General features: G+C 39.9%; 1 protein-coding gene across 4 annotated transcripts; it reads left to right on the forward strand.

Annotated features, from left to right (window-relative positions):
- The first annotated feature begins 8,443 nt into the window (after positions 1–8,443).
- On the forward strand, positions 8,444–53,693 carry LRRC3B (leucine rich repeat containing 3B). Of its 4 annotated transcripts, none has more exons than XM_071560169.1 (2): positions 8,444–8,704; positions 52,388–53,693. In XM_071560169.1, the coding sequence occupies exon 2, from the start codon at positions 52,551–52,553 to the stop codon at positions 53,328–53,330; it is 780 nt and encodes a 259-aa protein (XP_071416270.1). In that variant the 5' UTR covers positions 8,444–8,704; positions 52,388–52,550; the 3' UTR covers positions 53,331–53,693. The 4 variants fall into 4 exon arrangements, with proteins under 4 accessions (XP_071416270.1, XP_071416272.1, XP_071416274.1 ...); XM_071560171.1 differs by having other exon boundaries at positions 8,444–8,604; XM_071560173.1 differs by lacking the exon at positions 8,444–8,704 and adding an exon at positions 9,086–9,155.
- The last annotated feature ends 18,396 nt before the right edge of the window (positions 53,694–72,089 follow it).

Consider the following 72,089-nt stretch of genomic DNA (forward strand, 5'->3'; position numbering starts at 1 on the left):
TATCAAGAGTTTTGGCAATTTGCCTAAAATCTGTGCCTTGAAACAAACAAAAAAATCCTTTAGTTGGCTTCTTTGCAGAAAGTCATGCTTGTCCGATGTCCGAAAAACCAGAAAGACAGTGTCTATGCTTTTAATTCTCTCCTGACCTCTGGTTGGTTTATGGTGCTTCTCCATCCCAGTTGTACTGGCCAAACTTAATTTAATGTGGGATTCACAATTGGACTGTCTTTGGTGAAATTCTCCAAAAAAGGACACTGGTGAAAAATAAAAGTAATTGTAAGAATTACAAAGTGTGTTAAATCTCCATCAGCTTCTTTTCAGAGTTTAATTTAGGGGGGAATGTGAGGAGTGGGAGTGAGGGGAAGTGCACATCTGCTTAGGATTTCAAGTTTGGTCCTCCCTGATGTTTCACAACAAGAAGAGTAATAACACTGGATGTCTGATATCTGAGAAGGAAATCTTCACACATAAAATGTCTATATATATATCTATATATGTGCTGTCATGTCATTTCCCCTGCAATACCTGTTATTACACCATAACATATTTTTCTATAACATAACAAACCTGTTATTGCACCATAACATAATTGTTTTCCAAATCAATTTCAGGAAAGGTAAAAGTACTTTTTTCCCACAAACTGGCTGCGAAAAACAATACCGATCTTATAGTAATAATGGCTTTTATGTAGCACATTTCATCTTGTGAGAAAGATTTCCCTTGAAAGTAAATTTCATATACCTTCCCATTTTATCTAGATGCCTAAGCATGAGGTATCATTTAACCTATATATTTTGTTCTCCCAGTGTGTCCATAGGCATTGTTAAAAGTGTCACTCAACAAAAGACTTAGGTACACAGTTTACTCTAAAACCTTTAAAAGGCTCAGTTGAAGTCAATGTCAGTACTCTTGGTGCACAATATTGAGTAGATGTGTATACACACGCAGGATCGGGATCTTAGGCTGGCAGCTTCTTTGGGGCACATCATACTTCTGTTTCTATTAAAATACCATGCAAATGTATGGCAAAATATGCACATTCAGTAAATACACACAATATCCCAGTGAAATTGGATAATAGTTTTCTACATAACAATAATAGACAGAATTAAAAAAATCAGCCTGAAACCAATCAATCAAGATGATTATTCTGTAAGACTCAAGATAGCAGATCCTTGGTACCATGTGAATTCTTCCAGATCCATCAAGTTTTATAAGTCCTCATGTTGCACATAAAGAAAGGAATATGTTCAATATCTCCTGAACAGTGTCTCAAATGTCCATGCCTCAGATGGCTGAAGTGAATACCTGCTATTTTATTGCTGATTGTTGCTGGACTACATTATAAAAATCCTTTCTTTTTTGTTTTGTTTTGTTTCAGGAAGATAATAAATCCAGTAAAGGTTTTCATTTTCCACCCAGATACCCTGCAAACTGATTCTGTGATAGTGCTGGTTATTTCTTATATATCCCATCATAAACAATGGTTCTTTATGAAAACTTTTTTTCCATCTAGCTATTAAAAATACAGCAAAGATTATGCAATAGAGGATTTGCTTGGAAAACATCATTTGCAGTCTTCACATATGCTTAATGACACAATTCCATTTCTTAAATAAAAACTGTAGTTTAAGAGAATCCTGTGATAAATCTAAACAGAGAAGAAGATCTTGATGGGCTGAGGCCATAATGTGTCCTTTTCTCCTACTTTGCAGCAACAAAAATTATCCACTTTCTGTGATGATAAGCATCATATGAAGCTATACCTACTGTGATTCTGTGGGCTTTCAGGTGCAGGTATTTTGGAGATCTGTAATATCATGGTGGTTCTTTCTGTTTATAAATAATTTGTAATGCCACACTATTCAACACACTTATTAGTGATTAATAAAATGCTTATTTGGTAAGTATATTATTCAGAGACAGTAAGTCATAGAGATGTGCATCTACACTGGTATGACACACATACGTGTTTTCTACCTTGTTTTACCAGTCTGAGTTGGTTTTCTTTCATTCCTTTCCATGACTTTCTGGGTAAGATTAATAACAGGTTATTACTAATTATGTCAGTCTACACAGAGAAACAGCCAATTTATGTTTATTCAGTAATGGTTTTCCTGAATGGAAACACTTGCACCTTGCAACCACAACAAAACACTATGCTGTGTTTATAAATGTTTTGCCAGAGAAGGTGTTAAATATCCAAGTTCTCATGGAGGAATGCTGAGCACCCTCACCTGTCATGAAGATGGAACACCTCATAGCTTAGGTCTGGAAGTCTTCACAAACCTGCCTTGAATATGGCTTTTTCATGGCCAGGCTGTCTTTCTCTCCTGCAGTTCTGTGCTGTCACTGTAGGCAGGAAGGGAGGACTGATGGCAGAAGTTGTGAGGCCAGATTTCTTCCACTAAAAGCAGGTGGTACCTCTGAGAAGTTCTGATGCTTGCAAGGCAAAGACCTGCAAGCAATTGGAAGTATTTTATGCAGGCATATTTTTTAATTTTTATGGAGATTACCTGGTTTTTGGACTCTCAGTGAGTTTGTCTCTTTCTGACCACTGGCAGTGGAGACTGCTTGGTGTTTGTGATTCGTTGTGTAATAACCATGTGCATTCCTGGGAGCCCTGGAAAAGCAGAGGCTGTTGTTATGTATAAGTTTTTCATTTCCTCACAATTTAAGGCCAAGAGAGATCATCAGAATGTCTAGTCTGTTCTGCACATATGCGGCTATTAAATGTTGGCTGTGTACAGCAAGGCTGAGACAACTACTTTCATTAGCCCATAGTATTTTAGTCCTTGAGGAGCCAAATTGTTACATGTCTAAAGCAACACCTGAGTACCTCCAATACTTAAGAACTGACTGGGCATGGCATGCACAAACAAGCACAGAAAAAATAAATGCAAAATACTGGCATCCTTGCCAATCTGAGCTATTAAAATACCTGTTTTTTCTAGCCTGGTCTTAATTCAAACCCAAGCATCACATGTCTAAGATAATTTTCTGCATTGGTTTACTCTCTTCCTGGCTACAGCAAGATAAATAATAGGTTCAAGGGAAAGCAAAAAGTTCTGTTGCAGAATATATGAGGCCAAATGTCTCTCAGAGGAGTGGAGGAGAGATTCTTCCTCTATGCTGTGGGCAGCCAACTGAAGCTCTCAAGTATGGGATTTGATTATACTTATTACCTTAATGCCAACCTGAAAATGTCTGAGTGGGCAGGGTGCAATTCAAGCCATCTTGTTTCAGCCATAATGGAAGAAGTTTTACAGATGCATTGTTCTAATGGATGTAGGGCTAGAGGGATCACCAGGGGATCTAGCCTTATGTGACCCTCTTTCCCTCCTTGAGACTGCTCTATTCATTAGAAGTTCTCCCAGAAGCTGAAGTAAAGATGCATTTAAGAAAGACAGCCATTTTTTAAGACAAGATCAAACAATGGTGAGTGCACCACCTCCATTCATAAGCTCTTACAAAGTTTAATTAGCTTTACTGCTAGGAAATTACATCTGATTTCAAGGTTGATTACATCTAACCTTAAACTTCCAGCCACTGGATTTAGTTGTGCTTTTGTCAGCAAGAGTGAAAAAGCTCACTGCTCTCTGTTATCTACGCCTTGTGTCCTCTCAAGTTTTTCTTGAGTAAGTGGAATATGGCCAGCTTTTTAAGCCTCCCATTTCAAGACTTGCACTTGACATGCAAAGTATTTGGATATTCTCCAATATTTTCTCATCTTTAATGTGCAGGCACCAGAACTGTGCTTGATATTTTGGAAACATGCAAGGACTGTGCTGAGTCCTTTTCCTAGCAGTGTACTGAGACCTCGTGTTAGGGATGATTAGGATAATCACTTTTTTTCATTCCCTGAGTCTCTGCTCTCTGAGACATTGTCCATTCCTATAAATTTGGAGTGTAGTAAAATGAATTTAGTGTTCTGCTTGTTGGACAGTGATCATTTAGGCAAATCAAATCACTGCAGAAGTAATATATCTTCTTTGTTTACTGTGCAAAAATACATTGTGCCATATGCAACCCTTTAAAGCAAAAATATTGTCTCATAGCCTGAATGGCTGAAAACAGTATAAAAGAGTATTAAGTGAAGTCTGTTTCTGATTCTGCTGGGAAAACTCGCCATATTGAATGAAATCTCCCCATTAAATGGCTACATTTTGAAATTTGTCAGTGAGACATTTCTTAATTCTTGCAATAGGTAACCTGTTAATTCCATGTAATGCAAGATTTGAAATCAAAATGTCATGTGGTGTTAACTGCCTTGCAAAAATCCAAGTATGTCCTATCAATACAGCTGCTTTTCTCATGCAGACCTGTAATCTTTTACATAAATCTTCAAAATAGCCAAAAATTCCACAACAAATGTATCTGACCATACTCAACGTCCATGAACCGATTTGGACCAGGATTAAAGATATTTATTCTCTGGTTCTTTTTCTAATATTTAAGGATCCCAGAAATGCATGCTATTTTGTGAGAAGACCAAAACATCGGTTCCAAGTAATGAATAGCACATAGCAGAAAAATATACTTTCCTACTTATATTGTTCTGTAGATCAGAGCTAGGTGGACTATGAGCTGAACTAGTTGAGCTTATTTACCACCCAGTTTCTTTCTCAGAGTTAATGAATTACTGATAGTCCAAGAATCTTCTGTTATTTAAAACAGAAACTGTCCTCTATAATTCATTTCATCTCTTCGTTATGTAGAAAAAGGACTATGTGCAAGACCAGCAAAATCTTTCAAAATGACAGAATTTGCCAAATACAGGACCACAGAAACTAGTGGTGCTTCTTGAAGAGAGTGTTTAATGCCAGTGTTCAAAGCCTTGCTAGAGTAGGAGAGCTTAGAAATCAAGATGGTCTGCACTTTGACAGCACAGGCCTTAAGGAAGATTAGGAGACACAAAGGATTTGTACTGGTCCTCCCCAAAAATGAATTTTATTCATTATCAATCTTCTCAGAGCAAAATCTCCTCACCTGTACATGCTGTAGCAGTACTTAAGGGCTGAGAGCAGCGTAGAGATTGTTGGTACCTTCACGCCTAGAGAGATGGCACAGTCAGGTATCCAATTTAGGAAGTGACTCTAGTGTTAACACTATGGTTTGTGTTGCTTTTAGTTTCTTCAGGATGTAAAATTTAATGCTTTTTGCTTTTCTTGTGGCTCAACACAGACTATTGCTCTGGGCCCTGCATGTGTCCTTCCTTGGAGTAAGGAGTAATCCCAAGGTGAATGTGCTGCTGACGTGTCTTTGCACTTTTCTCTACATAAAAATCACTCTGGCCCATGAACACAATATTCCCTCTAAACTCCTAAGCACGTGCCACTAGAGGTAAGACTGTTGTGAGATTTAGTTCTTTAATGCACCTACATCTAGAATATTAATTTCATATCATTGTTGGCTATGAAAAGAGTTGATCCTCTCGTAAAAGGAATATTATTCAATGAATAAAGAGAAGGTCACTCAGTTTATCTCAGCAGTGAAAGAAGTGGTATTCTTTGTTGATTTTTGTACAGAGCTATTAATATCTGGGAAGCTTAAAGGAATAGAGAGTACCAGAGGATGCTTTAATTTAGAAATTGAAATATTTTGTTATTGTTTATAAATTTTAAGGATCTAATCCTGTGAAGTCTTATTTGTATGAATAATCCTTACTCACAAAGAGTTTTTCTGAATTATGTAGGTTTTTTGCATTAGAAAAAAAAATTCTGTAAAGGTTGATACTACTGGGCTCTTAAATATTTATAAACACTTATCAAAATTATTTTATGAGAGAAATTGAAGAACCATCTGGTATCCCCTGTTATTTTATGCTCCCTAATTTTAATAACTATGTGTAGGAGCCAGCAAGTGTTAGCATTTTTCTTCTTATTTCGTCTCAGCCAAATTACCTTCTCCTTTAAACTTATACATCTTCCTAAGAGGACTAATCCTTTCACTTCTACTTATGCAAAACGTGCACATGTGGTCAGTAAGCTAGTCAGCAAATCTGCTAGCTGATTTAGCTAAGGACCTAAATTTCTTTCACCTAGAGTAATAATATAGTCTTTCTACTACACAGAACAATCATGACATTAGCAGTGTTTCAGTTCCTAAAAATCTGTGATATTTTGAACAGCAAGTAGCTGTGCATCCCTTTACAGTAATTTTCCTCCAGAAAAAGTACTTTCTTCTCCTTTTCAGAGATATACTAAAGACTCATTAATTTCAACTGAAGTTGTAGATGCTTAGCAAATGAGTGAGTCTTTGAATAAAAACCTTCAAAACAATTACTCATGTGCAGCTGGTCAAAAAACTGTTTATAAGCTGCAATTTCAACAAAGATAAGTATTTCTATCTTTTTTTGAGGTTCTTTTTCCCTTGACACAAACAATCACACTCAAATCAATAGGATGATGTGGTAGTTTTGGCTTTAGTTATGGCTAATATCTATCACGACTAATGCGGTAGGTTGAGTAAGCTAAGATAGTCATCTCTGATATTGTTGTGATATTTAACTATGCAAATAGCTCATTCAACAAAATACAACTAGAGGTTCAGCTTTCCAAGGAAAGTTGAACTGTATTTTTGTCTAATATCTTTTTTGTTTGGGAGTTTTTGGTTGTGGGGGGTTTTGGTTGGTTTTTTTTGTTTGTTTGTTTGTTCGTTTGTTTTCCTTTTCTACAGTTGAGCCAAATGAAAAGCAGATCTGCTTTTTTTTTTCTTCATTAAAAATACTTAACAGCAGAAAGTTACTCCAAGGAGGTTTGCAATGCTTGTCATATGGTGTATTGCAGGGAGGAGTAACCAAGTGCATTCATTTTGGGTGCTATACCCAGTTTTCAGATACCTATATACTGAACAGTAAAAATATCAAGACAAGGTGAATTTGAAGAAAGGGCTCCTGCACATTAGATTTTGGGTTTGGGTTCTCAGCAATTATTAATATTTTTCTACTGCCTTAAAATGAATCTGAGTCGGTTTCAGCTAAAGGAATAAAACTCACAAAGCCTGAAAATTGTTTCCCATTGCAAATAATACAAGGCTGGCAGCTCAGTCATGGCTTCTTCAGTTAGTCGTCACCAGCTTTGTGAAACAATCCAACACACTGCAAATAGAAATGCATGCTCAGGTTTTTGTTTTTTAACTGATTATATCTTCATAGCTGTGTTGAGTCAGTCAGTGTGAGAAATGTGCAAGAAACTGAAGAAAGTGATTTCTATCCAATTTCTTTGCATTTGCTATTTCCTCTTATAAGAATAAAAAATTACAGGCACAGATAAAAGTGTTTATGAAACAATTTACAAATATTCTTAGGAGCAAAAGAGAGCAGGTTTTGCTATAATGCCTGGTCCTGCATTATCTTGCTAAAATGATTCAGACACATTACTCAGGAAGGTAAATATTTAATTGTGTAGAGACTCACAGGACTGAAGTTTAATGATTGAAAATGGTATTTTGCAATGAATTAGTTGCATGCTTTTCCACTCCCCTTCCCACCCTCAAAAGACCACCTGTATGTGGTCATAGCACTGGGCCTTCTTACCTAGCTGTTTCTTTTTTAAAATGGCCTATATGGAGATAAACCAGTTTTGTACAGGTAGAGGGGGTGGGAACCAACAAAAAAACCCCTCCCCAAACCCCACAAAAAAACACCCTAGAGGAAATCCAAGCCTATTAATTTTCTGTTCTATGCAGCACCTTAGGCAGCTTTCATCTTAAAGCAAAACAGCTACCAAGCACAAGTGCATCTTTCTAAAACCCATCTACCCAGGTGCTTTCAATTGGAGACAGGCAACAAAATTCTTTGTTCCATGAGATGAATAGAAAGTTTACTTTGCAAAGCCAGACTAGAAACCTGAACAACAGAGAATGCACATTTGAGTGAAAGAAGCAACCAACTGGTGATGTTCCTTCAAGTCTGTGTTTTCACAGTCCATGCAACTGCTGCAACGTCGCACATTTCACAGAAGCACCTCTCCAAGAATAACTGGATCAACGCAGAGTTGGTGAGATTGGGCACACAGTAAGTTCACACCTATTGTAGCAGAAACTGTGCAGTAGCAAGTTTGCCGAATCAAGTGTTATACATTGGCAATGACGGCTGTTCATTCAGATTGGCAAAACAATTAACCTTTATTCGTATTTTGCTGGAGAACCTGGCGGGCACTGGGGGGAGCAGAAGCACCCTCTGAAGGCACCCCACGCCGCCCGCGGTGCTCCCGACCGGCAGCGCTGTTAACCCTTCGGCATCCCGCGCACCGGCCTCCACCGGGCTGCCCCGACCCTGCCCGCGGGGCTGGTGGGTGAGAGCCACTCTCAGCCTCAGGGAGAGACGGGCGGCATCACCCACCCCGGGAAGCACCTCCCTGCTGTGCCGTGGGAGAGAGAGAGAGGGAGGTCTCCTCCTTCGCTCCCTCCCCGCCCCGCTCTCTCCTCCCTCCCTTGCCCGCTTGCCTCCCTGCCCGCAGCCGCAGCGGAGGGGCAGGACGGAGCGGCGGCGCGGCAGCACAGCCGCCCGGTGGAGGCAGCAGGGCGGGCGGTGGCCGCGCTGGGGCCCCGCCGCCCGCAGACTCCGCCCGTCGCTCCCATGGCGCGGCGGCCCCGCGCCAGGTGAGGCTGCGCTGCCTGTTGCGCCGAGCGGAGCGGAGCCGAGCGGAGCAGCCGGGGGCGACACGCCGAGAAGTTTTGCGGGCAGGCGCCGCGCCGCGGTGTGAGTTGCGGGGCCCAGCGGCCGCGCTGCAAGGGCGGCAGCGCCGGGAGGAAACTCGACGGGGAGAGAACGGGGCGGGGAGGGGAGGCGAGCAGCACGGCTGCCGCCGAGGGGCTGCCGCCGTGCCGTGCCACCTCGCCCGGCACTGATCGGCGAGGGCCAGCGGAGATACTCCCTCCCCCTGCCCGTGCTGGCGAACCTGCGGTGCCTGTGAGTTTTGAGGCTGACAGGGTCGGAGCTCCGCCGAGGCAGCGGGGGATGGGGAAGGAATCAGGAGGCGGAGGCTGCGGGAAGGGGGCTGACACCCCCTCGCTTGAGAGGAAACGAGGGATTTGAGACTCGCGGCCCCCAGTCCCGTATGGGAGCGGCATCAGAAAACGGAAAGGAAAATAAAGCGGCCCCCCATATGTCGCTGTTCCCGGGGCGCCGTGTGCGGGGCGGGCTGCCGGAGGTCGCGCTGATCAGCATGCGGGCGGCGCCCGGGGCGAGGAGCGGGGTTGGCGGGGAAGGGGGCGGCGGAGCTGGGGAGGCGTGGGAAGATGCCATGAGTGTTGCCGTAGGATTTTTCCACTTTGAGATCTACCAAGATCAGTTGCTACGGATCAGGCGGCTGTGGCCGCGATGGGGAGGAGAGTCCATCTCTCTCCGAACACAAGCAACAAATGGCAGCAGCGGGCGGCAGCCGGGGTGAGGGGGCAGCGGCGGTGCCTGCTGCGCCCAGGTGAGCTGCGTCGCCCCCGCTGCCCAGAGAGGCACCGGGTGGGACCGTAGCGGATGGCGTTGCGGGTGCCCTGCGGGGCAGGTGCAGCCCTCCGGGATACGTGTCGTCTCCCGGCCCTGCGCGGACACCGGAGGTCGAGGGTCCCGCCGCCGTCCTGGCGTCCCGACCTTAGAGCCCGCACAGAAATTTCAGGATCGCTTGTAGCAACGGGTTCTACGTACTCGGTGTCTGTGGGAACCAGCGGGCTCTTCTCTTGTCTTTCTGGTAAACTACACATCCAGAATTTCCCTCGCCAAAAATTTGGAAAATGTCTCAGATGTATCAGTGAAAATTCTTCTTTCCTTTTTGGCTTCTGCCTTCTAAAAATAGAAGATTTTAGATTATCTGTTAGAAAATATCAAAGTGGTTCAGGCTGCAGGTTATCACCCAGTCTTTCTGATTGTCCCTAGAGAGCAGAAATGGTGTGATTACAGAATAAAAATGGCTAAATAACTTGAAAAGCGTAAATAACCCTACTGCTTAGAGAATCAGAATGAAAACCAGGGAAACGACCATTAGTTCTCTTCTCAAAGAAGTAATGCCAGAGGTATTTATGTATATATGGAAATGACAAAATAAGCTAATGCTTTTGAGAGTGTTGTAATTATTTCAAAAAATAGTAGCCATGAGAAAATGTTACAGATTTGGCAAAGAAAGGAAAATGACCTCTTTTTGAGCTGAAAACTCAAACTGTGATAGGCTTTTCTGAATGCTGAAAATGAACTGGCAAAAATTTCTTCTTGTAGTAATCTGTCTAATAATTTGTACATTTAAATTGCAAGGTGTGTGCTATGCCCTACTGAAAGAGGTATCTGGAAGGCTTTGTTATAGAGCACCACAGTGTTCATATGGCTTACCCACTGATATTATTCTTAGTAATTTCTTTTAAAAGGACAGGCACCAGTGGGCTTCTGGTTTGATTTAGAGGGAAAGAAAGTAAACGGTAGAATGAACTAATATGCAAAATCTTTGCTATGTTCAGAGTCTAATTTTCTAGTTTAGTCTTTAAATAGTAAAAATCCTTGCAATTAACTATAACAGTGTGATTGCTGCAGCCTTACCTGTGCGAGTTGCTGTGGGTTTCTATGGGTTTACTTCTACAAGTGATACTGTGAAGACTCAAGATAGCAGGAGAGTTAGCAGAGATAGCCCATTGTCAGAGAGTTCCAGCGTGCAGCACCATGTAGGGATGTGCCCGTTGGTGCTAATGAGATGTTTTGGACTTTGGTAAGAGAAGAATGTGAGGTTAAGTCCAGATCTCTTACATTTATTCAGCTATTGCTGGTTGGGTCACTGAACCTTGATCTTGCCTTCCCTGAGGTCTGCTGTAAAATTTGCGCTGACTTCAGGCCAACTAAAATGAGCTTCTGTGCGTGACTGTAGTTCTCAATTGCCTTAGGGAGAGTTGAAGCTGTTTAGTGTCTTGGAGATAGGGCCTGAGTGAATGAGGAGGAGGATTGTACCTGCAACTATCAAGAATCAATGTGTTTTGCCTCAAATGAGAGATTATTCAGAAATGAAGTATCATTTAATAGACATGTAAGTCTGTGCTCTGGATCCAGTCTTGAGCTAATAAAGTCCATGAAAGCTCTGCCACATATAAACAGAATAGCAAGACTTAACAATACATTTATGATTTGTCTCTTGAATGTGCTTTATGGGCTCTATTTCGAATCCTTTGGGAGGTAGAAAACTCTTCCTGCTCAGACTGAAACAGTGGTAGAGTAACTAGAGTGCCAGAGCAAGTGCATATGTCAGCTCAAGAAATATCCTTCTGGCAGGAGAACTGAAATTTATAAAGTTCAGCTGTATTCAGAAGTGCTAACTCAGGTATCTAAAGCTAGAGAAAATGTATTGCTTCATTACAAAACCACCTTTAGATGTTCAGTTAAATAATAAGGTACTTCTGAGTCTTGCTTTGAAGGATATTCCCTGTCACTTCACTAGGAATATTTATGAAAGTAAGACAAGGGATACATGGCTCACTGGCAGCAAGATTTTACACTTTTTTATGAAGCGGATGATTTAAGCAAGAACGAATATGTGTGGAAATGTTTGTTGTTGCCATTTCAGTTAATGAGAAGATGAACTAAGGAAGATTTTTTTTTCTCAGAGTAGAATATTGCATTTGTGATGACTTACAGGATTCACATGTAACTACTGCCCTTGTCATCTGCATGCATGGTCTTTGGATCAGCTCTCATTAGAGATTGCAAATTAAATTAGTGTTCTCTGACTCGCAAAATAATATTCATGATTTTGCTTCATCCAGTAAAGTTTGTTTATAAGCTTAGAGGGAACTCTTGTGGAGTCATTTAGAAACATATAACAATGCTAAACAGAACCTTATTTTTAAATAATGCTATTTTGAGCCCAGAATAAATTATTTGAGTTCATGGAATATATAGCATTTACTTTGGCTTGTTTGGCCAAGTGTTTTAAAATATTTTATTTATTACTAAAAGTAACTTCCAGAAAGTGCAATTTTAGTAGAACACTTCAGTGCTGGTATGAATCAAATGTCAGTATGTCTACAGAAACTACAAGAAAAAAGGATAGAGGAATTTGTCAGTACATTCAATAAGTATTTTTAAAGGGATTACAGTCTGTAAATACATGCGTGAACAAGACGTACCTTCTGCTCTTAAATCCAATTTTCTGTGGGTGAAGTAGCATCAATTTTAGAGTTATTATTTAATCTCTGCTTCCAGTTTCAGTCCAACTCTTTTCATAAGTAGTTTCTGTGCTTCTGTCGTTCTGGTGCAGTTTGTTAGTCTGGATGTACAACAGACTTGTGTGTGCATCCCAGTGGACAAAAGAGTATGATCTGGTATCAGTTTTACTCACTGCTTCATCAGAGCTCATGGTTCACATAAACAAATGCTGAACCCACTATGGAGGATCTCATTATTTCCCAACAATTAAAGATATATAATGGATATTTTGTGAGTAGTGGGTGCCTGTGTCTGTACTTGTCATTGATGACCTGCACTGCTTACCCCTATAGACTAATCAACATTTGTATCCAGCACTGGCTTGCTTTACACACTTAGTTTGAACTTTGAAATATAAAAGCAATGCTTACTGTTACTGAACAAGAAAGTATCTTTTATTCCTCTCCCCCTGGATATTTAAATATTCAACTGAGTACTTTCAGCAAGCTGATCTTTTTCAAAAACTGGCTTATTTCTGGCTGACTTACACAATGGGCATGGGGAAAGCCTTTTATCATAAGGATCAGCCCAGCTCCTGACTTCTGTTTTCCATCAGCAAGGAAGATGCAATGGTTGCTGAATTAAAATGGTGTTTCTTTCTCTGGAGGATATGAAGTTCTGTAGGGATAAAAAAAAGAAAGAAGCCAAATGGGAACAGATGAAGAGGTCCAGATGCCCTCAAACCAGGGGAGAAATAGAAGACAGCGAGCAGAAAGGTAGTGGCTGAACTGGGTAGTTTGACTCTTGAAAGTTGAGGTGATTGGTGGGACTGTACCACAGCTCTCTGGGTCAGCTCTGTGCTGTGCCATGGGTTTGTCATGGGCCTTCAGAGAAGTTGTTTTGGTTGATTTGAGTGGGACTTGCTGAGGAATTGAATTTTGCTTTTTGTATCTCAACTCCATAGACAGAAAGGAGATAAAATTGCCTCTTGAGGAAACAGGACTGGTAAAGGCCTTTCCAGAGCTGGATAATTGGACTTTTTACTTAAACAGAGATGAAAATTGGCACTACAGATCTTGATGTACTTGATTAAGGTTTACCTTTGCTTTTCAGGGTCAATGCAGCTGGTTAGTGTGTGTTCTAAATGGATTTGGTACTTCATTAATAACAGTTTCATAAAGCTGCTAATTTACTCTTTGGAAAGAAGCAAAAAGTTAATCTCTGCTTGCCAAATAGCACTATAAAGATATGCTAACAAGAGAAAATGAAAGGTGATAGAAGTGAGTGATAGAACATAAATGGGATGCTACTCTGGCTTGGAAGCGGGAAAGCAAGTTGAGTTTATTTAATTACTTAAAGAACAATAAATGAAAAGTCCAGTTATAAAGTGACAGTAAAAGGAGAGAAAAACAATTAAAAAAAGTTAGGGAAGGAAAACAATGCATGAAGAAAGTAGTAGGTGGACAGGCAGAATCAAAGGATCAGGGGATGGACTTAAATTTCTGTGGCGTTTTCAACTGGAAGATATTGTCTGTATGAATCTATATATTGCAGTGCTTAAATAACAATCAGTGTTTTACTCAAATTGTGGAAGAGTGTTCTCTTGGAGGATAACCTCATGTTCCTGCTGCATTCTTTGGATGCACAAGCTCAGTTAATAGGACATGTACTTTAAAAGGTGGCAGGTGTCCTAAGAGGTGTACTTTGTGGATGTTAGTTTTAATGCTGTTCTCATTTACTTCTGTCAAAGTTACTTTCTCCACCAAGTCACAGCATGGATTTTAAAGGCAGTATTTTTTCCAGTTTATTAGAACTCGGTTACATACTTTTGCAACTGTACTAACTAAAGATGCTTTGTATGTAAAGATCGTGAGTATTCAGCATTTTATTAGAGTGGTTGAAGGAGTGAGTGTTTAATGTGCTTGCACTTGGAGTTAGTGGGACATGTGAACAGCATGTGAGGGCTATTCCCCTCATGTACATTACAAGTGTGTATTGCTTTGGCAGAGTTTGCTTCATGCAAAGTATTCTTGTAATACTTATAGAGTATATATTTTTAAGTGCATGTGAATAATTTGCAGCAAAAAAAGTGAAGCTTCTGGACATTCAAATGAATCTATGGTGTTTGGTGCTGTAAAGACGTTATAATTTAAAGAGAAGAAAGAGCACTGGGTGAACAGTCTTGCGTTCATGCAAGTACTCCCTCACCTTTGAGAGCAGGGGCAAATACTTCTCTTAAAAGAGAAACTGCAATAAAAATTGTATATGAAATTGCTTGCTAGGTCATATGTGGTTAAGCAAACAATGGTGTTTATATATCTTGTTGATGGAAGTTAAGTTTACCAACATTAATACAAAAGTAAGCTGTTGGTGTTCTAATTCTTGATTTTTAACCCATTTTTATTCTATGTTTAGTAGTAAAAATGGACACAAACTCTTCCATTTGAATTATTTTTATTTTAAATTCTTCATATAGCAGTGTTTGTGTATGGTATTCAATAAACTTTTAATAAAAAAAAAAAGGGCAAAATCTCCAGGAAACCTGTTCTTACACTTCCAAGAAAAGATTCTGGAATGCTTGTTTACTATGAAGATTTATTTTGAAATGGCGATGTGCTGTTATACTTTCCTCCATCTAGGCCAAAAATGGTATTTTGCCAAACCCAAAAATCTTAGAATTAATATGTGCAAATGTAGGAGTTCCAGAAGAGGGAGAATACTCAAAGGCAGGAGACTGTTCTCGAGAATGGGAATCAGTAAATCCAATGGTCAGTCTTTAATGTAAGTCTGGCTGTACTTGGGTCTGGTTTTGCATTGGTGGGTTTTTGTTTGTTTTTGTTTTTTCCTAGACATACTGCAAGTGGTCTTTAAAATTTAGCTTGATTTTTTTCCATGTTTTATTAAACCTAATTTATTGTTATTAGTGTCAAAAGAGTGAATGACCCTTCCTTAGTTCTTTTCTCCTGAAATGAACTTGAATACAACTGCCATTGCAAGCTTCAATAATGTGATAGTGTTTCTGAATGTCCTTTTTGCCCTTGTTTTCAGCTTTGTTGACACCATGGCATTGAGATGAGAATTGGTGACTTTTGAACAATCTATTTTTAACAAAGTTTGTAATAGAGTATTACTGTTTGTGAATATGTGTAAGTCCTAATCTGCACAAGCACTAAAAGGGAAGGCATGTATCAGAGATCTGCTTCTAAGTACTCATTTTCAGGGTTTGCTGTTCTCTGGGTGTGCCTGGTCTGTTCTGTAGTACCAATCTTCAATCTGCTGCTGCTGCAAGTGTATTGCCTCTTTTTTAAAGCATTCCAAAGAAATGGTCTACATAATGTTATAAAAGGAGATACAAGTGGGAAATTGTTTTCTAGGATCTAACTTAGAGTGAAACAACTCTCCATATTTCAGATCACAGTATTTCTCAGAGCTTGTCACTTCTCACAGACTGCATATAACCAAAGCACATCAATTCAAATAGAATAAGAATATCTCAGCTTTGACTGAAAAGCAGCACGTGGATGCCAGCATGCAATAAACAGGCAATTCTTTCCTTTTAAGTATGTGTTGGGGCTGCAAAGCTGACATCTCGTGTTCCTACAGACCAGATTGCTGATCTCATTCTTGGTTATAAGCAGCGTGTTGTCATTGAAAGGTTAATAATTTCTGTTCAGAAAATGTATTGGTCATTTTCTGTTTCCAGAGTATTTCATAGGTTTTGGCCTTTGACAGTAAACATTGCATATATATTCTACTCATTTTCATCAGTTACTTGGTATGCTTATTGACATGCTTATTGGCATGCTTATTGATGCATAGTGGATGTTAGGGATAATTTCTTTACTGAGAGGGTTATCAAACATTGTAACAGCTGTTTGAATCACCATCCCTGGAGATATTTAGATGTGTAGATATGGCACTTAAGGATATTGTTTAGTGGTGGACTTGCCAGTGCTGATTTAATGGTTGGACTTGATGATCTTTTCTAACCTAAACAATTCTGTGATTCTATAGTTATTTTGCTAGAGTAGGACTTGACAGGATTTAGACATGCATGAAACCTAAATCTTTGGCTCAGAAAACAATCCTGATGGATACAAATGGTATTTCAATAATTTTCGATCTAAAAATTTTTCTTGCAAAGTAACATAACTGTTCTTGCCAGTCATGGCAGGTGCTCCATCTGTACAAATGCCACCTAATTTGAACGAGTCAAGCTTAACATTTTTTTCTACTATCTGCCACATTTTCAATATTTTTTCTCAGTTTTTTTAAACAAGTGTGAGGCAGCAGTGTGGAACAAAATTGACAGAGGCCTAGCAATTTGTTAATTATAGTAGATATTTTTTAACACATTGAAAAACAACAGTTAATTGTGCACTGTCAGTAGCATTGCAACTTCCTTTGGTTGAGAGCAAAACTGAAAAAATTTGCATGAATCTGTTAAAAATTGAATGCATGCTGTTGTATTGTCTAATACCATCTCAGCCCTTCTCATTGTCATGCTGCATGAACAGCTATGAACATATCAGCTGTGTGCTTTTCTTTCAATTTGATTTGTGCAGCAATAATTGATGTACCCTCTCTTATTCAGGCTTTGTTGTCTGAGAACAGCCCTTTCTCACAAGCTTGCCATAGAGATGTTTGCTATTACACCTTTGTCACTGATTTCAGCACACAAATGTGTATTTATTTTTCTATGCAAAAAGCTGTTATGCTGGTGATCTTTCTTGGGATGAAATCTGACCACAGGTCAGATCCAATAAAATATATTTTATATTACTTTTAGGAGTAGTTTGTATAAAAATACCATTCCAACTTGGACTTTCTGTGTGGCCGTATCACCACAAACATACTTCTCCAAGGAGCTTAGTCTTCCCTGAGAGAAACTCTCTCTATGCACTATTATAGTATTTTTATCATTGTGGCATGCGTGACTTGGCAAGCGATACTTTGATGATAAGTAAATTACTTTAAAAAGTTTATGGGCATTTGAGTTATCTGGGAAGTCATTATTAAAACATGAGGTGAATGAGGACACTTCAGGTTGCACAGAACCTTTATTTTCCCCTTACTATGGAGTTGCAGAGCATATAAACTCTGGTGTTCTGTGGGCTCCCAAAAGGAGTCTTGTTGACTAGAGTTAGTCTTGGTTCTTGTTTCACTGAAGCACTTTTTAATCTGTGGGCTGAGCCTGCTAGTTTTAAATTCTGGTTCTAGAAGCTGTGGAGTGCAGCTTTGAATACTGTGTGAACAGTTAGGCATCTGCAAAGGGAGACTAAAATATTGTCAGGTTTGCAGAGCAGAGCTTCATTAATGTAAGGCATTGGGGAACTAGGGGCTGATTCTGTGATGACGTGTGTTTTTCCATTCACTCGGCTACTCCAAGTAGTTTTCTTACTTTCCATTATTAAATATTGTTGAATTTAATAAATAGCTGTATTGCAGTAGAATTGACAATTTTATAAATGCAGATGTGTGTATGAGGAGCTGATGTGACTCCAAAAGCCCTTGTTGGTCTCAGCCCTTCTTACATTGTTTCTTCGTTTTGGACCAGTAAGTTGCAGGTAAAGGGCACAGACAGAGTAATGTTTTAGTGACTTTAAATACCATAGCTGACAGCGGAATATTGAATTTTTAAGGATCAGCTATCAGGGAAATGCACTTCATTATTGCCATCTAGGGAAAAAAAAAGGCATGTTTGCTTTAATTACAGATATTGAGCTTGTTGTGATCAATTGATGTAGAGGTGGACTGACTGCAGAGGTGGAAAGTTTGTGATAGTGAAAATTGGAGATTGATGGGAGGTGGACTTCTTGTTAACACCGACACTACTCAGGTTCACTGTTTTCACCCATCCACCTGACTGTTCCTGGAGTTACCTACTGACATCTTGGATAGAAGAGCTGCTTCTGGAAATACTTTCAATCTGGGAAATCATCTATTATCTTTAACCCTTGTCCGGTATAACTTAGACTAGAAGATTTTATTTGACAACATAATAGTTGTACCTAAACTGCTCCCCAAAAATATTTTTGACTTTTAATAGTCTTGCATATATTACTTTTTCAAAAGAATTTTTAGAGTTCTTGCTAAATAAAGAATGAATCTGGGAAAAGGAAATTAATAGTAAGTAATCTGTGTTTTCACTTCCAAAACAAATACAGTATAAATAATTACATTATCTTTTTAACATTTGCACATCAGAATGGGAGAAAAAAAGCCCATCTGTGTAAACCTGTTGATACCTGTTTCCTGTGCCAAAGCCTATACTTTTTCAGATTAGAGAGAAAAACTATATTCCTCAGTTGCAAGAAGGAGAATATTACTATTCAATGACTGTGATAACAAGCAAAGAAAACATTGGCTGAACATCAGGTGCCCTGCTGCCTGATAGCAGTGAGGCTGCTGTCTCAGTGTTAGTGTTGTAGAAGGACTTGGGTGTTCAGAGGTTCCCTGTGAGTCTCCTCACCACAAGGACAGGGTGTACTTAGGACCACATCAGACCACAGCTTTGGGGCACATCTCTTTTCTTCAAGGGCTCTTTGGGACATTGTGAAGTTCACTTCACATCCTTATGCTGTGTTGTAGTTCTCTTTAATGGTGAAAGCTTTTAATTTTTCATTAGGGGCTTGACTCTTGATTTTTTTGAAGGTTGAACTTGATTTCCTTGTCCATACAGAAAAAACACACAGAAATGTCAGCACTAATTCATCAGATGTGGCAGGGTCAGTGTTTCTCAGTTTGGGCTTGGATGTGAGGCTTAGGGGGTGGCATGAGGGGGGAGTTCTATCTGAAAAGAGCTGGCAGGGATGAACCGCATAACATACCCATGTAAGAAGGCTCATCTGAAGAGATGAAGGGCAGAAAGATCAGAACATGCTGAAACATTTCCTGTAAGATTTGTAGTTCTGGTGAGAGGTAAAAGATAAAACACGCTGCTAATACTAAAGCATGTCCTTGCTAAGCCTACATCTACTTTCTTGGCAGCCCTGAGGAAATGGATTTTCTGGGTGTGCACAGGACGTGAGGATTTGCCAAGGCTGAGACATGGACACTGGTAAAAAGGGCGAGTCATGATGCTTCTGATGCATCCAGAAAAGCTTCTCGGACAGGAGCTCAGTCTCTGGGCATCTGTGTGATGGGCTCAAACCTCTTACAGAAATGGGCTTCTCTTAAAAGTCTATTCAAGAGGTGGGCTTTTCTACAAAAGAGTTTCTTCATAGAATGGGCAACTCGTCCAGGGTGTAAAAGGTTTTCAATACCTGCTGATGCCAAATTTAGTTACTCTTACTGCACTCTAAAATACCACTGTTGGAATTTTTTAACATTGTTAATGTGAGTTGAGGGTGTTCCTAATTGCTGTGGTTTTCATAAAGCCTTCAAGGTTGTGATTCAGGACTACAGGAGGGCTTTTCCAAAACCATACTGAGTAAAAGTCCTCAATTCTTCTTCCTTAGTGAGTGGCATGGCTTAGGGGAGGGCGAGTAGATGAGATTTCGATGTTCTCAGGAATAAGGGACTCACATGTGGCATTTTGCAGTGTGGGTTTAAAATCTCTAACTTGCCAGGCATTTCTCTTTTTTTGTTTGCCTTCCCCAGTACTTTTAAAACCTTGTTCTAATTTTTCTCTGAACCAAAGTGATGTTTAAACAACCAAGTCCATTAGAGGTGTTGGTACAACAAATAAAAAAGTCTGAAGAAATTTAGGAGGTCTTAAAAGGGAGGTGGATAGGTCTTTCCTTTCTCAGGGGAAAATGGTCATTCTGAATAAGAAGGTAAAGTGTTCTCAGGAGACAGAAAAGTCTTCAAAAGACTTAAAACGAGTACAGTAACTCTGCATTTCCCAGACAAGAGTGGAGAGATGTTTTATTGTAGCATAGCGCTGTAATGAGTTAATAAAAAGCAAACTTTGTGTAATTTACCTTGCAAAAATTTGGAATGAGAATATTTACTGTCCCTAAACTTTTTACTGTTTTCTTTTTATCTTACTGTCTTTCTTCCCTTTTCATTGCTACTGCTTTCAGAAAAAGGTTTTTTCCCCTCTCTTAGAGGTGGCAGCTACAGAGGACTCTTCCCTTGCACCAGCTTAACACTTTGTGTGGACAGAGGGTTACATGGAGCAGGGCAGCAAAAGACTCCGTGCAGGTGTGTGGAGCTGGTCCTCCTGTGCCTGTGCTGGAGCCGATGGATGGGTCTGCTGGAGAAGAAGCTGGATTCTTACTAAGAGAAGAAATCACAGGAATGTGTATAGGTTCAGACCTGAGATCGGGGTTGTACCAAGGCTGTGATTAGGCTGATACTTGTTTTGGAAACATCAGTATTGTGGAATTATTTTTCTTTTTCTGCTTAAGAATCCTCATATTTAAAGATTTGAGGTAAACCTGTGTCTAAGCTCAGTGAATGTGCTATGATTTATGTGGGTGTAAGCCATAATAGATTTACGTCCATAATGTGCATGCTGTCTCAGTTTGTTATAGACTTATGCAAAATCATAATGAAAACACCTTAAAAATGGATGTTATTCATACTGACTTGAACACAACATATTTCCAGATGGGAAGTGAGGTATTGTTCCTAACTTGCGATATAAAAATACTTGAAATAACTGTTTCTGGGACTTCAGTGTTATCTATTGAATTCATATCTAACCTTGTCATCTGACAGGCTGCTAAAACAAGATTCTGCTCAAAATGATAGAAGTGACAGTCATACAATGCATTTCATTGCTGCTGAGCCCTGTTATGTAGTTAGTTTGGGAAGATTGAGATCTTGCTTCAGTCATTCAATGGCAGTCCTTTGGAAAGGATTTGCAGAATTTGTAATTGTTCCCATAAATCTTCCAATCCCCCCTGCAAATAGAGTAAAATTTCTGTTACAGTCTACTGTGCTGGAGAAGCCGCATTTTGTAGTGTGGGGTTTTTTTTTTGTTTGGTTTGGTTTGGTTTTATTGTTGTTGTTGGTTTTGGGTTTGGTTTTTTTTTGGGGGGGGGGGGGGGGTTGGCTTATTCCCTCTTTTTTAAATCCCAGCAGTTGCAGTGAATTCCCTTTGCCACTACCTCAGACCCTGCTTTCCTTCCTCTGTGGTGTTGTTATGTAGAATTGCTTCTGTGTTCAGCAGCGTTTGACCCCTTACAGCTGGCAGTAAATCAAAGAAATCATATGTATGGAGACCCAAGCTCTCCCCTTAGCTACACTTGTGAAAACCTGTGGCATTACACAGTTGGCTTGGAAAGGCTTAAGAAATCCCATGAGATCCACTCTGCTGAAAGTTGCTCTGTAAATGTTAGACAGGGCTGTTGTTTTTGCACTTGTATATTTTACTTTGAAGCTGTACCTGAGCTAAAGTTGATGATACTGTTTCATAATGCTGAAATAAAGGGACAGATTTGGAGTATGAGATGTGATGTGCTGTCAGTGGAGTTTGTCACTAAAACTGTCTTATCTAGGCACCATGTCAGTGTCTGTGCTGCAGGAAAGACATGCTCAGTGGGCTTCTGGTTCCTGGCAGCGTTCAAGCCACTGGTCACCATGCGACCATCCTCCTCAAAAGCCTGATCTCTTCTGGGAAGGAGCCAAGCCATCTGCCAGCAGGATTGGACAACAGTAAGACCCAGCATCCTGGGTGTATCTAGGAGGACACTGGCCTTGTGGCCAATGAGTCCCAGGTAGCAGAGGATGTTGTCCTTCACGGACCAAGAAAACTGTGTTTAGGTCTTCCACATTCCTAGCACCATCCAGTACAGAGCAAGCACAGGGCCGAGGAACATAAAGGGAAGGTGCTGGTATCCCCTTGGTCTTCAGGCTCTTGGAAAACTCAGGGGTCTGGCCCATGGTGTTGTAGCTGGCTTCCCTGAGACTGAGAAACAGACTGTACATGGAGATGCGTGTTGGTGTATGGATGGGACTATATGAGTGTTTTCTTTGTGTTTAGTGCAGAACCACAGGAAATAATGTTCAGCCTATAGATAGGTACTGTAATGACCACGTCATCTTTGACTCATACTGATCTCTGCAAGTGTGGAGGATACTACATGCACCTGGTCCACAAATAATCAAAGAACTTGAACAGTTGAATAATGCTTCTTTTAAAAAGAGTTGCAGGGATTAGACCAGAGCAAATTGAAGTTGCAGTCAAAAAAGCCCTGTCTTGAGTCATTTAAATTCTTGGTTTGTGTGTTTTGTGGTCCTGTGGAGACAAGAAATCAAATTATGAGACATGAGAAAGTGAAGCAGAAGTTATGATGAGAGGTATTATACACAGCTACAGTACTGTCATTGGGTATTTCTATCAACTTCTAATTTTTGGAAAATTTTCAAAAGGAAGAGTTTTGTGTGTTTTTTCCAGACTGAATTGAAATTTTTGCCATTGGTTAATGTAGAAAGGAAGTTGGAAGTATCAGAATTACATGTGAATTATTTATGTGCCCAATTTGCTGTGGTGAACGGAGGAACAATGATCTTAAATGCTGTTAATTACTGTGGATTTCATGGCACTGACTATGGTTGTACCTGGAGGCCATGCAGCCCCTGGAGGGTGACCTAGTGCTGTGCAATCTAAGGGCACTTCTGGAAGGGAGGAGGGAGTGTGCCAAAACGCTCACTGCTGAGTAGTGAGGTTGCATCTAGATACTTTCTCATGTTACCAGAGAAAAATTGTGTTATTCCTTCAAGTCCTGAAGATGAACAGCCTTTTTTATGTTGCTTCTGGTATGTTTAGAACAGAAGAAAGATAGAACAAAAGTTATGATTCTGTAGTAGAGCATCTTCACATTTTTGTTCTGTGCTTCCTATATTCAAAGGATTTCCTAGCAAGAATAGAAACATCTGCAATAGCAGCTCCTATTTATGTTAATATTTTCCAATCAGCGTGCAGTCTGAAATAATTACAATAAATGCACTGTCTGCTCCAAACACTCACAACTTGCATTTATTTCAGGCTTCTTGGCTTCAGAAGTCTGAAAACATAATCCATCATTCTGCTCTGCTTCATCTCCTTTGTATGAATTTATCCAACAGTAGCTTTTGTGAGCTTCATTAACAATGGTCATGCCATAATAAATTGCATAAATTGTGAAGTTTTTAATTAAATAAGTTAACAAAAAACCCTCACAAAGCGTAATAAACTTAATTAGGTAATTAGATAACATTTTCCTGTATTAAGTTTGCACATGAAGTGTGTAATGAAGTAGACCAGAGTAAAATCTGTCATCTGAAGTTTTTTAGACTTCAGAGCTGCAGAAATATTTTTCTTTCTTTTCTAAAAAATACTTTTAAAAGATCTTGTATTAAACATACCTTGCTGTTCAAAGGATTATGCAAACTTGGCAGAAAAACAATAATTATCAACAAAGACATGACTAAGAGTATGTTTGAACTGAAGACACATTTTCCAGTCTTTCCTCCTCTGTTTCTGCTAGAGCTGCTCACCCAAGTCAGGGTCATTTTGTCCAACTTGGCAGTAGCGCTTTAGCTCTGTTTATTTTGGGGTTTGTTTTCAATGCTGGGCAGAATTGACAGGTATTTTTGGTCACATTGGCCAATGTATGTGGTATAAAGAGCACATTCAGAGCTGAATCTCCAGCTGGCACTGTGTGCATTTAGTTGGGCTCCTTGCCCGGGTGTGTGGGAAGGAAAAGTAAGATCAGCCTTGGCTCGTGTGTGCAGTGCCATGGAGTGACTCCTCAGGTGTCCCTTGCAACTAACAGCACCTGCCATGCTTCCTCTTTCCTGAACTTGTATCCAAAAATATTGTTATGCCCTTAAGATTGTTGTCCCCTGCCTCCTATCCTCCTACATAGCTCAGCCAGGCTGCTTTCTCTTAGGCAAGGTATCCACTGAGGAACTTGATTCAAAAACAAGAGCTTTATTTTTCCTTTATGTCCAAGATGTGCAGCTTTGTGGCATTAAATGGTGCTCTGATTTCTGATGGCGAGACCATGAAGGGATTGAACAAAAAACAATGGGAGAGGACAGAGAAAGGAAATCTTTAAAATTTTGAATATTGGTTTGTGTTTTTCCCTCTGCTGACTCACAGAGAGCAGTGCAAAGGGAGAATGCTAGTACATCATATTTACTGTTTTGCTTTGGTGATGCATAAAGTCAGAGTAATGTTTTGTAATTGTCTTTCACAAGTGCAAATGACTGTGTATTGAAGACTTTGAAAAATAATTACCAGTATTTATATCTTGGTGAAGCATTCATTCCTTTTGATATTTTAATTTAGGGCTGATTTAGAGAGACAAGTTTGATGTCAGCAGCATCAGTTGACCATTTGAAGTGGGTTTCTGTTTTTTGGGGCCCACTCACATTATTCTGTGTACCATCAGACACTGAAACCAGCAGAAGACGACTTTGGGACATTCTGAATAAAAAAGCATAGCACCAGGTCATTCGATTTGTCTGTGCATACAGTTGGGGCTGCAGGGTGAGAAAAACAGGTATGATGAAGGAGATAAGGTAAAAACAGAGTTGTTGGGTCATATTTGATGATACTGCCTGTAGTGGCATTGACAGTTCTGTCTCCATCCTCTCCCTAGTCACCTGTTCCTCATCTTAGATCACTGCAGGGTTAGCTCAGTATTATGGGTTACAGAGTAAAAGGGTCCATTGCGTTTTAATACTGGGTCTGCCACTAATCATTCTGCTTTCAGCAAGATATATGAAATATATAACCAGGTGAGGTCTGTTGGGAAGGTGAAATGGCAGCTTATTTGAACTTGTGTGTAACTCCGAAAATTCACCAGAAAGGTTGCAAAGTTGTGAGCAGGTGGAGCTCTCTGACTCACAGACTACAGTTAATGGTTCACCAGAAGACATTGTAAAGCATTTCAGTATGTCCATATATCATCTGTCTGTCCCTTCCTCTTTACAATCGAGAGAGAAACTCTAGAAACAATTATAGAGAAGGTAAGAGGGCATAAAGTTTATGTAGCAGAAGCACATCTATTTTACCAAAAATATTCCACTTAAATTTTAGGGTTCTACCTGAACAATTGCCAGGCAGCACTCCTAGACTTGTAGAGTATTGCACAGAAGTCATGACTGAAGTCCTTTATGCGATTTGAGATGCTTGTAGTATGCCTGGTAGTTTGGTGGTAAAGAGGGACGCATGGGTCTGGAGAGCAAAACCAAAGGGGAAGCACAGAGATAATGGGAACACAAGAGTAGGAGGAAAAACTTATGCACAGAAAAAGAGGGGAGAAATTAGTCAAGAAATTATAGGAACTGAAATACTAAATGTTGACTGAGAAAAGCAGCTCACTAGCAGTTGCTAGGATGAGAATGTGTATGTTCAAGAGACTCAAGCAGTCCTTCCTCAGAGGTTTGGAAATCTACCATGTGAAGGACCTTGGGATGAGCAGGAAGACACTTTCCCTCTTAAAGTGTTACAAATTAGATAGCTGAGGCAGAGAAATTTTTTAATAGTATCTGGAAAAGGAGATATTAGAAATCAAGGTCTTGATGACAGGAGTGTGGCAAATTAATGCTTGATGTATTTTTGGAATTATACAATGTGTCATAAGCCAATTTTGTTCCAGGGGAAATGTGACATCTTTTCCCTTGCGAGTGAGGTTTCCAAAGAGTTGAAAAGCAAGGAAAACATGGTGTCAGATGGAGAAGCAAGGCATTGACTGTGCTATTTAAACTATATAAATCAGTGGTGATGTATCCTGCCTCTTAACCCCTTCTGATAGCTCTGTGTGTTTAGACCGCCAGATCTGTTTCCCATTTTCTCTCTGTTTCAGGACAATAGGTTTTACCTTGACCTGTAAAGCCAGTCATACCCTTTTACATAGCAGTGACTTCTCAGGAAGCAGGAACATAAAAATACACTATTGCCATGAGGTACATGCTGTGCCTCACAGCAGATCTGTTTTTTAACTCACAAGAATGAGGACCTCACTGGGCTGCTGAAAATATTTGAACTGCAGTTTTACATACTGAATTGTTTTTTCTTCTGCTTCCAGAATCTGGACAGTTTAGAAAGGAAATGTAGAGTTAACATTTGCAATCTGACATGGGCTTCCTTTTCAGAAAAACATTCTTCCTGGCATTCTTATTGGGGAAGGGAACCCATCCTTTCCAAGACATTAGGGATAGTTATGAAAATGTTCAAAGAGCTGACAGTTAATAATTATTATTCACTGGTGCTGCTTTGCTTCTAATAATGTGAACTTATGTTTGGAGGAGAATTAAATCCAAGTCTCTCCAGGGGCTATTGGTATTTTGCTAATGCTAAATTAAAGCGTGCCATGTGCTGTGCTCTGGAGGTGGTCAGTAGAGGCTTGACAGAACTTAATTGTGTGTGTGGCAGGGGTGCTCTGGGTCACTGTGTGGTAGATGTGATGCATCCACAATCTGGTGGGCAGTCCATCTTTCACAGCCCCTTGTGTTTTCATGAGCAGGAAGGAGACATTCCCAAGCTGCTTTCCATCCTGCCCACAGGTGAGGTGGTCCAACTCCTGCAGTGGTTAAGCTGGACAGACAGTTTCTGTGCCTTCTACTCATCAGTTGTCCCTTTGCTTTTTCTATTCCCAAGCTGTAAATACTTAAAGCTCAATAAAAGCCATGAAACAGAGATGGAAGCCAAGCTGCCTTAAAAAAAATCAGTAAGTGAAGAAACAGCTCCAGAATGGAGAAGAAGCATTGCAGTCTTTATAATCTCCAAAATTATCTTCCTATGAAGTTGTTGAATCCTGAGTTTGGAGGTATCAATATAAAAATTTAGTTGTATATCCTCTTTGGGATATGCTGTTATATGTTGCAAGTTCTTCAATGCCATATGTATTGCCCAGTTTTCAGCACTCGTCCGCTTAATACATTCCTGCTATTATTTTTCTTGATGAGGTCCTCACCTTTCTCAGCCAGATACTTAGAGCATGTTCACTTAGCCCAGACTGACACAGTTAGTGCAGAGTATGTTGCATCATGTCTGGGCTAAAGTGTTAGTAGGAAGAGAACCACCAAAATTAAACCTGTAAATCTTGCCCCTGAGCCAGCAGTCACCATGTGGAGAGATTTCCTGAAAAGCAAAGCTGAAGGCCCTATTCCCAGGCTCTCCTTCTTCCCACTCTCCTTGCTGTCTCTCACTGAGGGCTAAACTAGCTTGGGCAATCATGCCCTGGCTGTGCATAGGGTTTCCATGAGAGAGGTAGACAGGATTGCTGTATCATGCAGTGACTAAGGGGGGTGCAATGGTCAGTGAGGTGTAGTTGCATGTGAAGATTTAGGGGGAAATTACCCCTGATATACTGCACCCACAATGATCCTCAGTCCTGCCTTGGAGCAAGGAAGGAAAAGGAACTGTCGTTGCACTCAGTGTGGGTGCTGTGGCTTGGAGACAGAGCACAAGAGTTCAAGAGGAGAGCAAAACATCCAAAGATTCATAAGGCTAGCATGATGTTTGGGAATTACTGTGTGGAATGCTGGCATTTTGTTAATTTGTTTTGTAATCTGTGATGGCAGTAGCTGAATATTGAACAGCTTAAATCTAAGCAACTGTCATTTCAGGCTTTGGTGCAGAGGGAGTGGGTGAGATGGTAGGGGTAAATTGTGAATAGGAGTGAAAGCAATATGTGCAACTTTCTGTGAACCTGCCCACCTCTTTCTTTGTGTAATATCAAGCAGCTGGGGCTGTGCTATCTCAGCTTATCATCACTAATCTGGCTATAGATCTCTGGGGACATGTTTTGCTTTCTGTTGCTTTGGTAGAAATCTAAACTTATTACCTAGATTATTTGCATTTAGGCCAGCAAAACTGCATAGACAGATTTTGAGCTTTTTTGTCAGTGTGGTTTGTGGGACATACTCTCATTTTATGAGAATGCCATCTTTGTTTAATCAAAGAAGAAACCACTTGAACACAAAATGAGAGAACATTTGCACTATTTTTGGCGTTTGGGTTTTTTTCTTCTGTGAGGCAAAAGGTACTGGTCTTAGTAGGAGTAAAGCTAATACATTTCACTGTAAATTAATTAGAATTAATTACTTGGTTTACAAATGAGATTTTGCTAGTCCATAATCTTTATGCCAACCTGTAAGAATATAAGACAAAACACTTGACCAAGTTTGTTACAGAGATGTATGTTGCTGTAATTGAATTTCTTCAGCTGTTTCGAACATTCTTCAGGGAGATTTTTCCCCTTGCTTGAATTCCATGGAGTTTTTCTCTGAAGTTTCCCACTGGATTCCCTATATGCTTTCTAATGCTGGGTTAAACGGTAGGTATGTTTATAAGTTGCTGTCCTAGGCTGCTTTCTCCAGAGGTGTAATTTAGAGCCTGGTGTTTCATTCATTACTGTGCTTACCTTGGTCTAAATCTATGATTCTGCCTGTTGTTTAACTTGCAGACTGATGATTCATTCCTTTGCTTCATGGGATAGCTGCATGTGATCTTATCCCACTCTGAGATGAGCTTTGGGATTGAGCTAACAAGAAATGTTTACAGCATTCAGCATAAATCACAATTCCACAGAGAATTTTATTTTACAAAAAAAAAAAAAGTTTTTATAACTAGTAGGTGTTTCTGTATCTAAGGGACTTAGTCTGCTCTCTCTGGTAACAAGTGACAGGACCAGAGGAAATTGCCTCAGGTTGTATCAGGGGTGGTTTTGATTGGATATTAGGAAAAATTTCTTCACTGAAATCATGGTCAGGTATTAGAGTAGGCTGCCCAGGGAAGTGGTGGAATGACCATATCTGGAAGTGTTCAAAAGGCATGTGGATGTGGCACTTGTGGACATGGTTTAGTGGTGAACAAGTGGCTGGGTTAATGGTTAGACTCCATGATCTTAGAGGTCTTTTCCAACTTTAATGATTCTGTGATTCTAAACCAATATTTTTAATCATTTATCTGTTTAATTATGTCTCTTTGGGTCTTACGATTTATGCAAAGAATGTAAGAGAATGCTCTCTGCCCCTTTCTAACCTTCATGAGAAAAGTCAGGGTGTGCAGAAGCAGATTGGTACTTCCCTTCAGGAACAGGGTGTAGCAAAAGCATCTGTGGGAATCCATGTAAAGAAAGATATCTGAGTGGAATGTCCATTGTATTTGCAGGAGTTTTCTGTAGAAGAGCAGTTTCCTGCATGAGATGTCCCCACATGACTTAGCAGCATCCTGTAGGTGTTAATGCCTGTCTCTGCAGAGCAGAATATGCAGAAAAGATGGGTGGTGGAGGTAGACATGGTGACTAACTCTTTATTCCTGGAAGTGCACCCTCCACATGGAGGACAGTATTAAGTACACCCCAGATAGGCTTCTCACACTGCGTCATTACTGAGGGTTTAAGCCATTTTCCCTGTGGATTCCGTCCTTGGCAGAAAGCTCTGAAGGAAGTGGTAGTGTGACTTCAGATTTAAACATAGGCAGAAATCAGCACTTGCATAATAGGTTTATCCTTTATTATCCACCATTTTTATCTGTTTTGTGATAGGGGTTTCAAATACTGCATATGTTGGTTTTGCTCCTTCTGCCATGTGAACCTAGCACATCATAAAGGAAGGACATTCAGACTTTATTTATTCTATCTCCCAGAATCTCTGTTTTACTATATCACCTCATTTTCTTCCTGTATCTCTTCTGGTACTTTTATTTTTAAAATATCAAACAACGAGTTCAGATTGTTACCTCAAAACTGATTGTTCCTGTTCACTAAAAAAAGATAATTAGTGAACTGCAACTGAAATAATTATCAGGTTGTAAATTTGCTTATGGGGAGTGGGGACTGGGGAATTTGCTTACCTTAATCTTTTTTCTTTGCTAAGTCTGTGAAGACCACAAAGTTTAATTTCTCTAGGTAATTCTAACTTCATTTGTGCTGATTTTGAGGCATAAGGGTGAATTTGCCATAAAGACTTGTCATGAAATTTGAGGAGTACCTTTATGCCAAAGGTAAGTAAATAATCTCTTTCCATATTTAGGTAAAAATCTCAGCCGGCCCTCTTGCTAATGGTATTCTTTAGAACTGACCTGGGTTATTGTATTGTGTGGAGTGCAACAATGAAGTGATATCAGACAATGTTGCTGTGGTTCTCTGCTTGTAAGGGATGCCCTTATTGTAGTTAAAGGCAGCATAGAGTTTACAGTGGGCACATGCACCGTCTTCCAGATGTGTTTATGCCCCTTTGTTGTTAGCCACCTGGGAGTTGCTTTCACCTAGTAAATGTTTCTTGTGGCCATTTGGATGGTCTGAAGGACGATAGTCCAAAAACTTTTCTTCCACCTGTCTGCCAAACCGTGTTTGCACAAGTTAGAAGACAGGTGAGGTGGTAAGGGTCAAAACTGGATTTTTTCTAAAGTCTATGAGTTAGACTCCTTCAGAGCACAGGAAAAACAGCATTGCATTTGACTGCATGGTTGAGTATAACATACAAACACTTCCCTTCTCTGTTTGGTTTAATAGCCTGGCTGTTGTTGAGCCTTTGCAACTGTGAAGTCAGCTGGATTCTTGTGTACCAGATTCTGCAGAAAAATTTTTTGCCAATGGTGACTGATACCAAAGAGAAGCATGGACTAATTCTGTTTAACAGCTTGTGCAAAATATATGTAGGAGTGTAAGGAAGAAACTGTCACTACTGAGTCTCAGAAGAAGTAAATGTAAGAAAAATGTTTAGAATTTAGGGAGGAAGGAGAAAATTATGAACATGAAGCATCAAGTTCCTGTTCAAAAAGGGAAGATCCTCAAGGGCAGTTTGGGAAATTTGGGTAGTTTTCAGAGGGCATATTCTGTTGTATCTTGTATCTGTAAGTTTTTGGTGTGTGTTATAGTTTTATCACATGCTGCTACAGCTTGCTGACTGAGGCTGGAGAAATTTGGTTTTACTGAGGGAGAGTATATTCATAGGACATGCACAAAAAAGTTGGCTGATTGTATTCTTCACCTTTTGAGAGAGCTAAAAATTCTTTGCAAAGAGCATATCATTGATAGTATTATGTGAACACAAATTTCTTGTGTCATTTTATATGAAGAAAACAAACTAAAGAAAGCATTGCAAATTACAAGCAACAGCTAAAGGAAGGCTTTGGGGGAAAAAAAAACCCTCACATATTTGGTTTCTATCAATATAGCAAAATCTTTGCTTAAATAAGTGTGACTTGCATTTAGTGTTATAAGGGAAAATATTTTTACACTTCATTTCTTCTCTTTGCCAAATCTTGCTTACTTTATGTAGCCATGCTTGAATATACCGTATTAAGCAGTATTTTTATGACTTATCTGGACATTTGAGTTTCTTATGCATGGCCCTTTTCCACCATGAGAAGACCTGTAAGCAGTGGCTACCAGCGCTGAAAATTAACAACTTGGAGGCAACTATGTGGTGGGCTGCCTTTTTTAGCCTTGTTGCCTAGTAGAAATTAAATTTGTTGTCTTGAATTGGAGAACAGAATTGTTCAGGGCATTTAAAAGGAGTTTATCTGCTATCAGTGCTATCAGTCCATTAATTTCAAAGGTATTTCTTGAACTTGAAAATTGAGATGGTGCTTTTTTGTCAAGGCATGGACTACATTATCCCATGATGTAGCGCCTTTGCCTTTGCGTGGAGGTTATCTTCATGGTTGACTCTCTCTGTGGCTTTGGAAAAAACCTGGTAAGCAGAAGTATCCCTCTTCTCACCTGCAGATTTTCTGGACCTGTAGAAGTATTGAGCAGAAGTGGTATGCCTTGCTACTCCAGTGTCTTGTGGTGCTTGAACTTTCCTTCAGAGCCTGGGCTTCTTGAAGCCCCTAGGATTTTTGGGTTAAGCAAATAGCCTGATAGAATGTTCGAATGATACCAGGAGATGAAAACAGTTGTGCTGGCTCTACTGGAAAATAGCAAAAGAAAGACACAGAGAATCACTGAGTGAATGCAATCACAAGATAGCAAGCAGACCCAGGAGCTCTTGGTTTGGTACGCCGGGGACCAGCATAACAATAGTCTTTGTTCCTTTCAAGGCTACAAAACCCAACAGGAGGCTTCAGGGAAAACCTTTGTGGCTTTTTCCTGCAGAGTTGGTTTTTTTCCCTTGGTATATGTCACATCTGTGTAGAGGGATGTGAATTGGCCTCAGATGTCCTAAAACAGGATTGTATATGAAGAAGGGAAAAATGTATTTCGTATTACAAGTCATTTGACTTTTTCAAATTAATAGCGAAACGTGGAATTTTAGAAAGCTTGTTCTATTGTCGCTCAGTTCAGCTCTTCCTGAAGTAACTGGAACAGTTTACATGAAACTTAAGCAGGCACAAAGTTCAGTGGGTTGGGTTTGCTTTGTTTTGGAGCCTTCTAGCAATATTTTGCAGGACTGTCTTCTGTAATTAGGGTGCAGAAAACAGAATGAAATTTTCCCCTTGTTTTTGTACCAGCTTGAGTGTCATTTTGGTGCCCAAAAGCATTTTAGAAAAGGCTTTAACTTTTTTTTTTTTAAGGACAGTGCTTTTAAAACAGCTTTTATGAAAGGCACCCAAGTTAGTGTTTGATGCATTGAATTCAATTAATCACTTAATTGGTCCATTAGGTACTTAGGAATTTATTTACCAAAACAAATGGACTTGTGTGACTTGTTGTAATTTAAAAATCTGCTCCTTTGAAGAGTTTCCAAATAAGTTTATGCATATTTATTGAGGATATTGTCATGCTGTCAATTCAGTAATTCAATTTATTGACTTCAGTTACAAAAGTGAATAAATATTTGAAATTTTTGTCCTTTGCTTTTGGATGTTGGCAGGAGTTAAAAAAGAGGAGTACTGATTCAATGTCACAGACCAATCCAATAATTGTGTCTCTTCAGTGTTACTTTGATAATACAACCATTTCTTAAGAGGTACTGTTCTTATTGAAAGGAGTATAATTTCAATTAATGTTTTACACTATGTGTCTTAGAATTAGTATTTTTAAAACAGAACATCTGTAATTGGATCTGTTTACCTACTGCATAGTGGAAACTATACTCAATGGTAAGGTATTCCATAAAATCCAATTGATAGAAAACTGCTACAGCTGAATTCTGGTTTGGGGTGTGTTTCTAACTCCCTGTTACAAGTGAAGAACCCATGAAGTGCATCTTTTTGTAACAGACAACACAGATTTTACAACTATGTGTAACATAAATGGGAAATAAAAACTGTGCTGCAGCATTATTTAAAAGTTATGCTGCAAAGCCTAGAATTACCTTTGTCTTAAGTTATGCTGCTTTCAAGTATTTTCTTCTTGAACTGTAGTTCTTTCAGCTATTTTGTTTAACCTGATTGGAAATAATCACAGAATGGCTGAGGCTGGAAGGCATCTCTGGAGAATTGCTTAGTCTACTCCTGTGCTCAAGCAGGGTCACCTGGAGCAAGTTGCTCAGAGGTCTGGATGGAGGTGTCACAGCCTCTCTGGGTAGCCTGGTCCAGGTTTGATCGCTCTCGCAGTAGGGGAAGGGGAAAAAAAGAAATTATTTTCTTACTTTAAGGTGAAATTCCTTTTATTTCAATTTGTGCCCGTTGCCAGTTGTCTTTTTGCTGCGCACCCCTGGGAAGAGTCTGTCATCATTGCCTCCCATCAGTTGTTTATACATATTGATGAAACCTCTCCTGAGCTTTTTCCATGCTGAACAGTCCCTGCAATCTCTGCCTCTTCTCACATGTCAGATTCTTCAGTTCCTTAATCACCTTTGTGGCCTTTGCTGACTTGTTTCAGTCCATGTTTCTCATGTACTGTGAAGCCCAAGACTGGTATCTCTGCAAGATGTCTCACTAGGGCTTAGTAGAAGGGGAGGATTACTGCCCTTAACCTGCTGGTGATGCTCTTTCTAATGCAACCCATGACACTCTTACCTACCCTTGTCCCAGGGACACATTTCTGGGTGATGTTCAACTTTGTGTCTGTCAGGACCCTTATGTCATTCTCTGCCAGCCTGCTTTCCAGTTGGGCAGGGTGCAGCGTGCAGTGGTGCGTGGAGTTACCCATATCCAGGTGCAGGACTTGGAATTCCCCTTTGTTGAACTTCATGAGGTTCCTGTCAGCATGTTTCTCCAGCCAGTCCAGGTCCTTCTGGATGGCAGCACCTCCATCTGGTGTATCAACTGCTCCTGCCAGTTTTATGTTATCAGCCAGCTTGCTGGGGACTCCTTCCCATCCTTCAGGTCAATTGTGAAAATATTAAATGATCTTGTCCCCAGTAGTGACCTCTAGAATACTCCACTAATAACCAACCTCCAGCTCGACTTAGTGCTGCTGTACACAGCCTTTTGAGCCAAGCAGTTTAGCCAGTTTTCTATTCACCTTGGTATTTACTTATTCAGTCTGTACTTCATCAGTCTGTCAATGAGGATGTTATGGGAGACAGCATCAAAAACTTTGCTGAAGTCAAGATAATAACATCCACTTCTCTCTCATCTCAGTGAGATGAGCCAGGCATCTCCTTGCAGATGACTATCAGCTTGGTCAGATGTGATTTCTGCCTTCATAAATCCACAGTGACTACTCCCAATCATTTAATTTTACTCCATATGTTTAGGAAATAGTTTCCAAATTTATCTGCTTATCACCTCCCCAGTGTTGGAGGTGAAACTGCCTTGCCTCTGTTTTATGGGGTCCTCTTTCCTGAAAATAGAACTGGCTTTCATGCAATCCTCAAGAACTTCCTCTGATCCCCATGATCTTTCAAAGATAGTTGAGAGTAGCCTCCTATTAACATCAGCCAGCTCCCTTAACACTTGTGGATGCATCCCCTCTGGATCCACGGGCTTGTGTATGTCCAATTTGTTTAAATGTCCCTTAACTGGATCCTCCTCTGCTTCTGGCAAGTATTTAGTAAAGCTCCAGACTTTCTCATTGGTTGCAGGGACCTGGCATTTCTGAGAATAGAATATTGAAGGAATAAATAGCTTTTAAATTGATGGCCTTTTTTTGGGTAGTACTCTGTCCTTCTAGCTATCACAGAAACACCTAATGTGCTTTAAGCACAAACCAGTTCTGTGCAGCATGTGTGTATTAAATAAACTTAGAGTCTCTTGATGGTCCTGTATTTAAAGCTAAACTATTAATGTCTTTCCATGATTATACTGAAAAAGAAAAATTCTGTTGCACAAAGCAGTAGGAATCTACCAAAAACGTGCAAGTGTTTTCTATGTGCTTCTCTGCTGCGTTGGCCTAGCTGAGTGCTGACTGTGCAGAGATGTGTAACTGAAGTGACTATAGACAGTGCAGTGATTTCAAAGATGGTTTTCATGTGTCAGAACAACAAGGTGAATTAGTCTGCAGTCACATTCCTGTTGCCATTGAGAACTGTCATCCATGCCCAAGCAAGGTTGCTTTAAGCGTGCAGGGCTGTAAAAGTCCTAATCTACAAGTGTTGATATGCTGTTGTCAAATGGGGGAAAAGAAGGAACTAAAAAAGCAAAGCTGCTATTTTCAGCTCAGCAGGAACCTGACAGCTCCTAAGCTCAGCAGGACCAGGATGCTGGGAGCTGCTGCCTCTCAGGTGGAATCATCAGTGGGAGGCAGGATTCTGGCTCCTGGATTCTTCTGAGCTCCAAGCCCAGTCACAGCTTGGGTATCTCACTACTTCTGGGGGTGCAAAGCACAGATCATCCCTTTCCTGCTGAGCATGTGCCACCGGTGGGGAACATGGGATAGTCAGCCCTGCCCTCCAAAGAGGCATTGGACATCCTCACTGAGTGGAGTGAGAGCTGAGAAGCCACACATCCTTGGCAGTGTTCATCTACCCTTCCAGCACAGCTCTGCCAGCTTTAAGTCAGTAATAACTTTTTAAAAGCCTTTCCATTTCTTAGAGTTCCTTAAACAAGCCAGTGACTCTCAAAGGGTTGCACAGCACTGAGGACTCAGCCCAGCATCATGTGGAGGTCTGCCAGAGTTGCTTCTCATCCTACATGCAAGTGAGAGTGGCTCTGCATGGGAACAGTGGCACTGCCTTGAAACTAGTAGAAGACTGCAGAGTTGCAGTAATTAATCTCAAGAGTAGGTGTGCCAGCTTTTGGGCTGCTTTCTGCTGGCGTTGTTACACAAAACAGGTCATTTATTTTCCTCAGCATATCTTCTGTTGTCATTGCATCTTGTTAAGTCAGAGTTGCTATGTGTGTCCGTTCATGAAGACCATTCATAACATACCACATATTGAGTGTCTTATCTTAAGAAAGACAGAAAAATGCCAACATTACTTAAATTTTGTATTTTAATTGAAATTTTTCATATTGTGTAATGTTTTATACAAATTTTTAAATATACTTTAAGTTTTTTAAAAGTCATATTTTATAAAAATGATTTTCATAGACTCCATGAAGAAAACACATATGTCCCAATAACATTAAAATATCGATTTAAGTTTTAGCAATGCATTTGATGCAAATACTATGAAAAGTGCAGCAGAAATAAGAAGTTACTTAACTGAACACATACCAGAACAAGTGGCACCAAAAGTGTATATGGTACCACTTAATTACAGAAGGTTAATCTCTTTTGTTGTGCATGAGCTAGTCTGTTATCCTCACTGTCCAGTGAGGCAGGGCAGGATGGAACTGGAGGATATATTTGCCTGACTGAATGCAAGAATGGGAGCAGTCAGGAGTGCAGGAAGTGCTCAGATGTGAACCAGCTTATGAAGGTGGGGCTGCATGTTGCTGCAGCATTGTGGCACTGCATCTATGGCAACTAAGAAAAGGAGAATGAGTAACATAATGTTTCCCATGATAGGAAGCAAGAGGAAAAGGATTTAAAAATGCTGCTCTCAAGTGATACCGTTTTATGCCTTTTTTTTTTTAGATGTGGGATTTGAATGCATAAAAGAGGTAAAGATACCTTTGAAAGGAGGAGAGTAGTTAACAGGGTGCTTTTCATTATTTACTCTCTTGCTGTGAAGATGTGTAAATATGGGGAAAGAATATACCACCGTACGGTTTGGTAGCCATAGCAGTGCCTCTCTCTTGACTGTCAGTAGGAGGTTGATGCTACTATTGGTGGCTGTTTCATAGCTTGTCATGTAGCTCCCAGAAAGATGATATAATTTATAGAATTTGTTAAGGCTAGGCAGTTCACGGGGCTCCAGGTTGTACGGAGTTCACCCATCAACTTGTGAGCCAGTGTGGTCTCTCATGTGAAACTCCCACATCTGGCTTCCTCCCTTCATGGTAAAAGCACAGGCATGAGAGTAATTTCTGGTTCTCTTTCTTCTTTGCTCTTCCTACAGCTCCACAGGCTTTTCTGGCAGCCTTGAATGTTCTTTTTGGTATCACCACTCTTCTAGCCTCTGTCTTTTTGTCCTTGATTTAGTAGTCCTGCCAGTGAGACAAAGACTGGGCCATCTCTATAAAAAGCCCCCAAATCCTAAGGTTTGTTTCTGACAGATGAAAAAAACTGAGTGGCTTTGAATTCATATGCTTTTATTTGGGGCAAACAAAAAAATAAGGCAAACCAAATTTTGTCTTAATTCCACAAGAATATTATTTATTTACTCTCCCATTATATTTCTCTACTTCTTCATTACTCTTTTTGGAAGGAATTGTTTTAGGAGAGGAAATGGAGGTCTCATTTTACCTATCAATGCCCAGGCCATTTTGGGGAAGTGTAGGACACAAGTCACACTTACGGCAGGTGGACCCACCATCATAGTTTTACTCAACACACCTCAGTGAGAGTAGCTGTTGCTTCAAGAACTGGAGGAGAAGAAGGGTAGAAGGAGGGTCAGTGTGTGCCATGCTCCAGGCACAGATTCCCTTTGCTCTGATTTGACTTTTATACATCTTGTTAAAAATGATTGAGTTAGTGACTGGGCAGGGATTGCAGGTGACTCAGTGAGGCTTGGCATACCAAAGAAAACCTGAGGCCACGTGGGGTCTTGTACTGAGTGGAAAGATTCAGCTTTATGGCTCTCCTGGAGTCAGACTGAAATGAGACTGGTAGTAAACAACTTCTGTGCTAATAGCGGGGTGCCTTAGCGTGCAGGTGGTTTGGAACAGAAGTGAGTGCCTTTTAGCATTGTTTTATGGTGTTGTGCATTTCAGACTGAAAAATGGCCACTAGCTTTATTACTTCAATATTAACACTTTTTCATTACTCTCTCTCCCCACCTCCTGCAAACTGCTGCATTCATCCATTAGGAAGTAGCCCTCTCTTTTTTCCCCTTCCCGTGGTGTTTTTCACAGCATGAGAAACAAAGGTGCCAGGAGGGGCAGTTGAGGACGCAATGGCCCCACATCTGTTGCCAAATGAAGCAGAGCCCAGGCTGCTGCCAGATAACCTGTTGAGGTAACTCGCAAAGCCCTCCACGATGACAGCATCCCTCCTGCCCTTGCTGCTGCTTTCTAGTGACCTGAAAGGGGACTGCACCTCTTATGAGACTTTCTCCCATTTTGTTTTATCATCCTCCCTCCTGCTCCTTGATGGCAGGGGGCTTGCAGTGCAGGTGTTTGTATCCATCCCTTCCCAGAATTTGCGATCAGGTATTTCCACTGCATTTGCCACTGAGGGCTGTGTGCCAGGATGTTTTAAAATTGGGAAACAAGCAGCAGTGATTCACAGGACCAAATTTGCCCTGCTTTCCTCTCAATTTGGGAAAATGATGTTAAAAACCTTTTTCAAAAAATCCTATTCTTATATTCTCTTTCCCATTCCACGTCTGTTAAGTTTATGTTGGTGCCAGTACCAACTGTAACCAGAGTTAAATTAGCTCTCCTGTTAGCTCTGCTTGGTTTTCATTTTTCAACAAGCCTTAGTAAAATAAATCATGTCCCACATGTCTTTAAATTTCATTATCATGACCTAACTTAATTTGCTGTAAATTATTTCTACTGAGCTTCTTTGGCTGTGAACTTGCAGCCTCCAGTGTCTTGCTTATTGGATCATTGCCCAGCTAATCAAGATTTTTTTTTTCCTTCACAACTCCTGCTTTTTGTATCAGCTAGCTCCTCCAGGTCATCTCGGCTCTATAACCTCAGAGGGGACACACAAAGAGCTGGTGTATTCTTGTCTTTAAAATAGGGGTTTATTGAACCAAATTTCAGTCTCTTCCTGTTGTGCTCTAGTGCTGCTGATAAAGAACTCTTTTCCCTTAGAATAAATATGACCTCGACGGGTTGCTCTCACCTTGGAGGCAGCCATTGCAACACTTTCTTTTGGCTCTTCCTTTCTTTTCTTTTTGGGGAGAATGACTGACTGACTGGAAAATCTCTGCACACTCAGTATCGAGCTGCTGTGCCTTGGTTTTGGGTTTTTTTGGACAGCTAAATTTCATGTCTGATTAAGACTGGTGTTTATTTCCACTGAGAAATACAGATTTTTTTTTTCTTCTTTAGAGCTGTTCCTTTTATTTAGCAATTGTTGATAAACAACTTTTATTTCAGCCCCTGAACATCGACAGCTTGCCTCTCACCAAGCTGCTGAATTGCAAGCAGGCTAAAGATTTTTGCTGAGTAAGGGTCAGAGAACCCTTATTAGATTTCAACCTGCTACATCAAGTTTTAATAACAACTTACTATCATCTTATGTCCTCAGAAGAGGAACTTATACAGCGAGTTTTTTATGACTTTGGAAAAATACTGCATGGTTAAAAAATAATAATAAATAAATTACCTGACTTGCTGGGAAGCTTTGGGGATGCTCCAGAGTAGTTATTTCAAAATGAAAACATGCTGATTGTTGCTTAGATGTAACGTGTGTAATTTGCAAAGTCCTTTAATGGCAGCTGAGGGCCTGATGTAACTCAGCAGCACATTAAAAAATAGCCAGTTTTTCTAACAAGTGGTAACGTATATCTCTTTATGATGAAAAGTGTAACAATATCTTTCAATACAGCCTTTCTTTTGAAAGCAGAGGCTCGCTCTTGGTGTCTAGAACCTGGTGGAGCAGGTATGTCTGCTAGAGTAGTTTAACTGTTATGGTGGATGTATATACAGGGTGGTGCAAGACCAGTGGATACAAAAGGTCATGCCTTGGGCACACAGAAGTCTCCTCAGTTCTGAGATGCTTCAGCCTGCCCTAAATTATTGGGCTCAATGTGAGGTTTGCTGGTAAAATGATATGTCATGTGGTAGGGCAGGGGATCAGATTAGATGATCTAATGGCTCCATCTGGCCTTAAACTCTTAATTAGGGAAATGCTGCCAGCAAAAGATGGCATTGAAGCTTTACACTTCTAGATTTCACTTGCTTGGGAGGTCCTCATCTGAAACAGGGCTACAGAAGTTGTACTTGGGCTAGTCCTTTCCTCAGCTTCTAATGGCAGTAGCAGCCAGCAGACCTTAAAGCAGGTCCTGATGGGAACCTGGTAATCTTGCTGTTGTGGTTCAAAAGCCCTGTCTCTCACTATTCCAGACTAACACTTCTAGCTTTTAGAGCTGTAATGATACCTAAATATAGACAGAAAAATCTATTTTTAGCTTGGTATTATGACATTAATTGACAGATTAAAAAAAAAGGTAAGTTTCTCTGGCAAGCTGATGAAAAATAAATTGCAATTATTTGAGGATGCTTCTGGATTAAAATATTAAAAGCAGAGATATGGTTTCAGTGGTGGGTGGTGTGATGCAATAAACTTTTATGATACCTTTGCTTGATGCCGTTAGTGCAGAAATAGGAAGTACATTGTGTGTTTGTGTGTTTTTGTGGATGTGCTCTTTGCTCTCTCATCTATGCAAGTGTCAGTGTGCAGGTCTGATAAGCATTGACACAACAAAACCAGCATCACTGATCAGCCAGTTTCTCTGGCAAGCTGGAATGGTTTGTAGTTAGCTCTGTCTGTCTGGATTCTGGAAGGTCATTTGAATGTCTTTTAAAGTTGCTTAATTGCTTATTGATCTCATACTTATTCCATTCTTGCTGTCTCTTTTGCTATTTTCTGAAATGCATTCATAAGTCACAATTTTAATTTCTTTAATAGAAGACTGTGGTTTTGTGGTGTTGAGCATTCACTTTTAAGACCTTTTAATTGGAAGGTTCAAACTTGATTGGTTTCTTTTATATATGGTCACTCATTTTATTTTTCTTGCATTTTTCTAAATGAGTTACTCCACTTCTGCATGGCTCTTGAAGGTCCTGTTATTATACAGCTAGCAGATTTCAAAACACAAGGAGATGAATTAATAACTGCTGAGGTACTGCAGTACTCTATTTTAGCTGCTGTCTCCTTTTGCTAATTTATCTTGTGGATGTTTTTCCCCCAATTTAATATATTTTCATACAGAGTAATTGCTCTGGAAATACGTTCTTTTTCTTTTTACTCTCATTTTGTTTATGTTAATCAGATTGCCTCATTTTAGTAGTAGCATTCATGGACTTCTTTCTTTGAAAATTCCTTGTGCCACGGATTATTGCTCTGTGTTTATGTCACTGGGTAGTTGTGCCTGGAGAGAAACAGCCATGGTTTCCTGAGGTTTAACACAACAGGGTAATCTAAATCCCAGTTAAAAGCAAGAGTTTGTGAAACTGGATGCTAAACTGCCCCTGGAGTACTTTCTCTGCTCACATCCATATTTCCTTTTGGACTGTCTGGCTCAAGAAATGAGTCTCACCTGTTGTGACCCCTTGCAGTTCCTGGCAACCTGCTCTGTGGCAAAGGGTCAGCTGGGAAAAGCAACTTTCAGTCCTGCTCTGCTTCATTCTCCTCCTCCCTGCCTTACTTTGGCGACTGTACCACATCTCTTCCAGGACTCCCCAGTGCCTGGGTACCTGCTGCCAGCAGCTGCCTTGCTGGCTGCTCTGTGCCACTGCTGACAGCTATAGAGGCACTCGCTGTTCCTCGCTGAACGGTCCCTTCAGGTTTGCATGCTTATTTCTGCCTTGCTGACTTTATTATCAGCACAGCTTCCCCAGCCTAATTACAACTTCTTTCTCCCTACTAAGTTGCAGGAGCATTTGGATGAACCTCAAATGAGCCTAAAGATCACAGTACACAGAACCAAATAAATGCCCTTAAAAGTGGAATAAAGTTATTTAGGTAGTCTGAATCTTGTTTATTTTTGCAAGGTGGTTCCTTAAAGGCCTATCAACTTCTGATAAGCTTTTGTTACTACAGGTTAGATTTACAGTTTGTAAAATGAGAGTGAGATTTTCAGTTGCACAAGGACACCATCTGCAGTCACCAGATGCAGTTATCAAGATTGAATTGCAAGACTTGCCACTGATTATGCTGGTAATCATTGAGGTGATCAGTGTAATTATCTTGAGATCAAGATGATATTTTCTCTGATCTGATACTGCAGAAGTAGCATCCATCATTAGCTGCTGGCTAGAGTCAGAGTATGGCTCCAACTGGGCACTTGTCTGTTTCACTTTAATCACATTTTTTTATAATATGGGAGCAAAACAGATCAGTGAATGTTGTGAAATTGCCATTTTATATTGAAAACGTTTTCCATTGGATTATATTAATTTATCGAAAACCTACTGCATTGCTTTGTCATGAAAGGCTCCTAGGCATTCTGCTCATAACCAGATTGTAGAACAGACTTTAGTCTGGGTCTCTTTACCCAAGGAAGACAAAGTATTTCCTCTTCAGGTTATTTTATTCTTTGAGAGTGCATTTTCTTTTTTTCTAGTATAGATCATATGGAGAACTGCCTCAGCTGCTACTGGAAAGAGTTTCCATGCCAAACAAAATTGTTGTTGATGTCTCAGAAAATGTGACCAAGACTTGGTAGGGTATAATCTCAAACTCTTAAAAATATGTTTTTGCTCTAGTGCACACTAATAATTAATCTAGAAAGAAATTATGTGGCTTGGGAGAACTCTTCACAAGTAGTCATTTGTGTGTGTTGGAGCATTTTCCATAACATCTGCAATGTGGTTCTTCATGATCTTATACGGTTGTAAAAAAATCATTTTCCAGATACATTTGCTGAGAAGTAACTGACATATCTTGGGCCAGTTTGAGTTCATTCTTCTATAGATTGTCAAGACAATTTTTTCCAAATTTAGTGATAAATGATGTTGGAGATTATGATGTATGTTATATCTTATGCCTTTCAGTTTTTAACTTACTTTATGTTGCCAATACACATGCGCTGTAAGTGTATGTAATGTTTCCTTTCCTTTTTCAAATGGCATAGATTTGCATACAAAACATTATTTGTATTTCCCATCAGGGTATATTACTCAAGGAAGGGACCAGAGCCTTTTGTAGTCTACATCATATGAAGAGGGTGCAGGGGATAAAGTAGGAAATGTAGGCAGCCCTGAATACCTTCTAAAAAGCAAGTGATTCAATCTTTGTTAAGGCTTGAAAGAACAAGGTCTAAGAGCATCCTTGAAAGCTGTTTCTTTAATTTCCAGCAAGTATATAAAATTTCATTCCAAGAAACGTGTTGCCACTGAAGACTTACAAGAGCAAAGCATCATAGGAAACCTAGGAGATGATTGGTAATACTTTTCTGTCATCGATCTGTTATTTATCTGCTAAGCTTCACGCAATTAGTTATCAGCTGAGAGTTATGAAATAATTCCTGACTTGATGTGAAAAGGGGGGAAAGTCAAATACGTTTTTTAACATGAACTTAATCCATCAGTCCTAAAGTGCTGATTCATTTGCCCACACAGTATAATTAAGCTGTTAATCTGTAATAAGGAGTGATACATTCAGTGATCTCACAATCAGAAAGCAAGTGTAGCTTAAAATATTCATGTGGCTCTCCTCACCTATTTTAGTACTCTGGGACTGTTAAGAGAGGGCATTTGGAGCTTAGGATCTGTAAACTTTTACCTACACAGTTTGCTTCTGCAACTGGACGTGGCTTGCCATGAGCAGTTATATATAGATGTCTATACTGGAAGTTTTTTGGGAACAAAATATTGACTGGCATTGTGAGTTCTGTCTTAGGGGAGAATATTATAGTTTGAGTACATTTGGTGTTCCATTATGTAATTGAAGTTCAGTCTCACACTGATTAATCATGACATTTCAATTATTCATAGAATTGGTAATCTTTTACATCCTTTTTTTTCCCACCTCATTTGCCATTGGCTTCTGTTACTTTCTCTTGCTTTAGTATTTCTTCTTGCCACATTCTGAAATCCTGAAAATCTTCCACTGCTAAAGATTTTCATCTGGGAATTTAAATCACCTGGCACCTTGCAAGCAGTTCATGGCATCTCTCTGGTTTGGTGCTTCATAGCATTTCAACTGCCTACCTTCAGGTTAGCTGAGCTGTGAAGCAGCCAGGCAGCCACACCAAAGCATTTGAGGAGTGACAGGAAGAGATGCATGAAAGACAGAGGTTGTCCTGAGACTCAGTTCTTGTTTCATCTGCTAAATTAAATTTCTTTGTGTTGTCCTGGAGCCATGGAGAAGATTGAGTTGCCTGACTCAGAGTCCACCTTTGCAGCTAGTGAGATTGCCTTTGTCTGTGGTGTGCTCACAGTACACAAGTGGTAGTGTTTTAAAGGATTGTGTTTGTTTGAAGGAATTCACTTGGTACCCATGAAATTTGTTGTTCTGCAGCACACAGACAGTACAGAGATCAGAAGTGGCTGCTGCATTCTCCTTTGGGTCCTGCTGCTCCTGCTCAGCTCCAGCTCACAAGTATCATCACTTTCCAGCTCAGTACCCACTCAGTCAGTCACATTACCATGGTGTGGTTTTATCATATGCCTATAGGGAAGTAAAAAACCCCATAAAAACAAAGCTTCTTTTTATTATTATTGTCTTTTTTAATACAATATTTATTTTGATACTGTACTGTCACTTTTGAACCATTATCTAAATCTTGGAACAGAATTTAGAGTAGGGTATGAAAGGAAGAGGCTCAGCATTTTTACATCAATCTTCTTGTGTTTTTAAAAATTGTGGGCAAATTCTTCCTGCATATGCTGGTGGAGCCCAGGCAGGATTTCATGGAAGTTTTTCCCCAATGTGCATAGACTTTGTTAGCCTCCAGACTCTGCTGCTCTCAAACATGGCACACAGGTGCACAGGAAAACCCAATGTGTAGCTTACTAGAAGGTCTGTATTTACCAGTAGTGTAAGATTGATTAAGGATATATATAAATAGTTTTTTCTGTAGTTATCTTCTCTGTTTTAATTCTTCATAAATATGCCATTAGCAGTTGTTTGGGAGTGGTGGTGGCAAATCTCTTTCTATGTGTTCTGGTAAAATTGTCCTGTCCTCTAGCAAACTGGACTTTGCAGGTTGGATAATGACCCATTAATTTTAACCTATAGTCTCCAGCTTATGGCTGTCTTGTCAGTACTAATTGCAAGAGAATGTTTTTAGAGATAAAGTAGCATATGGCATTTTAGCACAGTGGAGAAAAAAAGGAAAAAGGAGTACGAAGTCATAAAATATAGCTCTGTATGAATGTGGATAGCAAGGTGGGAGAGGTGTGTTTGTGTTTTGTAACAAGCTGACTGGCATTGGTGGAAGCAGAACTCGAGGAAAACAATGTATTAAAATGGGGGTATTTTCTATTTCAATGGGTAATTTGCTAAACCTGATGTAAACCAAAAATACTCAATATGGCAAAGTTAAGACCTTTTTAAATAGATAATAGAAAACTAGATTTATCAATGAGCATCTTTTCTATAAACTGATATAGTCAATGTCTTATAGAGTGGGGAAAATTATAATGTCAGGTCCTTCAAAACTATGAAACATCTCAGTAATTTTGTGGAAGTCAGATAAAACAATGATCTTTTTACAGTGTTCTCTTTTAATGGATTTTAATTATAAAATTTTAATGTTTATTCAAAGTTGTTGTTTGCGTTAAAGGATGTCTAAGAAAGGAGCCCTGTAGGAGTCTTACTTCCTAGACTTTTCTAATTCTGTATCAAACTTCCGATGATGGCATACAAGAAAGCTGTTACTCTGAAGGGTGGGACTTTACTTAGACCAGGCTTGAAAAGTTGAGCTGTTTTTCAGGGATCTCTTGAAGGCTCACTGGAAGCTCAGTGGTTCCTTTGGGGGCACTATTACTGCCCACACAAATTGGGGCAGTCTATAAAATTCATATGTGAATCGTATGGGCTGTATGTGAGGCAGACGGAAGACACCTGGACATGCACACTGCATCCCTGATGTGGAGGGCCACCAGTTGTTCACAGGGATTCCCTTGGTATTAACTGAGGAAACTGATGTTTGTTGCAGACTCTGTGATCCCAAGGAGTGTGGAGCTCTGTGGTGCCATTTGGCATCCATTTTTAAAGGAGGGCTTCTCTGGCTACTTTGCCTAAAGTTAGTAGCAGGTCTTTTAAGTTTTACAGGTGTACATCATCAGAAGCACAGTAGGCTTAGGCAGGTGAACTGTGCATCAGTCCCTACATTGCCATTTCTTGGGAAGCTGCGTTGTACATAATTTTTTCAGGTTTTTCTCGTGATTGGAAAGTGACGGACCAGACAGATTGAGTACAGTCATGATGCAGTCAACAGCCCAACCCCTGTGGTTGATCTATTGGCTTCTTCCTTTTTGCCTCTTCTGATCTTGCCTGCTTGTTTGAGCACATAAACTATAGTAACAAGAAATTCCTCTCTAATCATGGTACCTTCAGTAACCTTAACACAGTAACAAACTTTGTGTGTAGATGCTGAGCATCAGTGGTAGCTGTGACCCCTTTGACATTGCTGGAGTAATAGATACAATCTTTTTCATCAGGAGATGCAGCTTTGAAGAGCAGACCTTATTCTAATACCTTACATTATTGATAAGGAAAATGAAGTTGCTATCACTGCATTTCCTTCAGAGTGAAACATGTGTGCTGTGCAGCCTCTTTTTTGTACATGCAGGAGAATGATGCAGTTTCTCAAATGCCAGTGAAGGCATTTGGGATTATAATTATGAGATCTGCCCAACTGATCATGCATGAGATGGAAATATCACTTGACATAAGAGATCAGCAGTGAAAACTCTTTGGATCCAGACTTTCTGGCCATAGAAATCACATAAAATTCTATAAGTGGCTGCCAGCTATGCTGTCATGTTCCCCCCAGCTTGACTCCACAAGCTTGCCTTGTTCTTGGGCCCTCGCTGCTTCCCACCGGATTCCAGTGCTACTGCAGTTGATCTTAGCACTGGTTGTGGTTTGAGACACTTCTGCAGTTCCCTCTTCATCTGCTGAACACCTTGCCTGTTTCTTCCTTTGGATTTTTTGTACCTCATTGTGTGCCATAGCTTTGTAGTCCCGTATAATCTCTGAACCTAACCAGGGACATAAAAACTTCTTGTACAGCTGGGACTGGACTCTGCCTGTTGTCAGGGCTGTTGTTGGGTCTGGACTCAGATGGGGCAGATGCAGCTGACTGACCTGATCAGTTATCTATCAAATAGCTGTGATCATCCCCTGGAGTGAAAAGAGGGGAAGTAGAAGGAACACTGTGGAATGGCTAGGGACAGGAACAAGGTGGGAAGCATACCTTCTGATGGACACTGTACTAAAAAGGAGGCCATGCTTTAGCTGCAGCTTGATGCTGTAGCACCTTCAGTCTGGTTTTCCTTGGCATTCCATGACATTGCATCCCAATGAAAGAGCACCTTCCAAAATACCTGCAATATTTATCTAGTTGTTATTTCACAATGCCTGTGCTTGTAGGCTTATGGTCTCTAGGATGATATCTTTCTCCATTTTCCTATTTTTGCTTGTTTGTGAATTACAACAGCAAAATTTAAAAATTCTCACCTTTTGCTTGTCACTAAGAAGTCCTTACAGCTTGTGATCCAGTGAAGGCCAAAGTGGTACTGACAAGCAGAGAGCTGCTGCTTCTTCTTCCCATCAGTGTTTGACCACAGACAAGAGGAGTGATGATACTGTGTATGGGTCTGGGGGGATCTTATGTTGGTATGTACATGTGTGATTCTGTTCAACAGACTTAATTTGTGACCCTCATTCTGTGGTTTACAACAGAAATCATCCCATAAAGGCATTAATATTAAATACATTGGATTGTGGGTAAGATCTTGCTTGATGAACAACAGGCAGGGAAAGGGTGGTGGTCCTGTTCTTTCCTCAACAGAAATGTTTGGCAATTCATCTGAACTGTCTGAGAATTCAGATGAAATTCCAAGTAGAAGTGTTGTCATATTGGAGCAACTTAAACAAAAACATTTGTTTTTTGTAGTGCTAGAAAGTAATCTTTGAAGGACCCTATTGAAATGTAGATACATAATGTATGGAGAGGACATCTGATGAACAAATAGGGAGTAAATCCTTTTCTTGCACCTGGAAGATACAAATTTCCAGGAAGAGTGTTATCAACAAGTGGCTCTGCTGATTTCACCTGATGGCTGAGGGGTGTGTGTGTGTGTGTGTGTGTGTTCAAAATACTATAGGCAGAATACTTCTTAAGGTTGATTTTACTCTATGCTTTTGAATCCTCTGAGAGCAGTGGCTGGCCCTCAAGTGCAAGGGTCTGGCAGCTGCTCTGCTCTCACTTTTTATGGAGGCAGGGGGTGTGTGAGGGAGGACCAGTAAGGAACTACTCACACATGAGTGTGAGTACTTGGCTAATCACCAAAGTTGCCATGTGGACTCTGAAAGTCTATACTCCGTAGTAGAAACCTCTTCCCTTAGTCAGGCATCTTTAAATATACATATATATATATATATATATATATATATATATATATATATATATTTGATTCTTTTTTATGCATCTTTTGTTGTCTTAGTATTGTCCTAAACAACAAAAAGTCTCAATCTGTGTTATTTTTTAGGCTGTTCTGTGTGATTGTTACAGGATTTCCTATCCTCCCATATCTTGCTCTGAAGACTAAGTATAAATTAGTGTTGCAGGCTGTCTTGTTCCTGGACTTTCTGTGTGACTTGGGTAAGTCTGTGGGTCCTTTTTCCATGTCAGTAGTTGGAGGCACTGCTTCTTTATATCACTAGTTTCTTGTGGGGAGAAGTTATTAATCAAACAGATAATTTAGTAATACTACATTCAGGTGCTAAGATACAGTCTCTGCACTATGTTTACCTTAAAGACAAACCTTTGCAAGTACCTGGCACCTGAAGGTCAGTAGAAATCTCACTTTGTATTAAAAGCAGTGTCCTTTCCCTGAGTCTTTAAGGATTTGTACATTTTACTACACTTTTGGATGTTTGTATTGAGTGAATGGTCTCGGGGGCCCATGAGAAGAGGAAAGCTTGAAAACCCACTTAAATTGCAAGACTAAAGAACTCTTTTGTGCAATCTTCTGTCTGCAGTTTTACTGGCCTGCAATATTTGATTTTAAGTTAGGTTTTCTATGTTTGTACTTATATTTTAGAAATGTACACAAAAAGCCTTTTTATACCGTGATGCTACCAGTGTTCATTGTATTGCTGTCATTTCCCTGTGATTTATAATTAATTAATATTTTATTTTAATGCTATGTCTTCCACCCCTTCCTCTGTAGTCCTTAGTGTTTTTATGTTGTATATATCTCTTGCGTTAGTTCCAACTTTGCTACCTTCATTATTTATTGTATTCCAAGCAGAGGAAATTAGATAGATGTTCAAGACGCCAGAAATCTTCCTTTTGACTTTAGAAATGTGTAGATCCTTTTCTTGTCTCTTCTTGCAGTGACAAGGAGTAAAGAAAGTTCTTGCTGTAAATTTATTGTTGAAACCCAAACCTCAGATATCCCTTGGATCAGGTATTCTGATTATGGAACAAAATTCTGTTTACTCTGACTGATGCTCAGTCCTGCTGGGTTTTTTCTTATTAATTTACTGAGAATTTACTGGTCTTTGTTCTTGTTCAACCAAGTTTTGTTGACTGGGCTGTTCTGTTTGGGTTGAAACTTGTATTTTCTCTTTCTAACAACTTAAAACATTGGGAGTTTTTTCTCCCTCTATACCCATTTACTTAGTTATGTCTTTTGAAGAGGCGTTGCTTCATTAAACATTTTCCTGCTTAGTCTGTAATGATCCTACTTCTCCCACTCTAAACACATTAATACATTAAATAGTTTCTTTTGTCTTTAGTAGGATGAAGATGTTCCACATTGTCTTTGGTTATTGGGGCCTCTTTGATACATGATCTTTGGTGGTATAACTATGCTATGGAGGACTCAGAAGGGTCCATGTCCTAATTCGAGGTTCACAGTGTTATTTTAGCCTGTAATGAAGCAAATACAATATTTAATTGTCACACTCTGGTGATAACAATATGATTATGCTTCTACAAAATGAAGCATCTGAGACTACTTCAGGTCCTTGCTCTTTCACCCCAGTTTATTCCTGCAGTAGGACTCCAGCTTCAGTGGGAAGCCACTGTATACAACTAGTAGGTGATGAGATGATGCCCATTCTGTGCTGATGAGTTGAACCCCTTGTCTACTCTTTTGTTGCAGCCCACTAGTGAGACTTGTAAACATGAAGGGAAAAGAAAATAAGTGGCTGGTTTTTCAGGGGATGGGTCATCTTGCCACAGCACCCAGAGCTGCTGGAGGAAGAGGCAGATTGCCAGCTCAGAATGCCAGGGAGAGCAGCTGCCAGCTCCAGCTTGGCCTCCAAATGGGCTGCACATTTTAGCAAGTACTTAGTGCTTTGGGGCAGGCTGGGAAAAAACAACTTCTGGAACTTATCTCCTCCTGTATCAGATTTCTGTCTGGTCTGAAGACCAGGTACTGCAGTGACCAAAGAGCCTAAGGGAGAAGTGAAAAGAATGCACCCAGTGCACCGAGGTTCTTTCACATAAACCCTCTTTCTTCCACGGAAGTCATGAAGGACTCCGTTGACTGGGGAGGTGCTACCTCACCTCTCTCTCCTCAAAGTGAGCTTTTCACACTGTACTTACTAGCCTACTTAATGGTTTCCATTTCTAGGATTAACTTCACAATTTCTCATTGCTAACAATCTTTTTAATTTTAGAGTAGAAGTTTTAGGGAGTCCAAACGTAAACTTTCTGTTCATGTTCTTGGGCAATCTCTGACTTAAACAGTAGATAAGTTAAGGATTAGTGGTGATGCACTACTCTCTGCAGTAGTTGCAGTGAATGTGCACTGAGCTTTTGCCGTTCCTGAGCCATGGAGTAATCACACATAATGTGCATGCTATTAAGATGGGTTTCAGTTGTTTGTTTGACTGGAGTTACTGTCTCAGCAAAAAGGATTACAGGAATCCCAGGCTATGGGTTTGAAATTCTGCATGAAACATCTGATCCATATTACTGCACTGTGCTAGAAGTGCAGTTGGTGTGTCAGTTCTGCAAGCAAAACATGATTGCAATGCAATTTCTTCTTTTTCATGTAAAATCACACATATCCTCCCTGCAGGGATTTTCTTGTTCAGTGGACTACAGTGTGGATTTGGAAAAAAACATAATTCATTTATAAGTAAATACAACCTGAAGGCTGCAAATATCCAAGCTTTTACCAAGACAGAGGGCATGTACATGAAAACAAATGGACCTGTTATTAGAAATTCATAGTTTACCATAATAGAGGTGGGGGAAAGGTTGTGTTTGAAACCATAGAGGTCAGCATTTCAGAATTCTGTATTTGTGTTCCAATTAAAGAAGAAAATGGAAAAGCTTCTGGATGTGTACCATTTTTAGGCCAACTTGAGAGGGGAGAAGTAGAAGCAGTATTTTTCATATATCCTATTAGCAAATTACATGCCACAAATAAGATATTTTTGTGTTTGGCTAATACATAGGTTTGTGTGAGTTTTATTTGGTCTGGAGGTGGGATATGTGAATTTTTAGCACTGTTCCATTTCTTTTTCTCTATGTCAAATGCAAATAATTTTTTCAAGAAAACTGGAAGTAGAAATTATGTCTGTGGGTCACACAAAATTTTGGGAAGTACAGGAAGTCCAGCATTCTAAAGCAGAAGAGAAGGAGGTGGGGAGAAACAAGGAGATGGTGGATGTTTGTGGTGTCTTGCAGCAGCATTTGTTTTACCTGTTTTTGTTCCTTGAATGGTAAAAATATTTCCTTGCTGAAGTATTTTGATTTGGACTTTAAATTATTTTGAGATAGGTTCACATTAACCACCACAAATTCTTCACTTACCTGTCAGTGTTGCTGGGGATACAACTCTTGGCTCCTGTTAATGCGTATTTTGCTTCAGCAAGGGCAATTGCAATTTAGTTTTATAGCTGTTTTAGAAAAGCCTGTGATAAAAGCGAACCAGTGACTTCTCTAAGAAGTATTAAAGACCAAACCTGTACAATTTGTAGCAAGTGTAGTCTATCCTCTTAAAAGTGTCCTGGGGATATATGCACTAAACTCAGATTAATGCTAATAGGAGTTACCTAAGTTAATAGATCATTTATTTAGTGTTGCATTTCACTTTAACTTATTTTTATTTCTATTTTTTTTTATGAAAACAAAGAGTTCAAGTTTATGGTATAAAGAACTTTTTTTCTTTCCTCTCTGTAGGCATGCTTCTAAGAAGAGTATTGACCATGGGCAAACCCTCGTGTTAATCAGTTTTTACTAATCCCACTGAAGAAAATGAAGCCACATTTCAGCCTTGCCAAACCTTTTCTCACCACTATTGGCTGAATGAGAAATGGTCGTGTAATTATGCTGACACCCCAGCATGCACTTGGTAGACCTGTGGTTAACTCGTTCCCTCTCCATGTGTCTGCTCTTAGAAAGTTTTGTCCTCATGATACTGTGCTTTCATTCTGCCAGTATGTGCCCAGAAGACTGTCTCTGTTCCCCCTCCGGAGGTCTGAACGTCAACTGTAGCAATGCAAACCTCAAGGAAATACCCAGAGATCTTCCTTCAGACACAGTCATACTTTATTTGGACTCCAATCAGATAACATCTATCCCCAACGAAATTTTTAAGGACTTGCACCAACTGAGAGTCCTCGATTTATCAAATAACGGGATTGAGTTTATAGATGAACATGCCTTTAAAGGGGTGGCAGAAACGTTGCAGACTCTGGATTTGTCTGACAACCGGATTAAGAGCGTGCACAAAAACGCTTTCAACAACTTAAAGGCGAGAGCCAGAATTGCGAACAATCCCTGGCACTGTGACTGCACCTTGCAGCAGGTGTTGCGGAGCATGGCTTCCAACCACGAGACGGCCAACAACGTCATCTGCAAGACTTCTGTGCTGGATGAACACGAAGGGAGACCGTTCCTCAACGCTGCCAATGATGCTGACCTCTGCAACCTTCCCAAAAAGACTACTGATTACGCCATGCTGGTCACCATGTTTGGCTGGTTCACCATGGTGATCTCCTACGTAGTTTATTACGTCCGACAGAATCAGGAGGATGCAAGGAGGCACCTTGAGTACTTGAAATCCCTGCCAAGCAGGCAAAAGAAACCAGATGAAGCTGATGACATTAGCACTGTGGTATAGTATTCTAAATACAATGACTGCCTTTGTGATGGAAACCAGAATTGGGTGACGCTAAAACCAGAGGTTTACTTCTAATGTTCATTGTAAACATTAAGACTTTTTGTTTCTTTTTTTTTCCTGTTTAACTGAATTATGCCACTGTTGAGCTTTCTAACAGAAAGTTTTGTCTGGGTGGCATACTTTAATTATTTCTCTGGTGGTATCCTAAAGCAAGTGAATTAATATGTAAACATTAGTGTAGACCCATTCCACTATTTAATAACGAAATTTATTTTTTTAATTTAAAAACCAAATAAAAGCTTAAATTTGAACCATGTAAAGCAGTGTAATTTATTGATCAGAAATCTGTCCAGTGCCAGGACACACTTGGTTTGTTCAGCCGTGTCTTTTGTCCAGGAGTGGAGGGTCCCTGAAGGGCACTTCTCACCATGGGTGCAAAGTGAAAAGCTGGTGAATGGTAGTCAACTTGGGGGGCTGCCCACCACGATGGGAAAGGGGCACAGTGCGGGCAGAGCAGAGTACCCAGACTCGAGTGTAAGGGACTGATGCTTGCTTAAGACCTTGGAGGGCATTTTTGCAGTGCTGGAGAGGAGTCAACGTGAAGGAGCTGCATTTCAGGACATCAAAGAGAGGTAAGCTGGGAGTATATGGTGGTTTTTCATCTTACACCCACTTACTGCCTTGCATGAGTTTCATGCAGGTGTCTTCAGCACTGGAAAATACAGCAAGAAGGCAAGAGCAAGATTAGTTTACTGGTCAAACTGGCATACTATTCGGGATGACTAAAAAAAACAACTAATAAAACTTTTTTTTTTAATCTGTGTATAATCTGTTCATAACTAAAAGTGACTTTTTTAGGGTGTAGCCTTTTTTTTAAAAATGAAGAAAATAATATGTATGCTAGGCATATTCTGTTGTGTGTTAGGAAATACGTGGTTTTGTATGATTTTGTGACTAAACATTTGGGAAAATATAAAACCCACATGCAGTTAAACTCAGTGTTGCATATCAAGTGGATATTTTAAATCTCTGCTGTCTTTAAAAACATGATGGTTTTCTCTTTTCATAGATAAAGTTTTCAAAGGGAACAAATTCACAAGAATGTATTCCTCTTGTTCTTTATTACAATGATAAAATGTTGATTGTCTCTGGGTCCCTATAGAACCAGTCTAACTGATGTTGAGATATGTATTACGGAGGGGTGGATAAAAAAAATGTATAAAATGCTGCTTTGCAAGGACAGGTGTTAAAGTGTTAAAACCTTAAAATATAAAAAAAGTTATGCAGTCATATCTCCCATTAGATTATCCATTATTTCTGTCACAGTTAGACTCTTTTATTTTTTAGAGGGCAGAAGTCCCACCTCAACAAGGGCCAAGAGTTAATCAAGTATTAAGGAAGCACTGGATAGATAGGGCAAATGTTGTGAAAGAAACTAGGCTAGCATGTGAGAAGGGGAAGAAGTCATCCTATGGATTAGTTACTGTTAAAAGACAAGGAACAAAAGTAAGAAGACATTGCCTGTTTTCTTGAAGGAGAATTGTTACTGAAATTCCTGAGGTGTCCCAAAGATCTCAGAATGGGACCATTGCTGTACAGTGTGTTTCTGGGTGATGTGGAAAAGGGAACTGGTAACATTTATGGATTATAAACAGTTATGGAGGGCAGTCCAACCTACAGCTAACTGTGAGGAAATACAGAAGGTTCTCATATTTCTAAGTTAGCAGATGATGACAAAATGAAGGTTGGATTTGGTGTGAATAACTATGAAGTACTGCAGATGGCACACCCATAGCTATTAACACAAGGATATTCTCTTAGTGGGCTGTAATCAAATGGAAAAAAACATCTTGGAGGCACAGTGGGAAACCCTTCAGTGACAAACACTGGAAATTATTAGGAGGAAAGAGTCAAACAGCACGGTGGAATGGCATGATAAACCACTGAATAGAATCTATGATGAATCCACATCTGGAGCATTGTGTTCAGTTCAGGTTCTCCTTGTCTTCAGGAAAGAGGAACTTATTTCTGAACTATTGTGTAGAGAAAGACAATAAAGATATGAAGTTTTTTCTGTAGAAGCCATCTAAGATCCCCAGGAATGGGGGTGAGATGCCAGAAGAACTCATGATGATAACTGGAGCAGTACACAAAAGGTAACTTCAAAAGGTCTGATCTCCATTTCTTGCAACAGAAGACAGAGCAGTTCTGATTAGACAACATCAGGCAATGAGTGTTGGGTTTTTCTTAGAATACTTCTTGTAGAGATGATGCATTTAAATGACAAAGCACAAGATGCTGTAGAGAAGAAAGCACATGTTCAAAGGTAGGACTGCACAAATTCTTGTAATTCAAGGTTGTTAGCAGTTAACATTATGTGGATATAATTGTCAACAGGGAAAGTCTCTGCTCATCCCAGGAAGCAGGGATGGTTTCCTTAGGAAAGGCTCACGAGTCTTTGCTTCTGTTGTTCTCTCTGAGGTGCTGCTGTGGGTGTTTGTTGAAGAAGGGAATGGGGGCTTGATTTTTATGGTACTGATGTTCTCATACATCTGGCAGGATGCAAATCATGCTGCCAACCTGTGAAGCATGAGAGGGTATTTGCCATGTGGACAAGAAGGTTTCACATGCATGGAGGGGGCATGAAGTCCAGGAAATGCAAGATTACATTTAAATCTTGGCATCGCCTCACTGTGAATTGCAGTACTAACTGCTGGACAGGGTTTGGGCACTCTGTGCTGAGTTGAGCCAAGATTGTGTTAACTAAAAAAGTGACAGCTTTCCACTGGGGACCTGTGGGGAAGTTATTCAAAAACCTGACACATCAAGTTACATTGATACCATTACAGCTCATCCTAGTAAGGATGGGAATTTCCCTGAAGGTTCTTCATGAAAATGAGGCTACAAACTTGTTTTTCACAAAGAAATACCTTCATAATTGTTTCTGCAAGTAAAAACTGGTGTTATGACTTATTGAAAGTATAAGAGCTTCTCAGTGCCACTGATGACAGGGAAATATCCTGGAAGCTTTGGTTTTGTTTTGCCCAAAGCAGTTAATCTGAACAGTGAAACCAACCAACAAGCATTAAACGCAGCATATATGTGCTGTACTGTAGCAACGTGTGAAGGAGGTATTGTGCTGAATAGCAGTATGTACCGAAGTATATGTGTGTACAGCTCATCCATACCAGGTCATCTCTCAAATTCGCTCATATTTCCCAGTGGTTAGGCGTGTCCATGTCTGCGTCAGGTATGTGCATATACATATGCACACAGTTTAAACAGGAACTCATTTGGATGCTTTGATTTCCCCTTTTTAATCATGAAGCATTTTGCTTCATTGCTTCAAAGCTATGATTCACACTGCATCTAAGCCAAGAACACCTCCATCCCCAGCCTTTAACAGTGCCCCCTGGTCCAAGTACCAGCTGCATGCGATGTGGAAGAAAGTGTGACACTGGCACACCTCATCCTCTTTCTGAGATCCATAGTCATATCCATTGGTTACAATATAAATCTATCACAGGCATTTGTGAAAAACCTTTTGTTTTCTGTCTGGTTCAGAAAGCAGTACAATTTTCTAGAAAGCAGAATAGGTGGATGATGTCATGCTTTCTAGCTCTTAAGAAACAGTCTTATTTGTAAAAACCAGAAAGTGCAAGTGCAGCTAATGTCCCTGGATCTATTCTCCTCTTCTGCACTTGTTAATGGGTAGGTTCTTGGCATTACAAGTGTGTTTGGCTGTGTTTTTCTGCTTTGGAGAAGATTTCTTGAGATGGTTGTGAGTCTGAATACAGCTGCTAATTCCAAAGAAGACTCCAGAATGAAAAATGAGATGGTTTTAAGCTTTCCCTACTGCAAGGAAACTTGAGAAGCAGTTAAGTATTTGGGAACTCAAATATCTGTATTAGTCTTAATGCTGTTGTGAGTTTTCAAAAGCACATTGTGAGCATCCTGTTGCTTTGGTGGCAGTCTGCAAGCAGATTTCATAACAATGCAGCAATGTCCAAAGTCTGTTAGTGGCAGATTAAACTGGACATTGAGGAGAAAAAAACTCACATGAATAACCCCTTAAAGAAAACAAACCAGAGCACTCCCCCCCCCCACAAAAGAAAAAAAAAACAAAACAACCAAAGCAGACAAAAGCCAAACCCCAAAACAAAACAAAAAAGTCTTATCTGTTGAACAATCTGCTTAGATATCTTCATCCTTCACAATTATTAGTTACTGCCTCATAATCAAAGAGTTTGTGATCTCTAGACTTCTTCATGGCTCCATCTTAATTTGGAAAAATAGGTCCTTTTAAACACATCTGCCTTAACACTGGTAGTATATGACACTGCACTGAGGTCTCTTTGTATGCCTTGCTGCACATCTTTTAAAAATATTTAGGTTTATATTAGAAAAATATGCATTTTCTTTATATAGGTGTAGCTGTAAAACTATGCTCTTCCAGATATACTCTGAAAGTTTTTAATGTATAAAAGCAGTAAAAAAATCGGAAAGAAAAAAGAGACTCCAGAATTTTCAGGTTGTCTTCAGACATCAAAGCTGGACAAAGAGGGGAGAAAAAAAAGCCCTATCAGAACCTATTCTTGTTTCTTCCTTTGAGGATTAGCTTTGTGCTCAGTGCTGCATTTCATGGTTTACCAATTTTTTATTTCTGTACCTAAGCCAGATTAACACTTTTTTCAGCAAAGTCTCTTATAAATGGACTTCTTAGCCACTGCAAATACTGAGGCATATCAAGTTGGCTGAAAATAACCTGTGACTGCAACAAATAAGCTCTCTAGACAATATATATATATGCCCTGTTAATTAAATTTAGGGGCCAAGGAAAAGAGTTGTTGTTGAATCAAGGTAATGCTAAAGAGATTTCAGATTCTCACGTAAGTGCTGGCTTTTATATTCTTAATGTGGCTGTACATGGGGCAGCCAAAACACCTTTTTGCTATCCAATTTTAGAACTTATGGGTCTGGTTACTATTACAGAACACAAAACCTTTTGTCTCTTTCTTCATGTAGTCCCTAAGGATGAGAGCTTTGGGAAGTGCCATTCCTGGGAAATGCCACCCCGAGAGCAGCTTCTTCAGGGTCCCACCTCAGCACTGACAGCTGTTTTGTTGTAGGCCATATGTAGGAGAGAAACTGCTGTTTGAATCACATCTGTGAACCCTCTCCCTCTTGAAGTGACTTGATTACCACTAGTAGCAGATACACCACAGGTGAGGTTCCCAGACAGCTCATCCTTTAAAACCATAGGGAACTTTCTTTTCTGCAGAATGATACAAGTTTGGGGACATCAAACTCTCCAGTACTACAAACGGAAAAACACCAGCAAGCCAGAAGAGGGTGTCTAAGCACTTCACAGCTATACGTAAACTAGATTCCCCCCCCCCCCCCCCCCGGCTTTAGTTTTCTGTTGTTTTGTATTACATTTGTGGTTGAATAAACTTCATAGCTCTTCAGACTGAATCTTCAAGCAAGCTTGTTTTCACTTACCAGACCTTATTTCCTATTGCTATTAATGTTAGACCTCACTAGGAGGTATGTGCGTGGATGGGCAGGGATTTGATCTGCTCTCATGGTCTTTGCAAGATTCATGAGCTGGTTAATATATTAGGGATTTTTACAAAGTAAATGAGATCTGATGTTTATACACAAGATTTTTTTTTTTAAATGGCTGATCAATAAATGAACAAAGTGAAATTTACTGATTTTATTCTGAAGTTCTGACATACAGAAAGGCTATCTGTTTAGAAGGGCTGGGTAAGGTAAAAAGGTATTCCTTCAAACAATAAGCTCTGCAGTACCTGGAAATATCTATTTCTTTCCAAAAGCTATGGCAACCCTGAAACTATAGATGCATGATCGTAGATGCAAACTGCAATGCCGAAAATAATTTATTTTTGGATAATTAAAGGAAATCAATATCTACCTTCAGTTCTTATGTTGCAATGTACAAAAATTCCTGGCTGAACCTGAATTTGTGCTTGTTTTTTTAGAAAACTTCATTCCCAAATCCAGGAATGTACTTTGGGCTGCATACGAAACAGAAGTTTTGCTATTGCCTTCAGTGGGATCAGCATTTTTGCAATAAATGTGTTACTGAATTGGGGTGAACTGAGTGACCATTCTGGCAATTGCTTTTGTACTGAGGGAGTTAATTTGAGTTCAACCTCTAAATAATGGCACCACACAGCTCTGCAGTATTACACCCTCAGACTTCCAGAGTGGCCACGAGGGACTAGGCTTTACTTATGCTGGTGACATAAGTTAGCAGTGACAATTGCCTTAAATTTTTATTGTTTATATGACAAAAACCACATTGTATCTTTTTGGTTTTGGCTGTACATAGACCTCTGGAATCTCCAAGTGTGTGTATATGAGGGCAGGTTTTGCCAGTGAACAAAAAACATATTTAAGAGGGTTGACTGCACATTATTAGCTTCTAGTAATGGGTCACGGTGCAGGCAGCATCACCCATGAAGTTACTTTATAGTAAAATCGCTGGAGTCAGCAGGCTTCTGGAAAATACCCACCATTAACGTTTAAATGCTTGTATTCCAGTATTTTTCAGAATTACTTTTGTTTCTGCACCATTGTGTTCTCTGTGAATACCACTGTGGAGGTGAGCAGAAAGTTGTCTAGGCAGGAACAAGCTGTGAATTTCCAAGCTGTCCTGAGGGTGTGGAGGAAAGGTCTTTCATGGAAAATACCTCAATTAAAAATATGACTATACATAATTGTGGACCTGAGGAGACCTGACACACATTTCATGCCTGGCCCCCAACTGCTTGAGTAAATAGATGCCATACTTAGCACAGAGAACAAATTATTTGGGCTGCGAAGGGTGAGTCATTCAGAGTTGAGTTGCTTTTCCTGAAAGTACACAGAAATGCAATGATTAAATAGGCTTTACAATTGAAAAATCCTGCAGGCAAGTGTTTAATCAGTATTGAAATGCTTTTCCTTCTGTTGCCAGTAGATTTGTTTTGACACAGCATGGTGATGACTATATGTACAGCAGTCAGTGTTAGCTGGTAGGGGTGTATGGGTGACGACTGCTCACATTATGTGAGCACGGTATTGGGTGTCTGACGAGTGTGCTCCTTCTGCTGCAGGTGCTGGATTGAGCTCCACAGAGAACCAGCTCTTCCACACAAACTGAGAAGATGCCTGCACTGCATGGAGTGGATGGATTTGGGAAGAGTGAGCAGATGCCACCCTTCACTCCAGGTCTGATGATGCTGTTTCTGATGAACTTGGTTTGAAACACCAGTTCTCATCCCCTGTGGAAAAGCACAGTGGCTCATGACACATGGACCTCAGCTGTTCCAGCTTCCTGTTCCCATACATGTGTGTATGCACTTGCATGGGTGCAGAACATTTGGCTCAGCTAGGTCTTTCTGGTAAGAGAGCAGGAATTTATATGCCCAACATTGTGAATTAGTGCATACAAAGTTGATGGGCTTGGGCAGCATCAATACCCCAGGGCAACTATCTGCAGACTTGTTGGAGCATGGGTGGGAGAGTGTCAGAGAGTGCTTGCCATGATCATGTCCTATTCCAGTATTCATATGTGAGGTTCGTGTTTATTTTGTTTTCTGTTTTTTTAATGACCTAACACCAGAACCTTTTCTGTATGAATGAAAGCAGAGTAATGAAATTGTTGCTTATCACTGCCATAATGCAGAAACACTTAATTACTGCATGTTATATGTCATATCTGAGCTTTTGCTCAGGTTGCTTTTGTTTGAGGCACTTCCTCTGGGCAAAAAGTCAGCCAAGTTCTTGGTACACCCCAGCCTGACTGCAGGGCACCTGCCACTGAGCAAAATACTTTGTTCACTGGACAGCTATACTCGGGGGGGATTCTCTGTGTCTTTCAGTGGTAAACCATCCACTTGTCTCAGGTGTTGTGGATTTCCACATATAAACTTCATTTCCTATTGGAGAAAAGAGGTCATTCAGAGGGTCAGGGTGAAGGGTGAGGCAAATCTGCACCTTGTGCTCCCAGGGAGAGAAGAGTAGCTGGTGTAGATGGAGAACCTGATTTGAAGAAGGAGGCTACAGGAATGCATGGGAAAGCCAGTAAAACCCAGAAATCTGGCAATCTGTATATGCAAGAAGCCCTGTAGAGAGGGAAGGTGGGAGAGGTTACTACCTAGAGAGGATGGATGGAAATAAGCATTCATTCAGGCAGCTACTGGGGAGGGAAAGGGGGATGTGGAGGGAATTCCCCCATTCAGTCACCACAACCCTTGCTGACACCATCACTTGTTTTCCACCCCACATAACACCAGTGGTGCTGTTCTCTGCTCTGGAAAGGTAATTTGGTGACAAAGCTGAGCTAGGAGAGAGGGATGTTAGGATGCTTATGCTTGTGCTGAGTTGGTCAGTTCCCCAGTTCCACCCAAGCTGGCCAGAGTGTTTCTCCTTTGCCACCTGCAGCCTCTGAGACCTCAGTGGCATGGTGACCTGGGTTGGAAGAAGGCATCTCACTGCTGGCTTTGCTCCTGCTGTGAGGCTGGTTCCCCCTGAGTGAGATCAGGGAGAAAAGGTGCCAGAATCTGTGGTGGCTGCTGGGTTAGTCCATCACTGCTGTATTGCCATCCCACAGTTTGACTCTTCAACCTGATACTTGGCTCTTTCCTGCACAACCCTCATCAAGGGCTGAAGAGGAAAGATATTTTTCTTTTCAGGAAGAAAATTGTAAATAATGTGCGTGCTCTGCTTTCCCACTGAAAGGTGATTAAATGAGCTGTATGTGCCTTTCAAAACACAGGGAAAATGTAGTGAAGAAGGGAGCAGACTATATAATCAAGCCATCCCTTGCATGCTTCTGTCTGCTTTGTATGTATTTTTAAAAATTTATAATTTTTAATCTAGGAGACCACCTACCCCACTGTAATGCCTTCCTGGGTGAAATCCAAAAGTGTAGAGGGTCAGATCCTTACCTGCAGTAGTTTAATGTAATTCCATTAAAATCAAAGGAACGGTTCTCATTTATCACAGTGAAGGTCCTCTTTCAGAAAGCATTTTTAACTGCCAGCATCCTCACTGAGCATGAGGGAAAGAAATCTGTGGTAATTTGGGAGGAATATTTAACCAGTCTAGCTTAAAGATGCTCCTATTTCAGTTGTGCCTGGGGATTCGTATCAGAGAAAAAGATACTGATAAAGGGGATAGTTTGGCACAAGTTTAATTCAACATTGACTTAAGCTGTCAGGGCTAAGTAGATCAAGAAGAATAGCACTCAAATTATGACAGCTTCAAGGCTTTGTAGATAACTAAGGGAATCTAATTCTAATTATGATCTTCACTGAATTTTGAAAAGACCGTATCCTTTCATCAGTATATAGAAGGAAAAGAGGCATCTACATGAACTCCTCTCCTACCTTAAAGGTAGTAACAATCTTGGTTTTTAGCCTAAAACCCGTGAAGACTTATATGACTTTTCATTTTTTCTCTGGAATTATTTGGTACAAAATTATTGTTATTGCCATACTGCAAGGTTATTACCATACTGCAAGGACAGTAAAGCAGAGCTAAGGAAGTTATAGTCTAGCTAGGAAGTACTAGGGAGTGGGGAAGACTCATGTCTCTGCTCATTCTTCTGGTAAGTGCACGCTAGTGTACCTCAAAGACATGGAGACAGAAGAAGAAAGAAGCCTGAGTGTTCAGAAGGCCTACTATGACCATGTTAGTTTTGTTGTGTATTTATCCTCTGAAAAGTTAACAGTGGAGCAATTAGTCCATACACATACATGTATATATTTAATAAAAGACGTAGATGTGCATGGCAGGATGAGTAGTATCATGTGAGTGCAAAATGACATACACTAAACAATATTTTCCGATACATTTTTCCAAGTTTCGTACCATCCCAAAAATTCCTAGCATGCTGATGGAGCTAAATCTTCCCTGAATTTTTTTTTCATTTCACATTAACTGTTTGCCAGTGAACAGGGTCTGATTAGCAAGTTTCTAAGACTGAATTTGGGAAATGCTCTAACTTTCATGCTAAAATGCAAAACTATTCTTGTTGACTCAAGACATACCTCCCTCCCAGTTTGGAGGTACCTCCCTAACCCAAAAAGATTTTAAAAAACTAAGCACCTTTTAAAATTTCAGTCTTTGGCTTTGTTGTGAGCCCAAAACTGTACTTTTGAACCAGAGGTTTATTCAGTTTAGTTGTTGTAATGCTGGTGTTATATCTATTGCTTCTATAAGGAGTTTTTTGAGAAATAGTTTGCAAGCAGGCATCCTCCATTTAAGAACAACCTTTTGCAGACTTATTTAATGTCTTAGATACAGATGCTGTCTCTACCTAAGATCCTTATCCTTGTCAAGGAATTGAGAATTTCTCAGGACTGTTATCACTATAATTCCATGATACATACTGAAGTCCATAAAGCAGACTCCTGTTTCCTGCTACTAGCCTGTTCTAGGACCTCATCATTCTTAGATGGGAATGGTATGGATGCTGGGATGCTTCATATCAACAAACTCCAGACAAAATACAGGAATGTTGTTCAACTTTTTAAAAAATATACCCTGGTGAAGGAAAACATATATGGAGGATGCTTGGAAAGGTGTTCAGAAAACAGATTGTTCAGGTTTATTGGTTCTCTCTTGCTTGTTTTTCACTTTTGAAGTCCTACCAGGGCTGTAAAATTTTACAGTGATTGGAGAAATAGCAATGTAGTGAATTGCCACAGCCAAAGGAAATGGTGTTTAATAAAAGAAAGGAAAGTATTTTTAAGCCAGACTGCCTCAGACTCAGTTAACGTGTAAATTTTTTTTCAGTGGTTAATTAATGTCAGATAAAAGAGATTGTAAAGTCTTTAATAATAATTTGGGTTCTTCATGGAGATGAAAGAACTCAAAAATCTTTGGTTCATCCTTTATCAAGCCTTGGAAACTGTGAAAGACCAAAGATCTTTCAAGTAGATCAAAAGTAAAAGTAATGAAAATCAAAAAGGTTTTAGCTTTATTCTCTCCACCTGTGCTTTACCCAGCAGCTGTAATTTAGCCACCAAATCAATGGGGAAGACAATTTCCATACAAAATATATATTTTCTCTCATATCAGCTACAATGGAAAGAATATTTGGTGTACAGGTTTAAACTTCTTTCAATTACCCGAAGTTTCAAACTGATCTGTGTTCCAGCTCCAAGTATACTGATACTTAGGACCAAATTTGCAAAACCTTAAGCAAAAGTCTGATTGAGTTTGTAAATCTGGCCTTAATGAAGAGACTTAGAGCTGGATTACTCAGATTGTTTTGGAAGTCAAGATGATTAAAAATTTGTCTTAAAGCACAAGGCCTCTTTGGCATCTTCTTAATGAAGCCTGTAAGTAGAAATGTCTGATGAGGAAGAAGGTAAAAGTCAGAAATCAAAGCATCGTTCTTTAAAATAATAAAAACAATTCTTCATTTCAAAAGTGCAGGTTGGCCTGGCAGAATGAAGCCAAGCCCAAGGCCCCTTCTTCTTGTGCTGAGCTATGGTGCTCCCAGATGCTGAGTGAGGGGCTGTGGGGATACTGCTGCCAGTAGGGTGGGAATCCAGCGAGCAGGAGCTGTTCTTTCTAGCTCCATCTGGGCAAGGTGTAGGCTGAGCCAGTTTGGTGGGTTGGCAACCTGGTCATCAGCAGGCGTTCTTGCTGCTCCTGCCTCCATGCCCCAGCAGGCATGAGGCTGGCATGGTGCTCATCCAGATCATCTCCCAGATAACCCCCAGGTGCAGAGATGTTTGTGACAAGTGTTTCTTACTCTTTCATTTTGCTTTTTTTCTTCCTGTCAGTCACTGAGGGCAGGATTCAATCCTCTGTGACAATACAGAACAATTACAACCCCAGTAGAGTCTAAAGACTCGGGAATGTTCTGCAGATACATCCAGATCCAAGCTCTGGAAAACAGTTTGCCTACCCCACTGATGATTCCCATAATGAGAGGAAGTGTTCTTGGAAAGGGTTTTCATGTTTTGAGAATGCTGTTTTCTACATGCAGTGTCTAATTATGTCTCTTGTGCACATGGTTAGAGAGAGGGGTTCCAGCATTGTGAGAACAAACCCCAAAAATCTCTAAAACATGCAGCTTGCTAGTGACCACTTTTAAAGAGAGGGCATTGCTTTTATATCTTATTTCCTAAGACTCTCTCCAGGGGGAAAACTACATTGACTTCAGTGTCTCAAGTGAGGATTAAGGGCTCAGAGTGTCCAAAAGCTTAGCCTCTCATTACAACTAAAGATCATGGTGTCAGACATCATATCCTAATGGAGTGTGTATTAATCATCTGGCAGGGAAAATCTAGCTTTAGAAATATGTGGCGTCCTGAAGTGCTTCCACTTAGCTCATCATATTCAGCATGAAGATCAATTTGTGCATCTGCAAGCTCTCCAAAAGTAGCTGACAACAGAAGGACTTGTTTGCTCAAACTCCTGTAGCTTCTTATATGGTGTGTGAATCTCTGCGTTCACCTACCTCTCATGTTTCTCCAGTTATCCAGTTATTCCTCTGTTGTATTGAAGGACACTGTTCTGAAATGGCTCATACAAAGCTGCTCAGCTATGAATGTGCAAAATGGATGCAACGACTCAGCAATGCATCTGGGGAACTGGCTCTGCTATAGGACTTTGCATTAGCCACTGTGGGACAAAACCCCTTCTGGATGCAGTTATCCTGGTGCTGCATGAAATTTTGGCAGTCAAATAGTCCTGCTTAAACAGGAGTCACAGTCTTTGTGGGTTTAAATCTGTGTAGTACCGTGCTACGCTAATTTACAACAAGGGTATCGCACTCAGTCTTTACGAACCTGGCAATGGTAACACTGAGCTTGGCTTCCTGATGCACAGAAGCATTGTGAGGAGACACTCTGGTCCCAGCTCTCCAGGAATGAAGTTGTTCCTTCAGTGGATAGGAACAGTTAAGCTCAGTTGCACAAAACATATGTTGCTTGCAGAAGGTACATTTTGGGTGAAAACTCTGCTTTTAATTATAGACGGTTGCATAAAATGTCAGTGATTAAAGCACAGCTTTAGCAGTATTCTTGGCCTGCAAGATACCAGCCAAAAAGCTTGTTTCTCCTCCTGTTTACTCCTCTTGTAGCAGAATTTCTTCAACTTTATGAAAGTTTAATATTTAAGTGGAAAAAAAATAACCGAAGAGGATAGTCAGGATAGTCACATTTCCTCATCTTTTCTGTCTCTCAGGGTTTCTCTACAGTGAAATTGCTTGGGAGCTGAGCAGGGCTGTTTTGAAACAGGGAAAGCTGGAGATCTCATATCTCACTTCAAAGCAAGACTAAAGTTCAGGTTTATGTTGTCTGGGGCAAACTTAACCCTTAGTGGCTTTTTGTCCATAGTCTGATGGGGAATGCCCATCCGTTAAAATCACCAGTTGCCTTTGATAAGTAAAATTCCTTCATTAATTCTCCAGAGTCTGAGGTAATTATATCCAAGGAAAAACTGGCAAGGTTTGAAATGTGATCAGATATATATCCAGCTGAGCATGATCCACTTAAGTATTTGTTCTGTCTTAGCCATTGTCATTCCAAAAATACTGCCATGGAGGAAAATATAAACATGATCCCTTCTTTTTTAAGGTTGTTACCATCTGTATCATAGTTACCAAATGTTTCTTGCTTAACTTGTATTTAAAATTAACCTAATCCATGCCTGCCTTTACTGTAATCATATTATAGTAATCACAGCTCTGTTCACAGAATGTGGTCTACTTCGATAAGCGTTTTTCTCTAGCTTTGAGCTATGTTTTTTGACAAGTGCTATTTTTGCCACTTCTTCTATAAATATATAAGTTCTTATTATTCTGCTGTAGTGATTCACTTCTGTACTCATTTCTGTGAATTACACCAGCTGAGGTTAGGGCTTCTACTGTGCTTTTCAGAATGTTTTCTTTTAGTGTCCTCTATTTTTAGGTCAATTACTGAGTTGAAATCACACTGCATGACTGAAGATAGCACCTGTCCTTTTATTTATATCCTCATATTTTCTGAGTTCCTGTTGCTGCTTTTTTTGACCTCCCTTCCCCATGTAACTGCTTCTCATTATACTATTTCCTGATTTAACCTAGATTACACAATATCTGTGTAGATTCAATAATCCCTTTGAAAGAACTAATTGAGCTGAAAATGCTAGTGAGTGACCTGTGGGTTAACCCCAGCAGACAAGATCCTCAAACATATAAGGAGGATATTTTCCTTTTTAAATGAGGTGATTAACAGTAAGATCCTATCTTACTCTGAATGCTGTGCACGAATTACTTTGGCAACCTTTGTTGAAAGTGAAATCACGTTTAAAATAGTATTTACTGGAAAGCCATGTTCTGCCTGATTCTAGGAGGGATCCTTGCCACCAGGAGGGAACACAAAACGCTCCTTTCCCTTTCTCCAGCTTCTGCATTTCTTAAAAGGGCTGGCAGGAGTCATTTGATTCACAAGGTAGTTGCCAGCTAAGCATTGCCAAATGCTGGAGAAGTGAGCAAGAGCCATGGATGTGGCTCTGGTCTCTGTCTGTAGTCAGACTTGCTGCTTGTGACAGAAGTGAGAAGTGAACCAAAGCAGCAGCCATCTGACCCTCAAAGAGCACTCACTCTGAGTTACCAAGTTTGTACTGTCAAATGTAGTGGCCAAGAGCCAAGGCTCTTCTGTGTGAAGTACCCAATTAATAGCTGAATGAGTATTTGGAGGTCTTGGCATATAGTCAGGCTTTGTTATCGTCTGACCTTTTCTAATCTAATTTAGGATATGTCATGCATAACTTTATTTGTGCAAGGTATTTTTTCTTTAATTATTGTATTTAATCCTCAAAAATAAGCACTACTGATATATGTGTCAATGTAGAGCTAGAATTACTCACAAGTGTGGCTGTTTTTAAATACATTTCCAATATGAATTATAGAGATAACTTTATATGCACAAAGTAACTTAAATTTCAAGAAAAGCAGCTCTTCCTAAAAACCTGCTCAATCAAAAATCTGGATGGGCTGCAGTATGGTTTAGGCAATTTCAGTTCTTCAAGGATCAGAGTTCCCAACATCAGTATTCAGTGTATATTTTACTGTGATCAAAATAAGACAAACAGGTTCTTGTGCCATGTCTTTGATTTTGTATCACTTCACCTATAAACTGTGATTCCTATGGGTTATGAGCTGAAATTTGAGCTGTGCCAGCCTTAGTATGACTTCTTGGATCCCACAATGGAATGACCACCTAATATCCTGATGAAGAACAGCAAGTAAAATAGGAACAAAACAGTAAGTAATGGGTACAAAATTTTACCAGTGATAGATGAAGCCTTTTCCCAAATATGGCACTGATTTTGGCAAGTTAAGAACATTATATCTAATTACCTCTTCCTCGAAAACAATATAATGCAATTACAATTTTGATTGTGAAGGTGTGTATCTAAAAGTTAGCCTTGAGAAAAAGGTTGGTTGAGTTATGTGACAAGGGTAAAGAGTTTAGTATGAGTTTTTGAAATAAAAATGCACTGCTGTCTTTTGCCAATCAATCTGAACAAAAACAACATCTGAAGAACATTTATGGTGTTTTGAGCTGCCATCTCTGGTGCTGCTGTTACTGCAATTAATTACCTACTTGGGTTTCTTTTCACTTAGTGCTGATTCTTGGCCCTGGCAGACTGATTCACTGTGAATTGACTGAGAAAGAAATCTTTCTTTGTCCTCAGCAAATCTGAATAATTAATTTTTATTTGAATCATTATGCTCCTTAGCCGACAGTTTCTTTATGAGAGAAGGAAAGGGACATGTTTAATTAAAACAAGAAAGTGCTGAAGTTAAACAACATGTCAGTCACTCCAATAGTTGAATTGGGTTACACGCTTGCCTTCTCAGTGCTATTTACTCTACTGCTGATGCTTTCAAAGCTCCTTTTTGCTGTAACGTTCTGCCAAAAGCTAAATTATTTGCAATTAGTGGAGAGGAAGCTTTATGTTTGCACCTCAAAAATATGGGTAGTTATTCATTTAGGCCTGAGAAGCGCCAGGAACAGAGGCTGAGAGGATGCCCAGAGGCAGGGGCAGAGCTGTGTCCTGTGCAGCACCTTCCCTGCACAGGGTTCTCAGTGGTGGAGAATCTGAAATATGCAGTTCAGTGTGTGGTGCATTTTCAGCACCTCATTAGCTCCCATACTGCAGGGGACCTGCAGTAATTGCGTGGGTGTTATGGCTGGTGCCAAACATGAGGTACTTTGTAGTTTCTTCAGGCAGAGTGAACAAGCATCACTGTGCTGTTACGAATGTGCATATTTTTATTTCCTGCTTGGAATTTCTTTTGTCTAACAGTTTGGCCTTCTTGTCCAAGACACTCCAGAACATTGTTGCCTTTACTGAACATCTAAAAAGCACCAATTTAATCTCTACTGGCTCTTCATGCTTAGTCTCAGATTTACCTAAATCTATCTAAAAAAAATGCAAGGAAAGATGTCCCCCCTCCCAAGATGTCTGCTTCAAGAGCAAAACAAGAGTGAATGGAGAAAGCATTAAAGTGGTTAAGTTAATCATTAACCTAAATAGTTTTAAAGTTTCAATGTAAATCTGATTTAGAAAAAAAAAGAAAAAAAAGTAAAATCACGACATGACTTGTGCATAGAAGTGGTGTTTAAAATGTCTGTCCTGAAATAACGTGTTTCCAGGCCTGGCTTTATGTGAATAAAACATTCTGACTTTCCTGTATATAAGTCAAGATCACTAGATGTGTTGAAAAATAATCTGAATGCTCCTTTGCGTGCCAGCATGGATAACTGCTGTAGAGCTCATCACTCTGGTCACAAATATTACCCAACTGGAAGCAGATCACTTTGGGCAGCTCCCTCTGCTTATGCAGAGCTATGCTCATAGCACGATACTGTTTTCAGGGTGGCATCCTCCTGACCAACTGTGGTAGTTTGATGTGCTTTCTTAAGTTTGGGGTTAAAAAGTGTTATTTACAAAATTCTCACTGATGCCAGTGTTAGAACTTCTCTGCTTACCAACTGGGTCATTAGAATGGCTGTAAAATTAATCTGTGCCAGAGATAACTGGATGGAGATAGAAGGGATCTTGCCTAGAGCAGAAGGGCAGGGCGGGTGTACAACGGTCTGTGTCAGTGACTGAACAGGACATATTTGGGTAAGGACATTAACATGACTGATATGTTGAAAGAACATTGAGAACTTCCAGGATTCCAAATCAGGAAACCCAATTACTGCATGATGAGTGATAACTTAATGAAAAAGGAATGATGACAGTGAAACTGTAGCCATTCTTTGCAGTGCTCCATCAGAACTGCAAAAACAGATCGTAAGAGTAAGGAAGGGAAGGATCAGTGTAATAAGCTTTAGTTCACATATCATTAGGCTTGAACTAGAAGAAACAGCAGGGCATGCTTTGGTAGGGATTCCCTATTTAAATGTCAACAAGGTTGCTAGGAGCTGTGCTTCCATCTCATGCCAGTAGAAACATCCATTCCATAAGTAAGACAACAAAAAACCATAACCATTAGCCTCTTGTCTAAATCTCTCTCCTAACCCTAAGCAGATTTCTGGAACAACCATGAAAAACCCTACCTCTAAATGACCAGTCCAGATTTTTCATGAAACCGAAGGGAATGCAGAGGAGGAAGACTGAAGGGATCTTTTGACTGAATAGAGTTATCTCCCAGGTGAGATTAAAAGAGACGCTTTAGAGCACAATTCCTTCTTTTCTGAAGGTGATGCTTATTTGGCAGGTGGGACACGACTTTCTTATTCCATTGACTGGAGGGAAACTACAATGAGTTATTTATTTTTATAAATGTCTAACCTTTAAATACCTAAGATTGAGTGAGATGAGCCTACTTGAGGAGTACCTAATAAATATATTCCGTGAAGTTTCCTCATTAATACCAGCATGAAGAGCCCACTATATATGCTTTGGTATATAGATTGCTTCTGTGCACCAAAGTCTATAGAAAAAATTCTAATTAGTTCTTAAAAACTGGACCTGATGCTTTTAAAATTATGTCTTGTACCTTTTGCAGTTCAGTTTCAATGCCTTAAATTTTTCGGGTATGTTACACTCCTAAAAAATCAGTGAAAAAAAAAAGATTCTCATGTGATTCTTACCTACAGCAAAGGGTAAAACAAGGAAATTAAATTTGTGTTTGTTTGAACGAATTGAGTCTTTTCTATGAAGACAACATTCACAATAAATAATTTTTTATATCCTATACGCCAATATTTATTTTAAATTCATTTTTCTGTGAAAACAGGTTTTATCAGCACCTCTCATGCAACTGTCTTAATTTGGAATGATATTTTCCAAGGCACTATAACCTGGATTTCTAAAGCACCGTAAAATGGATAGAACTTCCCTACCTTCCTCAAAAGCAAATAATTTTATCTTTTCATTGCAAATCAGGTGCTCTAGAGCATCCATCCACACCAAATTAAGGTCCAGGGTTGTAAATCTAGCTTTGCCATCTGCTTTGGGCATGGAGTTCAATCAAAAGCCTTCAGGAGTGAAACTGAGTCCATCAAAGGGTAGAATCTGTCTTCTAATACAGAAACTTGGCCCCAGTTAAACAAACTGGCACATCAGATGAAAGCACAGGAATCAAAGCCAATTTGGGATCCAAACATATTAATTGAAAGCAATAGTTTGAAGCATACAAGAGCACAGTTCTCTAAGGCTGTGTAGTCTGATTTGTATCTTGCACTTATCACTGACCTTAGTGAGATTTCACAAGCAATGTGT

The sequence above is a fragment of the Pithys albifrons genome, chromosome 7 (genome assembly GCF_047495875.1).
Source record: "Pithys albifrons albifrons isolate INPA30051 chromosome 7, PitAlb_v1, whole genome shotgun sequence".
In the NCBI taxonomy this organism is placed as follows: Eukaryota; Metazoa; Chordata; class Aves; order Passeriformes; family Thamnophilidae; genus Pithys; species Pithys albifrons.

Bases quoted from the DNA above. Each gene is read 5' to 3' on its own strand.
- LRRC3B (XM_071560169.1), top strand. From the start codon at position 52,551: ATGCACTTGGTAGACCTGTGGTTAACTCGTTCCCTCTCCATGTGTCTG.